Consider the following 72,089-nt stretch of genomic DNA (forward strand, 5'->3'; position numbering starts at 1 on the left):
GAAGCCAGCATCCCTCTCTTTCCCATCTTAGCAGTTTCAGCAACACTATCTTTGGCCAGAACTTTGGCATTCATACGGCAGGCATCATCTGCAGTGGATACTGCTCTCAGGCCCTAGACACAGGGAGCCAGAGCCTGAGAAAACATGGCGGACACTAGGTAAAGGACGAAACTGGATGCCTGGTCTATGGGCATGTGAGGCACCCCTTTGTGGACCTCTTAAAAAGTTGGGGACACTTTGGAGGAGGTAGGGTCAGGATTCTTCCTGAGGTGGTAGGTAAGGGAGGAGGCTATGGTGAGTCATAAGGTAGTAGAATGAGGATTAATCAAAACAGTGGACTTAAGGTTTTGCAGATAAAGGGAAGAGTCTATGCATACCCCAGAAAAAAGTGAGGGCACAGTGCCTACTAAGAGCTCTGGTGTGAGTAGCTCTAAAGGAGTATGAGGGGGATTGACATAGTTGACCACTGTGTAGTGGAGACTGACTTTACACAGAGACTAGTATATGTGCCAGCTGACCAACTTAATCGATTAGCCCTAAGTTCCATTAGCCCTAAGTTCCATTTTGATCCCTAAGTTCCATTTAGGGATCAGACTTCTGGGGAGGCTCTGAAAGGTTTTTTTTTTAAAAAAAACAAAAAGTAACTGTCTACAGTCAGTAGAGAATCTTCTCATTTAGATTTTAAAATATGAGGTGGGATTTTTTTTAATAGCAAAAAAAAAAAAAAATCTCCCTTTGGCACCATGGTGTTTTTATTCAGTATCAGTCCTTTTTCCATTCTTAGGCCAGCAGATTTCTTCCAATATACTAATAAAAGCAGTTTCAGTTAAGTACTTCTACCTCTGGCAGTTTCTTTTGATGTGACATTTCTGCAGGCACCACTATTTTAAAAGGCATAAGCCTGAAAGAATAGTTACAAAAAAAAGACAGTGCTTTTGTGTGTGTGTGGGTTGGCACATTTAAGGATTTTTTTTAAAAAAATGGGTCATAGGGCTTTTGAAGTGGGTGGAAAGAGCATATATTATAGGCTTATGTACCATTCTGGAGGATAACAGGCAGTTTAATTTTAATAAACTAGGTTGACCCTAGAGTGATGAAAGACATAGAGGCCCATTTTGATTTGTAACTCAAGCAGATAGGTCGTGAGGTAATCAAGAGAGTGTTTATAACATTGAAAAAGGCCTGGTTTTCATTTGTGCAACACCCCTTCTGCCTCAGCCCTCTTCTAGATATACTAAAACAACCTGGAATTTGCCAACTTTTACAAGCTCTCTGAAAATCCTGTTGCTTCCCAAGAATCTTTCCAGTTCCATGTTGGGGAGACTTGTACTTGATAACAAATGCTCGTACTAGGGACATAATAGAAATAGTAAATACCAGGTTTCAAATAATTTTCTTGTGGTTGTTGTTAAAGTGAAAATGGCATAGTAGAAGTAGAGAATGATCGACGAGTATACTCAAGTAAATCAGTGTTCTGTAGTCTCAGGATAATATAAGGAAAACAATTCCACTGTAGTCTATATCAGAGATCAGCAGTCATTTCTGTAAAGGGCCAGGCAGTCAATATTTTAGATTTTGTGGGTGTCAGTCCATTTGGGCTGCTATAACAAAATATGACAGATTGAGTAGCGTATAAACAACAGAAATTTCTCAGTTTGGGAGGCCAGAAGTCCAAGACCAAGGCATCAGAAGATTTGGTGTCTGGTGAGAACCTGCTCTCTGGTTCATAGACAGCCATCTTCTTGCTGTGTTCTCATATGGCAGAAGGGGTAAGGGAGCTCTATGGGGTCTCTTTTATAAGGGCACTGATCCCATTCATGAGGGCCCTACCCTCATGACTTGCATCTCCCAAAGGCCCCACCTTCTAATACCATCACTTTGGTGATTAGATCAACATGTGAATTTGTGTAGAGACTATTATAAGTGCCACCCAACCAATTTAGTGGATTAGCCCTCAACTAATCCACACTCAGTACATAGCAGCAGGCCATATGGTCTCTATTGCAGTGATTCAATTCTGCCTTTGTAGTGAGGAAGCAGCCATAGATGATAAATAAATAGATATGGCTATGTTCCAAAGTTCCAATAAACTTTATTCGTGAAAACTGCCAGTGGGTCAGATTTGGCCCATGGGCAATAGTTTGCAGACTCCTGGTCTATACTGTCTGAATTGAATTATATAGTGATGGAAAGTTTCTAACAGTGAAATTGTAAGCCAGTGGCTCTCAAAATGTGGTCTCAGGGCCAGCAGCATCAGCATCATTGGGGAACTTGTTAGAAATGCAAGTTATTGTGCCTCACCCTTGACCTAGTAAATCAGAAACTCTAGGGGGTGGGGCCCGGCAATTTGTTTTAAGCAGCTCTTCCGGTAATTCTGATGTACACTTGCTTGAGAACTGCTGTTGTGGGCAAAGATTTTTTTTTTTTTTTTTTGCAGTACGTGGGCCTCTCACTGTTGTGGCCTCTCCCGTTGTGGAGCACAGGCTCCGGACGCGCAGGCTCAGCAGCCATGGCTCACGGGCCCAGCCGCTCCACGGCATGTGGGATCCTCCCGGACTGGGGCACGAACCCGTGTCCCCTGCATCGGGAGGCAGACTCTCAACCACTGCACCACCAGGGAAGCCCTGTACTTTCTTTTTAAACCATCCCACAACATTATGTGCTAGGAATTGTTATTATTATTCTTAAGATGGAGAAACTGTGGCACAGAGGACATAAATGACTTGCTCAAGGTCAAAGCTAGTGGAATCGAGACCTGAGTGTCGACAGCCTGACTCTAGTGCTCCTGTTTTTCTCACCTAGCTTATTTGCCATTCCTGGGCTAGTTCAACCACTTTAACCACTCTTTGCTACCACTGCTTTAGCAGTCTGTTGCCCAAGCAGTAGACGGTTAGTATGTATGTGGGAGAAGATGGGACCCTTCATTCTCTTTCTGGTATTTCCAACCCACAGTATGTTGCCTGGCACATAATGGAAGCCCACTAAATTTTGATGATGAATGAACAAAGGAGAGTTGAACATCCCAGCATCCCAACTCAGATAAAAGAACATGGCACAAAGGAGAGTGAGTGTGGAGACAACATAATGACTGTATGTGGGGTCAGTGTGACAAGGCAAGAGAGTATCTATAGACTGTGAAAACTATGTGTGAGCTTTTATAATTTTGAGCTCACTCTAGTTTCAGCATAGCTGTCTCCCCCTTAGTCTAGCTGCTGGCTGGTGTGCTGATGTGGGAAAGGGTATAAAGCAACTCACTCTAATATGTTTGACCTTGTTGTGTGGATCTATACTCTCCCTTAACCAAAACAGAAGTGTCCTTTAAAGTTCAACTGGGATATTGAAAGTTAACAAGTATCTCCGAGAGGGGAGTTGATTTTTTGTTTTAAGCTATAGTTTAGAGTCATTCAGTTACCTTCTTTCTCATTCTTCTTCTCATCCTCATGCTGAAATCCATACTGGGTTGGGAACCGTGGAGGTACTGGTTAAGATTCAGAAACATCTGTGGAGATCAGCCCTGGGTGTTTGCTTAGGGATTGGATCGCTGGGGTCCTGCTAGTGAAATTAAACCTCGATGTGCTCATGGTTTGTATACTTGTAAACCTGTATGCTGTATTAAGTGCTTCTTTGAAAATGCAACCCTCTTTGAGACCTGTAATGAGAGAGCAGATCTGAATTAATAGCCCCACTTTTGCTTCCTTTTTTCACTTCTCTTACTGCTGTCTTAGCACATTTGTTTCTCTCTCTTCCAGGACTATAAATTCACAGTGGGTAGGAACAATGTCTCATCCACCACTGTTTCTCCAGCTGATTCCTAATAAACTTAAAATGATATACTTCCATAAACTTTTGTTGAATAAATAAATAAAAAAGAACAGTCTGAGCTAGCTGAGGGTCTTGGGCTCTGGGGCTTGAATCCACTTTTATATTTCACCAGCTATGTGACCACAGGCTACTCACTTCTTTAGGTCTCTGCACAATTTTAGGTTGATAAGGAATAATATTCTTTTGTTATAAGGTTGTGTAAAGAAAAATTGATAAGATATATGTGTATTTGCCTCATAATAGGGATTTAATATTCATCCCTTCAACCTCTGATAGAAACATTATCTTAAAACTTTACTTTAATTGTATCCATAATAGCCAAAGAAATGGTTTTCTCTTTTTAGCACACACAGGAAATCCACTCTATCTTTGACTGTCATGTTTTCCTTTTCACCAGTTTGTCATTTCCAACACTGATACTGAAGTTTTGTGCTAATGCTGTTCTCCTTAAAATGCAAGTAATGGGAAATACTGTAGCTGAATCCGATGGGAGTTAACCAAAAAGGAGACTTTCTAATTTGAGATTTTACACCCATTTCAGCTGAGAGTAAGGTTTGGTAAATATTTAACTGGATTAACACTTCTTAAAGGGACTTCCATTGAATTTCATAAAGAAAGATGAAAGCTTTGAGGTTTAAGTTCCGATTCTATGTATTTTCTACTTATAGTAAAAACCTCTGAATCTTTTTCTCCTACGGGAAAGTTTTAATAAATCCTTGGTGAACCATTTCCACTAGAGAATTTGTCTTTATTACAGTCAGGAGACTGGGTATTTTAATTCATGGTTGAATTCCAGTTCCAGGGCCTCTAAATGCTCTGTCTTCTACAACATGAATGATCAACTGGCTAACTATATTTCATGACCCTGGTTTGTATAAAATTCATAGAAGGAAGATGTTTAGTTTATTCTTACTATCCTTAGGACGTAGTTCTAAAAGTACAAATATATCCTCGAATTTAATAATGATGATAATAATAGCAGCAGCAACATTAATCATAGCATTTAGTGTTTACTGAGTGCTTAATATGTCCTAGGTACTTTGCTAAGGACTTTATGGGTATTATTTCATTGAAGCTTCATAATAATTCAGAAGGCAGGTACTATTATTATCCCCAAATTACAGATGAGAAAAATGAAATTCAGAAAAATTATATAACTTGACTAAAGCAATATTATAATTGGCCTAGCTGGAATATTATGATTCAGATTCACTTCAGATCACTGGCTCTTAACCATTAAGTACTACAGCTAATAAAAAATAAAGGTTGGTATATGAAGGACTATTGAAAGGAATATATTTATCTGTGGACTCATAGAATCTTAGAATTAGAAGAAACCTTAAAGGTCATTTAATCTAATCATGAATTATTTGTGTAATGAGGTGTATATAGTCTTTGGCAAGTACATGGAATTGAGGAAAAGAGACCTGTTTTTGTCATGGGTCTGATAACTTACTACATCTTCTTAATATCTTGTGTCCCTTTTTTTAGTGCATAAAATGGTGGTGATAACATTAGCCAAACTATCTCAAAGTGTTGTTACATGAGTTGATGGGTTTGGAAAGGTTTTGAATAGCATCATATATAAGGAATTACAGTAATTAATGCCTTAACATCCTTAATCCACAATAAAATTCCAATTTGACTTTAATGAAGGTCTTGAAGGAAGCAGTACCCTATCTTATCTGTACATATAATTACAATAAAACATCATAGGGCTTCCCTGGCGGCGCAGTGGTTGAGAGTCCACCTGCTGTTGCAGGGGACAGGGGTTCGTGCCCCGGTCTGGGAAGATCCCACATGCCGCGGAGCGGCTAGGCCCGTGAGCCATGGCCACTGAGCCTGCACGTCCGGAGCCTGTGCTCCGCAACGGGAGACGCCACAAGAGTGAGAGGCCCGCGTACTGCAAAAAAAAAAAAAAAAGAAAAAAAGAAATAATTATCATATATTAATGCATTTGGAAAATAGTTACAGTGTCAGAATAAAAAAAAATCACTCCCAAGTCTTCAAAAAAATCAGTGTGTACTGGCTCTAATCCTCTTGCTAAGTGATTAGATTGAATACAAATAGAGAGTGAGGATAGTTATGTTTCTACTGGCCCTGAAGTAAATATCAGAGGACAGAACAATATTAATTTTCAGACATAATAATCCAACTGTATGAAAATACCTGAAACATGGATAACTATTTCTCCTTGTAATAACTGACCACATTAAAGAGGATAACGGCACATCTGGCAGATGTGAAAGTCACTAAGTCTTCAAAGAAAACTCATCCCTTCCCCCAAACAGGTGTCGGTAGCATTGACCTTTTTTAATGTCAGCTGCTGGATTCTATTTAATTCTGTTTGATACAAAACAACATTAGTTCATTCATGCAAAAGGCCCTTTTTTGTGCACCTGCTGTATACAAGGCACCATGGCAGGCTTCAAGGGGTGCCAGCAATAAATAATAGAAAGGGTTTTCCCTGAAGAGTCCACAGCCCCAGTACAGCAGATAGACACATAGAAATCAAGTTCATATGGAGAAATTGCTAAGGGTGGTGTTGTCCTTGAAGGATGGTAGGATGAGGATGAGCAGAATAATGGAAAGGTCATTCCTGGGGGGGAGGTAACATGCACAAAGGGCCAGAGGCCACTGCACTTCGGGCAAGTATGTAGGGACAATTCTGTGTCACTAATGCTGAAGGATTTTGAAGGATGCTAAAGGGAGATAACATTTAAAAGGGGTTAGAATCATATTGTGGGGACCCTTGGATGATTATTTTATTGACAGTGGGAGCCATGGTGGTGACCTTGAGCCCATGGTAGAGGTGCAATCCGAGAGGGGCCCTAGGAGGATTGTTTGTAGGATACGGTTTCAGGACCTAGAGTTTGACACTAATGACCACTCTCCTTCTTGAAACTTACATGTCCTCAGTCTCTCCTAATTGTCCTCCTACTTCTTGGGTCAGGCCTTCCCTATCTCTTTCGTAGGCTCTTTTCCTTGGCATCCCTCTGTCATGGACTCTCCTGATGCTACAGGCTCTCCTAGGATGAGTGCATTTACACAGAAAAGACTCCCAAGTCTTTACCTCCAGGCCAGTGTACTCTGCTCAGCTGCAGAGCCATGTTTGTAACATCCTCTGAAAGTCTCCCCCTGGATGCACATTGTTCTGAGCTGAATTTGTCCCCTTCCCCCTACCCCCTAAATTCATATGTTGGAGTCCTAAACCCCAGTATCTCGACATGTGACTATATTTGAAGATAGGTTCTTTATAGAGGTAATTAAGTTAAAATGAGGTTGTTAGGGTGGGCCCTAGTCTAAAAGGTGTGTTATCCTTATAAGAAGAGGTGAAGGACACAGACACACACAGAGGGATCACCGTGTGAAGACACAAAGAGAAGATAATCATCTACAAGCCAAGGAGAGACCTCAGGAGGAACCAACCCTGACAACACCTTGATTTTAGACTTTTAGCCTCCAGAATTGTGAGAAAATTAATTTCTGTTGTTTAAGCCACTCAGTGTGTGGTCCTTCGTTATGGCTGTCCTAACTAATGTAAACATCTAACACTTGACATATTTAAAATGAAACCCCACCATCACCTCCCTCCCAGGCCCCCAAATCAGGCACTTACAGGGGATGATCCAAAGTTAGTCTGAGGGCCAGTAGAACTCTCTCTAAAACATTTATCAGGACAGCCAGATATGGGAAGGATGTTATGATTCACCAGAAAGAGTACTGGATAAGAAGTAAGGTTTAGTGTCTGGACAATGAAAGAAAAGGAAGAACATATAGATAGAAAATGTAATAAAGTCACTTGAAATCCCACCACATTTGAATAAATGTTTCTCAACTTCTGCCATGCAAACCATATGCATTTTGGGGACAAACGTGTGTTACTATCATAGTGTTCTTTAATATGTTTTTTCCACTTGTCAGTACACTGTAATATATTTCACGTTTTATATATATATATATATATATATATATATATATATATATATATATATACACACACACACCTTGTACCCTTCCTTAAACCCTCTCCCTCAACCCTCCATCCCTTGGCTACCCATTGCACTTCAGATAAAATCTACATTTCTTGGCATGACTACAAAGCCCTCTTGCCTACCTTTTTGACCACATCTGTCACCACATTGCTTGCTATGACTTAACAAGCCTGGGCCGCTCTTGGTTCTTAGAATGCTGTAAGCCTTCAGGGCCTTTGCATGCTCTGATTGCTCTTCATGAAGTACTCTTTTCCTTATTCTTTGAATGACTTGTTTTTATTATTCACGTGTTAGATCAAATGCCAGCTCCTGAGCCATGTTCCTCTTCCTGTTTACCTCATGAGAATTGACAATTTCTGGGACCCTATTTATCACATTCCTCTGTTTTGTTCCTGTAACACACTTAATACTCACTGCAATGGCCTTGTTTGATTCCTGTCTGCCTTGACAAGAATGTTGTCTCCACGGAGGCAGTGATTTCGTGGGTCTTGCTTGTAGCGTCTAGGAGCGTGACTAGCACACAGCCACCACTTAACTCGCATATAGTTAATGAATAATGAAGAAAACCCACTTGCACTGTGGAGTTAAAATTATCTTTTAATTTTAAAAATATATATATTTTAATTGGGAGACATTTCCTGGATTTAGAGAAAAAAATAAGATACTATAACAAATGCTTTTATACCCATCAGCTAGCTTTATACCTCTTAATATTGTGCCACTGTTTTTATTCAGATTTTTCATATTTCTAAGAGATTAAACATTATGGTTTTAGTTGAAAGTCCCTGTCTGCCTCTTTTGATCCCATTCCCTTTCTTTCCTTTTCATAGGTAACCACTATTACGAAATCACTCTTTGGTGCAGGCCAAGGGAATGATTTTTTTTTTTTTTTTAATAACTAAGACTATAAGCAGCCCTCAATTTCTGAGGAGTTTGAAGTTATGTGAAGCTTAATTTCTTGGGACAGAAGAAGAATCATATCCTGATTGAAGCATTCCAGAGGTGAGGAGGGAAAAAAACCCTGTGCCTCCTGTATGCTTCCCATCCTCATTCCTCAGAGCTGGTTGTGTTCAGTGGCCTCCTGGTAACAACAGTTTGGCTACTCCCATTCAGGTGCCCTTCTGGATAGATCTGTGAAGTTTCTAACTACCAGCATTTAATTAGCATCGATTGCTCCTCTTTACTCTTTCAACCAGGGAAAAGCAGAATGAGAATCTGACTTTTGCTCACTCGATGGGTTTGGGTACATCACTTAACCTCCTTAAGACTAAGAGAGAGTTTCCTTATCTCTTAAGTGGGAACGGTGACTTTTGCCTTCTATACCTATTGAAAGTATTAATTCTTATACATAGTTAGTGCACTTTAGCCTCCTCCGTTTGTATGTTGTGTTTCTCTGATTGGGGGCATCTGGTTATATAAGTGCCTTATTTGGATTTTTAGATTTTTTTAGAAATGAATAGTTGTCTCAACACCTGTGAATTTTAAGCTTCTCAGAGTCAGGCAGATGCTAGATTATATCTTTGCCAAAGGTTATTTACCTCCCTGTACCCATCTTCACTGCATCCTTACCAGTGGGTTTCAGGGCAGCAATATTCCCAGCTCCAAGCAATAAATCACGACTCGGCTGATCTAGTCCTGATAATGCTGTTACTCTTTGCCAGATGTTAGATTTCTCACCTTCCCTTGCAACTAGGTATTGCTGTATAACCCAGTTTGGACCAATAAGACGTGTAATAAAGTATTATTGGAGGAGTTGTATGGAGGTTTCTGATGAGAGGGAACCCGAGTCCTTCATGATCTCACTGAGCACCTGGACCACCCTACCATCACTAACTCCAGACTTCTTGTTATTGAGCAGAGATTCTTCCTCAGAGTGTCTATATTAGTTTTCTATTGTTACTATAACAAAAAACTATAAAATCAGAGGCTTAAACAACACACATTTACTTATTATCTTACTGTTCTGGAGGTCAGAATCTAAAATGGATCTCACTGGGCTAAAATCAAGGTGTTGGCAAGACTGTGTTCCTCTCTGGAGGCTCTAGGGAAGAATGTTCCCTTGCTTTCTCCTGCTTCCAGAAGCCACCCACGTTCTTTGACTAGTGGTCCCTTTCCTCCATCTTCAACTAGCCGATGACGTTCATCTCTCTGTGCTTTTCTTTCGTGGTCACATCTTACTCTGACACTCTTTGGCTTTCCTTTTCTACTTTTAAGGACCCTTGTGATTACATTCGACATTCTTGGCTAGTCTAGGATAATCTCCTCATCTCAAGGTCAACTGATTTGCAATCTTAATTTCAATTGCAACCTAATTCCCCTTTGACATGTAACATAATTTATTCATAGGCTCTACAGATTAAAATGTGCACATCTTTCTGATTATATTTTAATAAAACTTAAAGAAGAAAAGTAAACTACTTTTCCACATTGCTGCTCACCTATACCCATTTGGATATTCCACAGGTGTTTCAAACATCTCAAACTGAATCCATCAATTTCCCGACAGGCCTACTGGTTTACCCGCTGTTTTTCTATCTCATTCAGTGCCATAGTCAAACACCGAAGGCACAGTTGGAAATGTAGGATATTTTCATAACTCTTCCTACTTAGAAAATGTTACCAATTTTTTCCTTTAACACCTTGAAATACTTTTTCCCCTAAGTATTTCTGGAATTCCTTCCCTTCATCCTCACTCCCAGCTTTACCACTTATTTTTATTTATTTATTTATTTTTTTTGCAGTATGGGGACCTCTCACTGTTGTGGCCTCTCCCACTGCGGAGCACAGGTTCCGGACACGCAGGCTCAGCGGCCATGGCTCACGTGCTCAGCCACTCCGTGGCACGTGGGATCCTCCCAGACTGGGGCACGAACCCATGTCCCCTACATCAGCAGGCGGACTCCCAACCACTGCACCACCAGGGAAGCCCTACCACTTATTTCTTATTACTGTGTTGCTCTATTACTTTTAGGAGAGTTATTTAACTACCTTCTATCTCAGTTTCCTCATCTGTAAAATGGGGATAGTAATAGATCTTACCTTATGGGATTTTTGTGAGCATTAAATGAATTAATATTTATTAATTGCTTAAAAGAGTGCCTGGAACAGAGCAAGTACCACAACATGTTAATGCTATTATTAATTATTACTACCAACACAACTATGTTCAGGTTCTGATCAACTCCTATCTGGATTATTTAATCAGCCTCCTAACTTTCCTTCTGCCTCTCTTCTTGTCACATTGACTTCAACAGTGCCTTCAGGCTACTCTGTCTAAGTCATAAACTGGATCCTTTGGCCATGCTGCTTAAAATCCTCTGATATCTTACCCAAAGGATCAAGTCCATGTTTCTTATCCCAGCATATACAAGGCCTTTCCAGGAACTGTCCTGTTCTGCTCTACCTCAGACCTCACCATGCTGTGCGTTAACTGTATTTTTCCACTAATTCAGACCTGCTACAATACCCCTGCCCACACACACTGTCTGCCACAGTGCCTTTGCTTATGCTGCATGTGCTCATGGGACGCTCTCTGTCTCCTTGCTTTTTCTCACTTCCTTTGCCTAAATCAGCTATGAAGGTTGACGAGATGACTTAGTTCCTCCCACAGGCATTCCCATAATCCTCCCACACATGTTGGTCTAGGGCTACACCTCTGAGTTCCCCTGTCCTTGGACAGGGAACAACTCTTCTAAAAATCTTTGTTTCTCCCACAATAAATCAGATCATATCTCTCTCTTGCTTAAAACACTCCTATAGCTTCTCTTTGTGATTAGAATACAATCTAAATGCAATATCATGTTTCTTAAAGGTCCCCAGTCTTTGCCGCTGAATCTGTTGCCTAGGATTCTCTACCAAAGTCACCACGACCTACCCCTAGCTACTCTGATCATCCAGCCACACTTACCTTCTTTTGTCCCTTAAATATATAGAGCTTTTCTACCTCAGCATCTTTGCCATTGCTGTTCTCTCTGCTTGGATACTCATTCCTCAAATAGTCACATGGCTGCTTTCTTCTCATTCAGATCTCAGTTTAAATGTTACATCCCCTAAGTGACCTTCACTGACCCTGGCTACAGTGCTCTTCATGTCCTCTGGGTTTTTTTACATAGTTACACTGTGTCCCATCACTACTTTTTAAAACTTTGCACTATTTGAAACTCTTACATAATCATTTGATGACATGTTTACTGTCTGTCTTTCCCACTAGGATGTAGGCTCCATTGAGGGCAGGGATTTTATGAGTCTTGTTCACTTCTTTTTTTTTTTTTTTTTTGCGGTACGCGGGCCTCTCACTGTTGTGGCCTCTCCCATTGCAGAGCACAGGCTCCGGACGCACAGGCTCAGCGGCCATGGCTCACAGGCCCAGCCGCTCCGCGGCATGTGGGATCTTCCTGGACTGGGGCACGAACCTGTGTCCCCTGCATTGGCAGGCGGACTCTCAATTTGTTCACTTCTTAATCCATTGTTTCTAGAAGTAGTAGGTTCCTAATAAACAGCTGCTGAAAAGATTCAATGAATGTACAGATAAATAAAAGTGTCTCAAGATATCTGTGTAGCAGAGTTTAAATAAATGGGGTTTGAATTATGAATAAGTGAATGAAATTTCTTAAAATGTGGACATCTTTGGTGGAGGCATTATTCTGCCTACCACAGTGCCCAGCAGGGTGCTCTGCTATTAAACAACCACCACCACCACAGCGGGAGCAGCAGCAATGGTGCTCCTCCAAGCTGCTGCCTTGGGTGGTGTTGCTGTGTAGGGGAAGGAGAGGTGATCTGCACTGAGTCCTGTTCTTGGCCCTGCCACTGATTTGGGCCATCTACTTTCCATCTCTGGGTTTCATTGTCCTCATCTCTTACAGGAGAAGATGGGCCTAGACCAATTTTTTTTTTTTTTTAATTTTTGGAGCAAATCCCCTTTAAATAAAATAGAAAAATATAAAGACTTCATCGTTGCAGTAATGATGCAGTTTATGCAAAAAGGACCCAATTGCTCATTCTCCTCTCTACTCACATGCTGTCATTATACTGGGTTGAATAGTGTCTCCTCCAAATTCATGTCCACCCAAAAGTTCCGAATGTGACCTTGTTTGGAAATAGGGTCTTTGCAGATGCAGTTAGTTAAAATGAGGTCAAACTGGATTAGAGTGGACCCTAATCCAATGACTGGTGTTCTTCTAGTAAGAGGAAACAGAGACACAGACACATGGGGTGAACACACTAGAGATGTAGGCAGGGATTGGAGTGATGTGTCCACAAGGTGAGGAACATCAGGGCTTGCCAGAAACCATTGTGAGCTAGGAGAGAGGCATGGAACAGATTCTTCTTCAAAGTACCCAGAAGAAACCAGCCCTACTGACACCTTCATTTTAGACATCTAGCCTCCATGACTGTGAGATAATACATTTCTGTTGTTTTAAGCCACCAGTTTGTGGTACTTATTACAGCTCATAATTGCACATTTTTAAACTGCCAGTCCAGTTCTATTTAGACAAAGCCCAGGAGCTTTCTGCTGTATGGTTTTCCTCTTCTAGATTTTCAAATGAAAGATAATTTCAAGGTGCTAACCAGTGGATGTCTTTGAAATAAAGCTAAAGATATGATATTTTACTCTGTCTTCCTTGTTCTGGAGAATTTCATCTCTTTTTTTTTTTTTTTTTTTACATCTTTATTGGAGTATAATTCCTTTACAATGGTGTGTTAGTTTCTGCTTTATAACAAAGTGAATCAGTTATACATATACATATGTTCCCATATCTCTTCCCTCTTGCGTCTCCCTCCCTCCCACCCTCCCTATCCCACCCCTCCAGGTGGTCACAAAGCACCAAGCTGATCTCCCTGTGCTATGCAGCTCCTTCCCACTAGCTATCTACCTTACATTTGGTAGTGTATATATGTCCATGCATCTCTCTTGCTTTGTCACAGCTTACCCTTCCCCCTCCCCATATCCTCAAGACCATTCTCAAGTAGGTCTGTGTCTTTATTCCTGTCTTACCCCTAGGTTCATCATGACATTTTTTTTTCTTAAATTCCATATATATGTGTTAGCATACAGTATTTGTTTTTCTCTTTCTGACTTACTTTACTCTGTATGACAGACTCTAGGTCTAACCACCTCATTACAAATAGCTCAATTTCGTTTCTTTTTATGGCTGAGTAATATTCCATTGTATATATGTGCCACATCTTCTTTATCCATTCATCCGATGATGGACACTTAGGTTGTTTCCATCTCCAGGCTATTGTAAATAGAGCTGCAATGAACATTTTGGTACATGTCTCTTTTTGAATTAGGGTTTTCTCAGGGTATATGCCCAGTAGTGGGATTGCTGGGTCATATGGTAGTTCTATTTGTAGTTTTTTAAGGAACCTCCATACTGTTCTCCATAGTGGCTGTACCAATTCACATTCCCACCAGCAGTGCAAGAGTGTTCCCTTTAAGTCTGAGCAATCGGGACTGTTGAAAGTGGAGGAAGAAGAATGTGCTTTTGAAAGATGGCCACTAGGTGGCAGTGGCGCTCACCCACAGCCCAGGTAACCTGAGCTGGGGGCCAGACACTTGGCTCGAGGTGATGCATAACCTTGTGTACCATCCTGCCTCTCATCAGCATCAAATCACACTGAAAGAGCAAGGCTCTGGTGTTTTGATGCAGAACATAAGTGGATAGGCAACCTGAGAACTGAAAATGCCACCTAAGCCTCAAGGCCCAGGCATGAGACAGACTCACTGATTCCAAGGCTCCTATCACTGTATGAGCAACCAAGATTAACTGTTCTGGGCCACTGAGGATCACTTTCCCACTCTGGCTTGTGAATCCTTTTTGTTTTGAAATAAAAAGAAGCCATGCAGAAAAACAAGGGTTTTTACTGCTTGGAAATAGTCTCCCTTTGAGCGGCTGTCTCCCTGTTTTCCCATCCTTCCTTTCCTTGAATGCATTCAGACCTGTCATTCTTTGCCAGGGACACCTGTGTGCCTGTTAGTACAGCTGAAGCTGGGCCTGCACACTCTATGCAAACTATATACGCATGGGGTCTTATCAAATACCTCCCCCTTCCCCCTTTCATTACTTCATAGGGACTGATTTCCTGTAGGAACCTCTGAGGGGAGGCACTAAGGCTAGCTGAGCCTTCCAACCACAACCTGACTGTTTTGTGCTTCTCATTTAAGGCCGCCCCTCCTGAGTATAATGCTTTAGCAACAAAATAAGATTCTCTTCCAATTGGCCAGCATTTGGGATTGTTTCATTTGGTGAATTTAACCCAGTGTTTCAGACTATTCTACAAGCTGTAGTTTTTTGGGGGGGGCTGTTTTGTGTATGATGACAAAAGGAGTCCATTGTTAAATATATTTGGGGAATACCGTGTTGACAGTGGTAGGCGCCTTGGGTTGTTGCTTCTGGAGTTCTTTTTTTTTTTTTAAATTAATTGATGCAATCGTCATTTATTTCAGATACCTCTAAGTGACATTATGTACCCATAATTTGTTTATTTATTTGTTTAATGCTTATCACTCCTGATTAGAATCTAAACTCTATAAAGATAGCCTTTTACTATCATGGTCTCTTCTGTATCTCAAGACCTGATGTTCTGAAGTTCTTAAAACCATTAGTTTTATGCAATGGAAATTTTTAAAAAGGAGATACAGTATGAGTGACCACAGAACTACTACTCTCTCCCCCACCTTTATTTTTTATTTTTGACCAAGGCTTGCGGGATCTTAGTTCCCCAACCAGGGATTGAACCCACACTCTTGGCAGTGAAAGCACAGAGTCCTAACCACTGGACCGCCAGGGAATTCCCTCCTGCACCTTTATTTTTTCTCAGAAAACTTGGTGATACCTCCCAGGGCACCAGTGTTTCTCTTAGAGCAGTACAAGAAAGGTTGCCCTACCTTATTGTTTATTGTATCAGTTTTCTTACTGCATAATAAACCACGCCATATTTACTGGCATAAAAGAACACCCATTATATTATACTCAAGATTCTGTGGACCAGGAATTTGTAAAGGGCACAGTAGGGATGGGCTGTTTCTGTTCTATAAATGTCAGTGGGAAAGACTCCAAGGCTCAGGGTAACTTGAAGGCTGATATCACATGCAGCCTCTTTAACAAGTCTGGAGTGGCTGGAACCTCAACTGTAGCTGTTGGCAGGAACACTTACACGTGGTGGCTCCATGTCAATGTTGGGCTTCCTGAGAGCATGGTGGCTGCTTTCTATCAGTGAGCATCCCCAAAAGTCCCAGGCAGAGATTGTATCACCTGTTATGGTCTTACTTTGAAAGTCAGGTAGTAGCACTTCTTTCAAAGTCACAAGCCCACCCAGATTCAAGGGGAAGGAACATGTCTCACCTCTCAATGGGCAGAGAGTCACGTCCATTGCAAGAAGACCATGAGGGATGGGAGATATTGTTGTGGCAATTTTTAGAATATGCCATCTGGCACACATCAATACCTTATCTTCAGACAGCCATTGATGAATGACTGGAGGGATGACTGGGATTCATATCTGTATAATATCAAGCATGCCCTGTATATAGTTAGGTCTTGAAAGCTATTATGTTATAGAATGTTAGAACTAGAAGGGAGGTTATGTATTCCCACTCTCCGTGGAGTAAAACTTTTATTTCTGAAAGGAGGCTGTACAGTCAGGACCTGAAGATATCAAAATATGTAAAGTTTTAGACTTGTTTTTATGGAGCTCACTGTCTATTAGGGGACAGAAATTTGTAAAGAAAATAAATACAGATACAGAGCTAGGACTTTGGAGTTGGATAAAGAAGGCTTCAAAGACACAGTGAAGTATGAACTGGGATTTGAAGGAGTAAAGGAGTTCAAGAGCCAGCATGGAGCAGGGGAGGGCATGCCAGCCTACAGATGCTATGTGGAGGCAGGGGGCAGGGAGTGAACTGGTGTGCTGTGTTTCAGGACATCAAAGTGATTTATAAAGAAAGTGCAAGGTGGAGAGTAAGTGGAACAGCTGAAGAGTGCTTGTCTATCATCATACTAGGGAATTTTAATTTTATCCCGTAGTCCACAGAAAACCATGCAAGAATTTTGAACAGAGAAGTGACAAGATCAGGTTTCAGAATTAGAAAGGCTCTTTGTCCCAATATGGAGGAGAGACCAGAGGGCTGAGGTGGCCAGAGTGAGAGACATCAATTAGGAGGCAGTGTGGTCCAAAGGAGAAATGACAAGCCCTGAATTAGGAAGCTGGCTGTAGAAATGGAGTGGAAGGAAAGGATTTGAGTAATATTTAAGGCCATTCATGAATTAATATATGTAAAGCACTTGGGATGACGACCAGCACATAGAAACACTCAAAAAAGTGTAAGCTACTGTTACTATAGTTATTTTTTATTTATTTATTTTTTCTGTGGTATGCGGGCCTCTCACCGCTGTGGCCTCTCCCGCTGCGAAGCACAGGCTCCAGACGCGCAGGCTCAGCGGCCATGGCTCACGGGCCCAGCTGCTCTGCGGCATGTGGGGTCTTCCCAGACCGGGGCACGAACCCGTGTCCCCTGCATCGGCAGGCGGACTCCCAAGCACCGTGCCACCAGGGAAGCCCTATTTGTTGTTTTTGTAGGAACTGTATTTTATGAGTCGCCAGTTGTACGGATGAGGAGAAGAGAGTCTAAGATGACACCACATAGGTGATTTGGTGACTGGGAGCTGTTAGTGCCATTTCCTAGCATAGGTAACAAAGGAGAAGAAGCCAGTTTGAGGAGATATATAATGAGTACAGTTTTGGACTTATGAATTTTTAGGTGTTTTTTATAATCCTGAAGAGATAAGTTTTAGTAGTTTGTTGGAAATTTTGGTCTGGAGCACAGCAGCAAGGTCTTGGCTTGACATAAGAATTTGGTGATCATTACTGAACGCCAGTGGAAGTTGTAATGAAGCACATTTCAATATTCAAATGTTTTAGGACACTTGTCTTATCTCCCCTCATTCTTTCCACAATTCCTCATGTGCTACAGAGGCACTTTATTTTCCAAATAATCTTTTTAAAACACACTTTTAATATACCTCTTAAAATATGATAATATTATTTAGAAGGGGCTTTGGCAGCATTGTAACCTTAATAGACTTGAATATGAAGAAAAATAAACTCTGTTTTAATAGAATCCCACTGTCCTTTGCAAAAGGGAAATATAAAACACTTCCTGGATTTCCGGTTTTCATAATTTGTTTTGATGACCGGTTCTGATGACTTTGATTATACTGCTTTGATTTTAAAGCAATTTTATTAAACTGTTGCTTTTGCTTTGTTAATATAAATTGTGCTTTGCTAAAGAAATTCTGTCGTAGCTAATCAATGAAACTCTGTGCGGGGCTAGTGCTAGGGATGGAATACGTTAGGTGGCAGCAAGCCTAAGAGTTTCCAAAATTATCTTTGACCCCAGATGTATGCAAGGCCTGCCACTGGATCAGGCAGAAGGAAGAATATTAGTCTCGGCTTTAGGATAAGGCCAAATTTGCAAATATGTGACATATACTGCAACTGTTTCCTTCTGAATCTATGGTAAATACATGGGTCCCAGAGGTGGCCCAAACCTATCTTAAAGCTTGCCCCCTTCAGCCACCAATTGACTAACAGTTACTTGTAATAAAACCAGTTTTTCATTCCATCAAAGGTGATGTCTTCAGCCAGGCTCCTATCAAAATACTTGGAAGAATATTTTATTTTAATATTTGTTACAACCAACACATTAGTGAGAATTATTTTCAGGGTTGTTAGATATCACTGACCCAGACAATTTGAAAACAATCCCGAGCAGACTGGCACTATTCTTGAGCCTACTCTCCTTGATATTTTTGCCAAATGCCTGGAGGAAGACAAAATAAATCAAGCTGATAAATTTTCTGGGAGACAAGCCGGAATGCATACTTAATCATAAGATTCTCCCCAAATCTTCGTAAGCTAAAATAAAAGACAGAAGCTGACAAGATAAAATAGAACTGATTAAAAAGAATGTAAAGTTCTGCCAAAAGTTTAAATAAATCAATAGTACAAGCACAAGATGGGGGTGAGGGGAGGAAGCTTAACAGATGTCTCTGAGGGAAAGTACAGCTAATGGTTCCTTTCACAAACTGATGTCTTTAAAGAGACTGTGCTAATTGGGAGACTGGGATTGACATATATACATTAATATTTATAAAATAGATAACTAATGAGAACCTGCTGTATAGCACAGGGAACTCCACTTCACTGTACAGCAGAAACTAACACAATATTGTGAAACAACTATACTCCAATAAAAAATAAATAAATAAAGACACTGTGCTCATAGGAGGGCAGCATTGCCCAAAGCCTGTTCTCAAGGAGAGGCTATTCAATGAAAAATGTCTGCATCAAATAATTTTGGAAAATGGAGCTTCCCTGGCGCAGTGGTTGAGAGTCCGCCTGCCAATGCAGGGGACACAGGTTCGTGCCCTGGTCCGGGAAGATCCCACATGCCGCAGAGCGGCTGGGCCTGTGAACCATGGCCACTGAGCCTGCGCATCTGGAGCCTGTGCTCCGCAACGGGAGAGGCCACAGCAGTGAGAGGCCCGCGTACCGCAAAAAAATAATAATAATAATAATAATAATTTTGGAAAATGCATAGTTAAATTAAAGTCAACAGGTTTCTTTGTTGTAGGACTTCTCAGAACCCCGGATTTGCTAATGTGTATTCTAACTCTAGGAGAGGAGCAACACTTTTCAAACTGATTTAATCATAACCCATTCTCCCTACAGAGGAAATGTGCCACCCATGGGGCACACTCTGGGAGATGCTGATTTAGGTATTTTAGTTGACTCAGGTTCAATTTTAGCTAATGATTTGGTGGACTGAACTTGCTGCTCTCTCATCCCACCAGAAGCACGGTGTACGGGTAAAGGTAGATAAAGGTATCAGACACTTACATAATGCTTAATATGTGCCAGACATGTAAGAACATGCTATTAATTATCACATTTTATGGATGAGGTAACTGAAGCAAGAAAGACTTCTTAACATGACAAAGTCACACAGCTAACAAGTGGCAGAGCAAGGATCCAAAGCCGGGCAGTCTGTCTCTAGAGTCTTTCTTTCCACTCTCCTGCCACAGCTGGAAAAGTGCTTCCAGTGCCTTCCATGTTGGGAGATACCCTTAGCCACCCTAATGAAACCAAAGTGGTAACAGTATCACATATGATGTGGCAGGAGATGCCAAGCAGAGAATGAGGACATGCCAGTGGTAAAACACACCGTGGTTAGCCTTAGGTTAACTATCCAGTTCCCAGCAAGAAAGGTTCCAAGCATCTCTATGAGAACAACTTGATTCTCACTGTGTTTAAAGGAACACTAGAGATATTCCTGGGGTGTGAATAAAAAAGAGCAGCAGCTTGCAGGAGGCATGTTCGTGTGACTGCAATCAGCAAACTCCCAGGAATCCTTAACATATTAACTAACAGCTCACATTTTGGCCTTTTTGCTTTTCTAGCGGCTTTCTGTAAAGAAGTAAAGTCATTCTAAATTATTCTCCACTTCTCTCAGACAACAAGGAGGGCTGGATGTGTTCCAAGCCAGGGTCCTCTATCTATTGATAACTGATGGTAACTCTTAGCAATGTGAAAAGTGTGTGTGCCATTTCACTCTGTAAGTCATTGCAGGAACTTAAGGCAGTTTGAAGGTATTCAAAAATATTCAGTGCATTATTGGCTGTAATGAAAAAAGTTTGGAAGAGTCTGTATCCAACAGCTGGATAAAGAAATTATAGTAAAGAAATCAATACAGAAAAATACTTGGCAGAGCCACCAAAAATGATATTATGGAAGGGTGGAATATAAATATATATGTACATTTATATACATATAAATATATATATTTAATATAGAAGGCCATATTAAATCCCACATTTTTTCTAGAGCAGTCTATCCAATAGACTTTCCTATGATGATGGAAATGTTCTCTACCTTTGTTGCCTGATACAGTAGCCGCTAGTCACATGTAGCTATCAGACACTTGGAATGTGGCTAGTATGACTATGAAACTGGATTTTTAATATAAGTTAATTATAATTAATTTAAATAGCCATGTAGGGCAAGTGTCTACCTTATTGGAGTGCACAGTTCTAGAGGGTGGAAGAATAAGTAATGTTAATATTCTTCCTTTTTTGTGCATTTGTATTTAAAAAAATTGTAATAATACTTTAAAGATAAAAATTCTGGCTGTCTGTAAATATGAATTCTCAATCTGTTGGCCATAGGAAGAGAGAAACAAAACTTTACAAGGTCAGAGGGATAGAGTTAGGAAACCCAAAGGAATGACATTTGGGAAATATTTGGGGGTGTTCAAGCAAATAACAGCCTTCCACATCTGAGTTCTGAACCAAATGAGAAACCAGAGAACAGATTAAGCAAATAGAGCCAAAATATTACCTTTATTATGGATAAAGCTGATATTGCAGGATATGGCTTATATCTGTGGGCTAGTGGGCTTCCTAATAATAAACCTCTGGGTAGAGAGACTTACCATCCAGTCACAGGCAGTGCTGGCCCCCCGCTCCCTTCAACCCCATTCCCAGTGGTGGGACCTTTACACCAAGTTTACTGCATGGTTGAGGGCAAGTGGGAACACATTCTCTGCATACACACCATCTCCCAAGGAGGAAACAAGGGGCAGGGTTACAAATGTACAACTAGATACCTCTCTTTTCTTCCTGGGGATAAGTGATGGGGCAGAAGGAGTTCAAGATGTTAAGCTAGTGGATCTCCCACCACATGAAAGGAAATATTAGGAGTAAGAAGAACATTCCCTACCCCCTGCCCTCACTCCCAACATCAAGAAGATTTAGGGTGGAGGGTGTGAAGAAGTTTCAAGATGCATTTCATAGAGTAAATGAGTCCATGACTGGGAATACACAGTTTTGGCCAAGATATAATGATTGAAAAATAGATAGATCCCTCCTTTTCCAAAGATTACCTATTACTTCTTTGACTTTAAAATAAATTTTAACCTACTGAATTTGAACTCCTTAAAATAAGCAGAGATGACCCTCAAATGTGATCTGGCAGTACATAAAATTCTGCTGAAGAAATGGATAGTGGACCCAAATGTCATAGCTATAACGATAAAATTTCTAGAAGAAAATATAGAGGAAAATTTTCTTGATTTTATGTTAGGCAAAGATTTCTTACATAGGACACAAAAGCAAGCTATACAAAAAATTGGATTTCACCGAAGTTAGAAATGTTTTCTCTTCAAATGATTCCATAAGAAAATAAAAAAAAAGGCAAGCCACAGCTGGGAGAGAATATTTTCAAAGCATATATTTGACAAAGAGCATATATCCAGAATATATAAAGAGTTCTTATAACTTAATAATAAAAAAATAGGCAAAAGATTCAAGTAGCTATTTCTCCAAATAAACACATTAAAGCAAATAGGATCTACATCATTAGTTAATAGGAAAATGCAGTTTATAGCCACAATGAGATACCACAGTACACCTACTTGGAATGGCCAAAATGAAAAAGACAGCACTAAGTGTTGATGAGATGTGAAGAAACCGGAGCTGTTATTCACTGCTGCCAGGAATGTAAAATGGTACAGTCACTTTGGAAAACAGTTTGACAGTTTCTCAAAAAGTTAAACATACCCTTCCATAAGCATATACTTACCTAGATATTTACACAGGAGAAATGAAAACATGTGTCTACACAATGACTTATATGCAGATATTTGTAGTAGAATTATCCATATTAGCCCCAAATGGGAAATATACCAAATGCCCATCAGCTGGTGAATGGATAAGCAAAATGTGACATATGCATATACTGGAATCCATCTAGGCATAAGAGGAAGAAACTAGTGATACACACAGTAGTATGCATGAATCTCAAAAACATTATAAGTGAAGGAAGCCAGACTCACAAGACTATATTTTGTATGATTGCATTTATATAAAATTTCTAAGAAAGAAAAAGCCATAGTTATACACAGCAACCAGAATGATATTTTAAAAACGTAAATCAGTTTGTATCATTTTTTGCTTAAAAATCTCCAGTGGTTTTCCACTGGCTTAAAAGTAAATCTAAACTCATTACTATGGCTTACGAGTCCTTCCAGGATCTAGCCCCTCCCTCTCTCTCTGATTCAACTTTCTTCATTACACTGCAGTGATATCAGGCTTCTAATTTTTTCTCAAGCACACCAAGCTTATTCTTGCCCCAGGGCTTTGTACTTGCTATGTCTTCTGCCTGAAATGCTCTGCCACCAGAGAGTCTCACAGCTGGTTCCTTCTTTTCACTCAGCTCAAACAACAACTCCATCTCTGACCATCAGTCTAAATGCTCTTCCCCACAAAACCTGTCTCTGTTTGAGGATCTACTTCTATGTAACCAACCGCCCCAAAATATCGTGTCTTAAAACAACACTTTATTATTGTGGGTTTACTGGGCTCAGCTGGGTGATTCTACTAATTCTGATCATGTAAGCAGCTGCATTTGGTGGGCAGCTGCTAAGAGCAGGAATGTCCAAGATGGCCTCTTGTTTGGCAGGGCTTCCCTCCACATGGCCTCTCTCACTCTAGAGTTTGGCCTGAGCTTCTTCACAGCACGGCAGCTAGATTCCAAGAGGGAGACGGTTCTCTTAAGACCTGGTTGGAAAATCTCAGAATGCCACTTTTGCTGCATTCTATTGGTCAGAGTAAGTCACAAGCCCTGCCCAAATTCAAGGGGTAAGAGAATAGATCCACTTCTTCTTCTCAGGAGTAATATGTATGTACTTGGATGTGAGGAATTATTAGCCACCTTATTTTTAATCAACCCAGCAGAGTTTCTATCACAATGTTTTCCCCATAATATCTGATACTACATTGCATGTTTGTGTTTGTTTTATTATCATTTTCTCCCACTGCAGTTGGTGGTGATGTATAAATTACCTTATTGCTCACAAGTATTTAATGATCACCAGGGTGAGTGTTGTGTAGTTTGGAGATCCACACAATCTGTTGGAAAAGGAGAGAACGAACTCAATACATTTTCTTTCTTTCTGTTCCTTGGGTTAACTCCTATAATACTGCATAAAAACCAAAAGTTAAAAGATTAACCAATGCACTATTCTCCTGTGTGTTCAGAACTTGAGCAACTTGGCTCATTAGCACTGGTTACCTTAATATTGTCCTCTAAGTCTCACCAAGATTACTAAGTCTTCTTTACATAACTCATAAGGCTTTAGTATTGTAATTATGAAAATCAGTCACTTTTATTTATGAGTGGATATGCTGAAAACTGTTTCTCTCATCAATTTCATTAACCAATCCTTGTTTAGTATTTCTCCCCATAAAGAAAAAAAAAAAAGTAATGACTCTCTGGCTGATTGGATCCTCAGCGAATAGGAGTTTACAGTAGGTTTTAATTTGATTATTACCATTTTATGTTGTACTTTTTTTTTTTACTCTTCAATGAATAAATTACCTCAGGCACACATAGTTAAAGTCCTTAATTCATATTACAGATACTTCTTTTCTAAATGCCAATCCATGAACGTGCAAATAAGGAGTACACACTTGCCTGCTTTACCTTAGAATGTTAATGATGGTAAGGTGTACCTTACGTGGTCACCAAAGCTCAAAGGTGGCAATTTTCTTCTACGGAGAAAAAAAGGTAGAATAACATCAGTCTATTTGGAGCTGCTTTGAACTTCTTTGATTTGGTTTAGGAGTGGGATTGGCCAGACTTTTTCTATAAAGGGACCGATGGTAAATATTTTAGTCTTTGTGGGCAACCTGGTCTCTGTTGTGACTACTCAACTCAGTCTTGTTTCAGGAAAGCATGTGCAGACAATACATAAACAAATGAGCCTGACTGTGTTCCAGTAAAACTTCATTTCCAAAAACAGGCAGCAGGGCAAATTTGATCTTTGGGCTGTAGTTTTCTCACCCCTGGTTTAGAATTTAGGGGTGAGAGGGAAGATGCTGTCTAGTGTAATGGACAGCACACCAGCAAACAGAATCAGGTGACTTGGTGTTCAGTCCTGGGTCTGCCCATTTGGTTTAACTCAATGAACATTTATAGAGCATTTACTGTAGGGATGGAAATACTGAGCACTGAGCTGCCACTGTCCTCTCCCTTACATGTCAGCAGGCGGCACTGTTCAGTCACAGCACTTGTTCAGAGTCCAGATGCACTCCCAGAATCCTTCTCAACACAGTGTTGCAGGTAGCCAGTATCAGTGGATTGGAGTGGCTGTGTAAGATGAAATGACTTGTCACTCCTGAAACACTATGTGTCATTTACTGTGCAGGGTGATTAGCATATTAGGATGAGTTAGACTTAATACTTACCCTAAGTAAGTATTAAGGGCCTCAGAATCCAGTGCCATTTCACTAGGTCATATCATTCACCGCTGCTGAAATCTCTAAAATGGGAATACAGGATCCTTCTCACTGGACTGTTGTGAGGGTCAAATGAGGTACTGTGAGTGAAAATATTCTATAAAGGGCAAAACATACTTATTTAATAAGTGAAAGCACTAAACAGGTATTTATCAAACCTCATTTCATTCCTTAAAATTTGGACAGCGCCTGGGATGAGGATCAAATTCCTGTAAACTTTCAAAGTTTACATGAAACCGTTTAGCAACTGGGACATGAGAAATTTCACCACCCAAAAAATGACTTTATTTTGAGAAATCAGGCCACTTCTGCAGAAGTGATGTGTGAGTTGTGTTGCCTAAGGTGTCCTCTGTTCTCAAATCTTATAGATGCCAGGTACCAAATTCTTCTGAAGTAGTTCCTGAAGGACAAGGATCCAAATGCAATAATAGTGGGAAACATTTTCAGCGGAGATGGCAGTGAGTGGGAGCCTTCAGGGAAAGTTCTTTGAGAGCTCGCAGGGGACTGTAATGCTTTTTTAGTTTCAAATGACAGAAGTCAACTTGGTCTCACCTAAGGAAAGACAGAAAATTTATTTAAAGAAACAGAGTTGTCTTTTGGAGCTCAAGGCAATATTGCAACCACATCAAAGAAATGACTGGAAGCAAAACGTAAAAGCTGTGAGGCTTCTCTGGATATCACTTTAGTTTCTCTGTGTGTGATTGTTTCTTGCCTTGCTTGCTCTCTCTTTGTGTGGAGTGGTTCTCTCTACTCCAGTCTGTGATGGAGAAAAATTATAATTCTTCATCTTCCAGATTTCTATGTTAGAGGCCTCAACCAACTCAACTCTTGGTTTTAATTCCAAATGTCTAGGGATGGAAGTGTATGCAGAAAGTGCCTACTGGCTCAATCAACTGGAGTCAGTGATTGCAAAGATATGCCAAGAAGGTGTTTTAATGAGTTACAGGGAGATGTATTTCCCAGAGAAAGGATGTAGGAATATGGGGCAGATACTCCAAAAGATGTCCACTTTAGAGTTCCAGTGAAAAGATGCCCTTCTGGCTTAATAGTTTATGGCTGTAGTGTTGGTCATAAATTTTGGTTTAGGGGAATAAGGTGGTTCTGGCCATGTCCCCTCCAAGAGTTTAATCTCAGAGATATTGACCTTTCTCAGGCCCTTCATCCTGGGCCTGTGTTTTCACAGCCTGTGTCCTCTCTAGTACAGATTATTAAGTTCATATGTAGACATGGTGACTAATAGGTGTTCTGTCAAGTGTCAGTAAACTGATGATAATAATACATAGTTTTGTAAAATTCTTCTGCAAAAAATGTGTGTATCTCCAATGTTTTCCCCTACATCTAATGAAAATCTTTCTAATAAAGTGAGTTTTCAGAATATTGCACCTTCTGTAAATTCTTGTGCTTTCCCAAGTATATCAGAAATCTTTGAAATAAAGAATATTTGTCCTTGTGTATTTACTTCTTCGCTTTGTCCCTGGCACACTGCTGGGCTTATGACAGCTGTCCCCCAAATATTTGCTAAAGTGGCTTCTCTGATCGGAGGCCAAAAAAATGGAATCATAAGAAAGAAGATGGCATCCTAAGAAAGTGATCTGAGAGAGAATCCTTAAATACAAAAGCTGGAAAGGAACTAAGCCTCTAAATTAATGTGGTAACTGGATATTTACCCCCCGCATATGTCCATGTCTTAATTTTTTGGAAGCCATGAATGTTACCTTATATGGAAAAGGGAATTTTCAGATGTGCTTAAATTAAGGATCTTGAGGTGGGGAGATTACCCTGGATTATGTGTGTGGGCCTGAAGTAATCATAACACTTCTTATAAGAGGGATGCAGGAACTGTCAGAGTCAGCAGAGAAGGCCATGTGATGACAGAGGCAGAATTGGAGTCATGTGCTTTGGAGATGGAGCAATACTCCACAAGTCGAGGAAAACAGGTCATCACTGGAAGCTGAAAGAGGAAAGGAAATAGACCTTCTTCTCAGAGCCTCCAGAAGGAACCAGTCCTGCTAACACTTGACTTTGGCCAAGTGAAACTAATATAACTAGAGATCCAAAACTGAAAGTCATAGGCCAAATCCAGTTAGTATATCTGTTTTATTTGGCCAGCGTAGTATTTTTTTTTTTTTTTTTTTTTTGCGGTTCGAGGGTCTCTCACTGTTGTGGCCTCTCCCATTGCGGAGCACAGGCTCTGGACGCGCAGGCTCAGTAGTTGTGGCTCACGGGCCCAGCCGCTCCGCGGCATGTTGGATCCTCCCGGACCGGGGCACGAACCCATGTCCCCTGCATCGGCAGGCAGACTCTCAACCACTGCACCACCAGGGAAGCCCAAGCGTAGTATTTTGAGAAAGGAAAAGAAATAAGCCAACCTTTAAAATTTTAAAAATTGATGTGTTTGACATAAAAATCTAGATTTTTGTTTTGTTTGTAAAACAAAAAACAAAGATAAAACCCAGAGATCTAGAAATACAGGATCTGCATTTCTGTGTGGCATTCATCCCCTGAATCTGGGCTGCAGCTCCTCCCATTCCTGGGACTTGTGCCTGTTACCTATCATTTCCTCTACTCCCTACCATACCTCTCATTTAAGCTGAATTATCAACACAAAATTGTCTTTGTTCTTCCTAAGTAGAGATATATTTCTCTGTATTCATATTTGTAGATAGGCTGAGAAAAAACAGTCGTGATAAATGTATGATGCTCATGTAAGATGTTAACAAAAGGGGAAACTGGGTGTGAGGTATATTGGAGCTCTACTATATTTGCAACTTCTCTGTAAATCTTAAACTATTCTAAAATTAAAAGTTTACTAAATGAAATTGGCATATTTCTTTATGAAAATGGAGAATCTTATTATGTATTTAACATGCAAGCAAAGTGTTTCTCTGTTGAATGATTCTTAGTCTATTTCACTCATTCCAGTTCTCTCTAGGCCTCCCTGAGCATGCATTTGTGAGCTGCAGACATCTGCATTTTACAGATGAGGATTCTGAGGCTGGGAGAGAGAAAATGACTTGCCCATGGTCACAGAGATAGCCTGGGAGTTGCTGGGTGTGCTCCAGGCCTCCTGACTGACTTCCAGCCCAGTGCTCTCTTCTTTCCTGCTATTGTGGGGAGTAATGGCTATAGGGAGGGCATAATAAGGTCAACATTCTAGAATACAGTGGGAATCTCACTTATCCTTCTAGAATCCTCTACTGGAGGAGAAGAAGCAGCACCAGAATCAGAGCAGCCTGCTTGCTTGCCATTTGCTTTTTTTTAAACTTCCCCCATTTATATTTTAAATCTGATGCATAGGGAAAACATTTGACATTTGTCCAAATACCAAATGTACTTTGGATTTTCTCTCTTACATATTAGCAAACTTCAGCTATGCGCTAGAACATTTCCTCTAAAAGCGGGAACCTCAAGGTTTGAGAAGGTTGGAGCGGAGTAGCTGGGACTGGGCTCAGGTCTTTGTGGAAGCTGTTGGGTAAAGGCTGAGAGGCAGGTGTTCAGTGTGAGCTCCTGCCATGCTGGGAGGTGAGGATTAAGGGATTAAGTGGATTTGGGAGGTTATGACTGCTTGGAGAACACTGTGCATTCACAGCCTTGGGTCTGAAGAGCTGTTGGTGTGGCAGGCTCAGAGCCGGCCAGAAAGTCAAGGTCAGAAGACTGTTAGAAGACTAAACAGGCTCAGAAATGGGCTGGTTCCTGGCCTTCCTCTGGCCTTAGCTCTGCAAGGCTATTTCCATGCTAATAACTTTCTCTGGGATCTGAAATGGTGAGCGTAATTGAGAGATGTAGCTTTTCTAACTTTTCCTAAGGTTGAACACTCGAGGTATGCGGGCAGAAAGGGAAAGGGAAAAGTAAATAATAATGATAGATGCAATTGTATTGAGTGCTTCTTATGTCCTCACGTAATTTATGTATTACATATGCAAGCAAAGTATTTCTCTGTGGAAAGAATACACTTTAGTCTGTCTCATTCATTCTTTGGACATCTCTAAGCATGAATTCATGACCCCTGAACATTTTCATTTTACACATGAGGATTCTCAGGCCCACACAGAGAAAGTAACTTGCTCAGAGTCACAGAGGGTAGTCAGGGAGGAGCTGTGAGTGGAATCCAGGCCTCCTGACTTAGTTCTAGCCCAGTTCTCTCTTTTCTTTCCTGCTGCTGAGGGGAGTGATGGTAATAGGAGAGAATATTTTGGAATTCATGCTTATGAGAGTATAGGCAGTATGGTGTAATGGCTGGAAACAGAAACTCTGGAGCTGATTGCCTGGGTTTAAATCCCAGCTTCACCACATATTGGCTGTGTGACTTGTGCAAATTATTTAATCTTTCTAAGCTTATTTCTTCTTCTGTGAAATAAAGATAGTAATAAACCTACTTCAGAGGACTATACAAGGATTAAATGAGTTAGTTATAAAATAGTACCTGGCTCACAGTAGCTTCCATATAAATGTTAGCTATAAATATTATTGCTATTTTGAAAATGAGGACCCAAGCTCGGAGAGGTTGCATAGTTTGACCAACAGCACAGAGAAGGGAGCCAAGCTGGGGTTTGAGCTCACACCTCTGCTATCAATCATCTATTTTATTACCTACCTATTAGCAACTCAGGTTTGCTCAGACCAGTATTCCTTGGCTACCTATCTGGGCAGCCCATGGTATGTAAACAAAGTTTCTGTGTTTCTATTGGTAAAATATTGATAATCTCGATTGGTCTTAGATCTCTCACCTCCTCCTTTTAAGTTCTTGCCTTGAGTATTTTTTCCTGTTCTTCTATGTGAAGGGAAATAGAAGAAGTAATGATATAAATTTCAAACTCAGTAGGCTAACTGAAGTACATTGGTAGGGAGTAACACTGAGTGCAAAAAAGAATGCTTACCATTGAAATGGGCAAAAGGCTTTGTCTTAATGGTTTCAGATGGAGAGCAGCAAGACAGTGCTCCGATCAGGTCATTTAGACATAGTCGCTGGAGCCTAGTATGAGCCAGGTGCTCAGGACATAATTATAATACATTTGTTGTCTTCAGAGACCTTCCATTTGAATCTGTTGTCTGCAGTTATTTAATGCCTTCAGTCTGGGTCCATTCTACCCTTTATGAATCCCCATACTTTATATAGGCCCTTAGCACACAAAAGAATATTGATCAGGATTGTGGAAGGGTCCGTCTGAACCCTGGATTATTCAAAGAACAGTTGAATGAACTGCTAATCTTCAGGCTGGAAACAAGAACATAGCTGCTCTCCTTACTTGAATGGTGTTCAAACAGAAAAGAGATTACTTTTGTTTTGGATGGTTCCAAAAGAGAAACTGGATGGAAATTGCAGGCAAACAGATTCTCGGTTCAGTTTGAATCAATCCATTTATATCACTAATGGTACCTACTAAGTGCCAAGGGTTTACCCAAAGGCAGACAGAGGCAGACAGAATCCCTACATCCACAGAGTTACTTTTTTTTTTTTTGATCACCAGAACTGCAATCTAGTCTTGACATAAAAATGTTATAGAGAATATAGATGTATGTAATAGTGTACACTTTGCAGATAGCCTCGTTTGAATGATATAGTTTGGTTGGCAAAGTGTTTTGATAGCATAATGGGAGATATTCTGAAGAGAGACTAAAAATAAGGGGTACAGGGTTCTAATTCTGATCCTATGTGATCTCAGGCCTCAGTGTTAGCACACAGTGAATGGCAACACAGAACTAGATGGCCTTCAGTCCTCTCTCCATTATGGGATTCTATTCAGCTTTCATTTTGTTTGTTCTTAGATCTTTGTACAGTCAAAAAATATAATCACATCTGTTCGTGAAGAGCTGAGCAGATGATTATTATGAGAGGCCCACTGTTTTAACATGTACTCATTCTCAATTCAAGAATTTCAAATTGAATGGAAAAAAAAGTCATTTGGGAAGAATAATTATTTTTCTTTAGAATTTTAATTTTTTTCCAGCCTTATCAAGATATAATTGATATACACCATTAAGTTTAAGGTGTGAAATATGATGATTTGATATAGGTATACATTTTGAAATGATTACCACAGTAAAGTTAGTCAACACATCTGTCACCTCATGTAGTTACCTTTTTATTTATTTCTATATTTATTTTTTTGTTTACTTTTTGTGGTGAGAACTTTTAAGATCTCTTTTAGCAACTTTCAAGTATATAATACAGTATTGTTAATAATAGTCACCATGATGTACATTAGATCCCCAGAACTTATCATCTTATAACTGGAACTTTGTATCCTTTGGCCACCTTTACCCATTCCTCCCTCCTTGACCACCTGCCCCTGGCAACCACCAGTCTGTTCTCTGTGGTTTATTTTAGATTCCACATGTAAGTGAGATCATACAGTATTTGCCTTCCTCTGACTTATTTCAGTTAGCATAATGCCCTCAAGTTTCATCCATGTTGTTACAAATGGAGGGATTTCTTTCTTTCTTTATGGCTGAATAATATTCAATTGTGTGTACATACCACATCATCTTTATCTGTTTATCCACTGACAGACACTTAAGTTGTTTCAGGGTCCTGGCTATTTTAAATAATGTTACAGTGAACATGGGGGTGCAGGTATCTCTTTGAGATAGTGACTTTATTTCCTTCTCATATATACCCAGAATTGGAATTGCTGGGTCATATGGTAGTTCAGTTTTAATTTTTTTGAGGAACCTCTCTAGTGTTTTTCATAGTGGCTGCACCAATTTACATTTCCACCAACAGTGCGTGGGTTCCCTTTCTCCACATACTGGCCAACACTTGTTATCTCTTATCTTTTTGATAATAGCCCTTCTAACAGGTGTGAAAGGATATCTCATCATGGTTTTGATTTGCATTTCTCTGGTGATCAGTGCTGTTTTACCTTTTCATGTACCTGTTGGCCATTTATGTGTCTTGCTTGGAAAAATGTCTGTTTAGGTCATTTGCCCATTTTTAAAATAAGATTTTTTTTTGCTATTGAGTTATATTTTGGATATTAACCCCTTATCAGATATGTGGTTTGCAAATATTTTTTCCCATTCCCTAGGTTGCCTCTTCAACTGGTGATCAATTCTTTTGCTGTGCAGAAGATTTTTAGTTAAATGTAGTCCCATTCATTTTTGCTTTTGTTGCTTATGCTATAGGTATCATATCCAAAAAATCACTGCCAAGACCAATGTCAAGCAACTTACCCCTATATTTTCTTCTAGGAGTTTTATGGTTCCAGGTTTTACATTCAAGTTTTTAATACACTTTGTGTTAGTTTGTGAGTGGTGTAAAGTAGTGATCCAGTTTCATTATTTTGCATGTGGATATCCAGTTTTCCCAATATCGTTTAATAAAGAGACTATCTTTACCCCACTGTGTATTCTTGGCTGCCTTGTCAAATACTAGTTGACCATATATGCATAGGTTTATTTCTGGGCTCTTGATTCTGTTCCATTGGTCAGTGTGTCTTTTTAACAGTATCATACTGTTGTAATTACTGTAGCTTTGTAGTATAGTTTGAAACCAGGAACTGTGATGCCTCTAGCTTTGTTCTTCTTCCTCAAGTTGGCTATTCAGGGTCTTTTGTGGTTCCATACAAATTTTAGGATTGTTTTTCCTATTTCTATAAAAGATGAATTTTGACACTGAATCTATAGATGGCTTTGAGTAGTATGGATATTTTAACAATATTAATTCTTCTGACCCATGAACATGAGATATTATTCCATTTATTTGTGTCTTCTTCAGTTTCTTTCATCATGGTCTTATATTTTTAATTGTACAGATTTTTCATTTCCTTGGTTAACTTTATTCATAGCTATTATATTGTTTTTGATGCTATTGTGAATGAGATTATTTTCTTTAATTCTTTTTCAGATAGTTGTGTTGTTAGTATATGGAAATGCAACTGATTTTTATACGTTGATTTGGTATCCTGAAACTTTGCTGAATTCATTTATTAATTCTAACAGTTTTTGAGTGGAGTCTCTAGTGCTTTCTACATATGAGATTATGTCATCTGCAATCACAGACAGTTTTACTTCTTCCTTTCTGATTTGGAAGACTTTTATTTCTTTTTCTTGCCTGATTGCTATGTCTAGGACTTCTGGTAATGTTGGAATATTCTCTGGTGAGAGTAGACATCCTTCTCTTATTCCTGATCTTAGAGGAAAAGCTTTCAATCTTTCACCACTGAATATGAAGTTAGCTGTGGGCTTGTCATATATGGCCTTTATTATGTTGAGGTACATTCCTTCTATATCCAGTTTGTTGAGAGTTTTTATCATGAAGGATGTTGAATTTTGTCAAATGATTTTTCTGCATCTCCTGAGAATAATAATCCTTGATATCCATGTGCTGGAAAGTATATCAGCTCTAGTACTTAACTAGATTCCAAAGGTTATGAGGAAAACTTCCCATTGAGTCTGAGTTACAGGTAAGACATGCTAAGAGCTTTCTGGGAATAAATCAATTTTAGTGTAGACTGGGGGTTAAGGGTAGGAATAAATTAAGAAAGTGATGATACAAGAAATGACAGAAGGTCTATTTTAGGGAAAAAAGAACACTAAAATCCAGCAAAGTTCTTATTGATATTCCCAAGTGAACAGTAAGCACAGGTGACACTTACAGAAGCATTTAAAAATAGATTTCTAGTAACGTTACTACTTATATTATGAAAATACACATGTATGTGTCATGAGCAAGTAGTTCAAGAGCATGGAAAAATCCAAAGTTGTGCCTTTGTTAGACAACATTTTTGATTTTTAAGTATGTTTCAACATTCAGGTAAAAAAAAAGAGTTATTATCTTTAAAAGTAATTTAAGTCATGAAGCATTTTCAGAGTGCACCCTCTTGAAAGAAATCATAGATTTGGGAGAACATGTAGTCAAGTGATAAAGCAAATGTAGAGAGAGCCCAGAAAATACAGCTATTCTCTCTAGACTGCCAACTATTTTTAAGAGAACTATTTCTCTGAAAAGTTAGTTGACAAGTAAGTTAAATGTAGCCTGTTAAGTTGCCTAAAGTGCTGTCACGTGGACTTCAAGGTTCCCATCCCAGCAGTGGAGGAGATTTCTGGTACAGGTGGCACAGCAATGAGTGACAGATGATATGCCTTATTGCCTGAGGGGGAGCTTTGAGAAGGCTGGAAGTCCTTGATCAAATTTATTTAAGTGGCAAAGTACATAGGGGCTAGCAAGTTAGGAAAGGATATTTGTTGATCTTGCAATTGAATTTCCACAGACTCAAATTCATAGTTCTCGTCTTGGCTCTTAATTCAAATTTGAAATAAAAATTAAGATATGGTTTTTAAGGCTGCAAATTGTGAATGGTTGCTCTGTTTCCCAGCTTACCACCCTCCCACACCTGCTCCCTCCTTCTCAAGTCAACAACTTCTCTTCCAGAAAACACAGGCGAGGTGGAACTGTTGTAGCACCTGCATAGGCTGGCAATAAAGTGGATAGTCTTGATTTAGTATCCCTACCTTCCTGACTCTCCTCTTAATAATTAAACAATTAGACATAGAGTTAGGTACCTGCTCCATGACACTAAAGTGATACTGGCTCTGCTCTTGCCATATATCTTACAGGAGATTGTGTTCCATTTAGTTCTCCTACTCCATCATCTTGAGACTTCCTTCTCCTAAGTCTAGGTTTTCTCATCTGTAAAATGCCAGGGTTGCTCTAGAGGACCTCTAAGTCTATTAAAAATGAGAAACAGCTTACAGCCCCTGCATTCAAGTTGAATGAAACCGACAGAGCCCAGAACTAGGAATACAGGGTTGGGTGGTGACAGACCCCAGGCCCCAGCAATCTCCATTCCTGGAGCTCCCTTCTGCAGGAGAGCAGGGATCAGTGGGGTCTCCCACAGTGGTTTGCAGCCTGGACACATGTACACACAGACGTCTTGGATGTCTTAGTCTTTCTGGACGAGGGTGGGCAGCTCAAAGTGTCCACTGCTCTTTATTCTTTGACTTCACTGAAGGAGCAGTAGCTGGGCCCCAGGCCTCGCACGGTGCAGTCAGTGCTGTCGCTGTCACACTTGCCACAGTGACATTCACAGGCTACTGGGTACGTATACAGGGAGTCTGCATGGTGAGCACAGCCAGGCACTTTGACCGTCTTGTACATCAGCTCCTTGAAGGTACATGTTTTCTGGATGTTGGGCCTGGCTGGATCCTTGTACACTAGATCCTGAGTGGTTTAAGAGAGAGAGAGTTAGGTTACAATATTCTGCAACTTTCTGTTTGGCTAAGTCAATATGAGACAGGGATTTAATACTGCTTGCTCTAATATTTGCTCTCAGAAGATCAGCTTCTAGGATACTTAAGCACGGGAAACTTGACCTCATAAAGAAACATTTATACCACTTTTCTGAACTGTCCTGGAAGTGTTATAGAAAATATAACTGTCTCTTTTCTCTCTACCATGAAAGTACCCACATATTTAATATTTCTAAAACTCTATAAAACCTTTGAATTTGTATGGCATAAAAACATGTAAAGATAAAGTGTATCTTTAGAAGATATGACCTTAGCAATTTAAGGATAGGTGTTTTTTTTTAATACCTCGTAATCTTAAGCTATATTAATGACTGGTAAAAACATAACACTTGGAAAGAAAAATATTTCCAAGTACTCTTTTCTGTGTATATTTAAGAGAGGAATAAGAGCTGTAAGCTAAATTATTGATATTTTGCCTAAAGTGTTTGGGAAATCTCATATTGGATTCTGGATATTCTATTGCCTTTTAGGTTCTTCCTTGCCACTGCCTTAAATTCTGTACCTTTGTGGGGTTCTTAATCCGAAAGTATATGATACAGTTTCACTATCAGAACATCTAAATCAGGCCAAATATATTTCACTCTTCTACTTGCCCAATGAGAAAATACTTGGCTTTGAGGGAGAAAGGGGACTGGGACTAATTCATTTCCCTAGCTGGCCACTGGGTCTATATCTCACCCAAAATGCAGTAAGTTGAGTTTTATTGATCAATTCATTTAATGTCAAACAAAGTATTTTCATTAAAAAGCAGCCAATTTCAATTTCAGTTTATCAAACTTCTGCACAGCCAGGTACAACAGAAAAATGGCAAAGAAACACTTTCCCCTTTAACTGGTTTATTTTGAAGAAACTGTGAAACTATAGACAAATGTTTTAATACCTCTATTCCTTAATTTTCTTAACAGCATAAAGAAGGGTGTGGGTTTGATGATTCATTTTAGTTCTAATCTACAGGGATTGAATGCTCTCAGGCTGCTCGTTGGTATTGTTTTAAAGATGGGCCAATAAAATGAATTTTATAATTGGCTGCTTGCATTTTTTATTTGGCTTTAAAATGAATGTTATTACTATCCCTGTTGCAGAGGTATGCCTTTTATTATTGCAATTGGCTTTTTAAGACTATTGGCAATATTCCATGATTAAATATAGATGTGTACTCATGCCCATGTTTATCCCTCAATAGGTAAAGCTAGCAGAAAAAATGCTCTTTTAAAATGCAGAGTTGGCACATTACTGAAGCACTCATTTACATCAATCTGAGCTGTCCCAAATTTGTTTTACCCAAATTAAATCCAAACCCAAACATCTAAATGGTATCATGGTAATTTACCTCAATCACAACACAGACAGTGTTGACTAAAGGACTCGTGGCTGTTATTCAGAAGAGGCAAAATATTGACAAAGTGGGAACAAATGAAGCCTGCCTCATCCAGACCCTCAGCACTCTCACTTCCTTCAAAGCAAAGTACCTACCTGGGTGTAGCAGTAGCCCGCACACCACATGGTGTTGATGCTTTTGCAGAAGCCACATTCCTCTTTCTCCACTATGATGATGATGTTGTTAGCTCACAGCTACTGCAGCAGATTGCTCTCCAACAACAGAAAAGGAAGCAAAAACTACTGACTTCATCCTAGGCTGGGAAGCAAACAATTAGACACCCAAAGTATTTTAACTGTCATGGACTTTGACCCAGTCAAACTGAACTGATGTAAACCTGCTCCCCAAACTCCACCATCACATTCAGCTTCAGCAAGCACTCTTTGACAAAAGAGAAACACAGTACAGGTCAGAAATCCTCATATTGTTTTTTAAGGATTAAAATGTCACAGGGTATATATCTGAAAAAGATGAAAACACTAATTCAAAAGATACATGCACCCCTATGTTGGCAATTTACAATTGCCAAGATATGGAAGCAACCTAAGTGTCCATCAACAGACGAATGGATAAAGATGTGGCATACACACACACACACTCACACACACACACAATGGAATACTACTGAGCCACAAAAAGAATGAAATTTTGCCATTTGTAGAAACATGGATGAACTTGGAGGGCATTATACTAAGTGAAATAAATCAGACAGAGAAAGACAAATACTATATGACATCACTTATTTGTGGGATCTAAAAAATACAACAAACTAGTGAATATAATAAAAAAAAGAAGCAGACTCACAGATAAAGAGAACAAATTAGTGATTACCAGTGGGGAGAGGGAAGAGGGGAGGGGAAATATAGGGGTAGGGGAATAAGAAGTACAAACTATTAGGTATAAAATAACCTACAATGACATATTGTACAACACAGGGAATATAGCCAATATTTTATAAGTGGAGTATAACCTTTAAAACTTGTGAATCACTATATTGTACACCTGAAACTTATATAATATCATACAGCAACTATACTTCAATTAAAAAAATGTCACAGAGGATTACCTTAATATAAGCATTTAAGGGACTTCCCTGGTGGTCCAGTCGTTAAGACTCCGTGCTCCCAATGCAGGGGGTACATGTTTGATCTCTGGTTGTCGAACTAAGATCCCTCATGCTGCATGGCACAGCAAAACAAACAAACAAAAACATTTAAAGCTACAAATTTTCCTGTAAGTGTTGCTTTAGATTCATCCCCAAATCTTAATTCATGTTGAGTTGTCATTATTCAGTTAAATATATTTTCTAATTTCTCTCTTGCTTTCTTCTGTGACCGATGGGTCATTTGGAAGCATGTTGTTTAATTTCCATATTTGGAGGAATTTTCATGACTTTTTGGTTATTGATTATTTAATTCCATTGTGCTTAGAAAACACACTTTATGTAATTTCTATCATTTTAAACCTTTTGAGATATATGTTATATCCCAGCCTATGGATTGTTTTGTTGAACATTTGTGTGCATTTGTAAAGAATGAGCATTCTGCTGTTTTGGGGTGAAATGTTCTAAGGGTATTGATGAATTTAACCTGATAGTGTTGTTTGACTCTTCTGTATACTTTCTCATTTTCTGTCTGCTTGTTCTATTGATTACTGAGAGAAGAATGTTGAAATTTCCAACCATAATTTTATCCATTTCTTCCTTAAGGCTTATAAGGCTATAAGTTTTTGCTTTGTGCACTTCGAAGCTCTGTTATTAGGTGCATATACATTTTGGATTTTTTCATATTCTTGCTGAATTGACCATTTTATTTTGTGAAATGTTCCTCTTTAGGCATGGTAACATTCCTTCGCCTGAGCTCTATTTCACCTGGTATTAATATAGTCACTCTAACTGTATGATTAGTGTTTTCAAATATATCTTTTTCCTTCCTGTGTCTTTGTATTTAAAGTTCATTTCATACGGGCAGCATATAGTTGAGTCTTGCCTTTAAAAAAATCTGGTCTGATAATCTTTGCCTTTTAATTGGAGTGCTCAAAATCTTTATGTTTAATATACTTTTGATAATCATGGGTTTATGGTCATCATATTGTTATTTGTCTCATTTATTCTTTGTTTTTCCATTTTTCCTGTCTTCTTTTGAATTAGTTATTTTCTAGTATTTGTTCTATTTCCACAGTTGGCTTGTCAGCTTGCTTTATTTATTTGTTTGTTTGTTCTCAAATTTAAAATACATACTTTATCTCAATAATATTCCACTTCACACATAATTAAAGTATATATCTTGTAACATTTCATTTTCCTCCACCTTCATCCTTTGTTCAATTGTTATTTATTTTACTTCAACATTATTCTACCCTCAATACATTGTTGTTATCTTTGTTCTAAATAGTCAATTATATTTTTTAAACACTTAAAAAATTAGAAAAGTCTTTTATATTTACTCATGTATTACCTTTTTCAACACATATTATTTTTCTTCTGCTTAATGAGCATTCTTTAAAATTCTTTGTCATGCACATTATCTGGCAATACATTCTGTCAATCTTAAATTTACTAAAAATGTCCTAATTCAACTTAATTTTTGAAGGAATTTTTTCTAGTTATAGAATTCTAGGTTAGGAAGTTTGTTGGTAGTTTTGTTTCAGCACTTCATATTCTTTATTTGCATTGTTTCTGATGAGGATTCTGCAGTCTTATATATTTATCCTCTCTATGTAACATGTCTTGTTTCCCTTTGACTGCTTTAAAGACTTTTATCATAAATTTTCAGCCTGCCTTGCTGAATTTATGCTTATTTATGATGTGCCTTGGTGTGATTTTCTTTGGGTTTTTCCTACTTGGGTTTCAGCGAGTTTCTTGGATATACAGGTTTATAGTTTTTATTAAATTTGAGAAAATTTGCAGATAATTGCCAAATATTGCTTATCATTGCCTTGAATACAGAATAAATAAAACGATTAAGTTTTCTTTGGCCTCTGTTTCTTGGTGTTCTGACATATCTATCTTATTTTTAAAAAGAATCAAAGTAAAGCTTGGAACAGAGATCAGTCTCAATTTTGGTAGGGGTCTCTAAGACAAGCATTCTTTGTATAGCTGTCATAATTTATAGTGTGATAATTTTCTTGACATCATGCTCCTCTGCTAGACTGTGAACTCCATGAGAGACTAGTGGGAACAAAGAAGGAGCTCAGTATTTTTTTAGTGAATGAGTGAATAACACATGGTCTGCTAACTCAGAGAGTGAGGCAATATTGATTTCTCAGAAACACTAAGACAGGTGGAGACATAGTCAAGCCAGGGGAAGGTGAGAAAGAAGCCACACTAGACATGTTGTCAGAGATTACCTCTACAATCTCAGTCCAAACTGCAGTAAAGCTTGGTCCAGGGTGTCTAACCAGATGGGTTGGTTCAAGAACAGCAAGAAACTCTGCCCACCTAGACCTCTAGCATGACCCAGCAGAAAGGCACAGATTTTGGGGACCCAACTATATTAGTTTGCTAGAGCTGCCATAACAAAGTACCACAAACCAGGCAACTTAACAGAAATTTATAATTTATAATTTATAATCTGTTATAATTAAATTCTAGCCTTCTGGAGGCTAGAAGTCCAAAATCAGCAGATTTGATTCTTTCCAAGGGCTGTGAGCAAGATACTGTTCCATATTTCTCCCCTAGCTTCTGGTGCTTTGCTGGCAATCTTTGGAGTTCCTTGGTTTGTAGAGTATCACCCTGATCGCTGCTTTCATCTTCACATATCATTCTTTCTGTGTGCATCTGTGTCCAAATCTCCCCTTTTTATGAGGACACCAGACATATGGGATTAGGGACCCGCCCTACTCCAGTATGGCCTCATCTTAACTTCACTAGTTATATCTCCAATGACCCTGTTACCAAATAAGGTCACATTCTGAGGTACGGGGGTTAGAACTTCAATATGTGAGTTTTGGTGGGGGACACAATTCAACCCATAACACCAACAGATCTGAATTTGAACCCTGTCTCTTTCTCTTACTGACTTGACATGTTTTCACATCTGAAAATGGGCATAATACTGCTTATCTTTCAGGGAAATTATAAAGATTAAATAAGATAGTGTTGGCAAAGCACTTAGCTCAAACCTAACACATGGTAAGCACTCAATACATTGTGGCTTTTACTGTCCTAAGCTAAATGCACATTGATTTATTGAATAATTGTGCTCCTCCTGGATATAATTGAGAAAAAGCCCATTTTTCATTTGATTCATTTGCCCATTAGAAATAGACCTGGTTTCTTTGAAATGTTTGCCAGTTTCCCTCTCAGATTGTTTCTGGGGCAGCAGGAAGACAGCCACTGAATCTTAAGTACTTAAATAATTAAGCCAAAACAAGAGAAAGCTGATAATAAACACTTTTCTGTGCATTATAATTGTGGAGCAATATCTTCTAGATAGTTAACTCTAAAGGCTTTATCGATTTAACTGAAACCTAATCAACTAACAACTCAGAAATACTGTTGGAAGCACTTCTCCAGAGAGACACATTGTAATGAGCAGCTGGCCCCCTTCTGGGCAGTGGGGCTGCCACCCTGCTTGTGTTGGTCAAGTAATTTTTCAGCCGAGTGATCATCCCAGAGGACATCGTTTCCCTTAATACAACTCCCTCCATTTTGCTGGCCACAGCAAATTAACCCCAGCCTTGCTCCTCAAAATGGTCAGGACCTGAGCCTCCCTCCTCTTTGGAAGTGAAGGGCACCCATTTAGAAATTTTGAGATTTTGAAATGGATATCTGATCATCTTGACTGCTTCTGTGTGGTCAGGTTAGGGCTTCAGTTGCCTGGATCTGCTTCTACTCTTTCTCCCTAGTGTAACTGAGACTCATTTTTAGTTTGTTCCTTCATTTATTTCTCCCATGATGTTCTGGATGGACAGTCTTTCATGGATGAGAATGCCTTTTTCCCATTCCCAGTTTTCATATGGAGGGATTTTCCTTAAGAGCTGTCCTAGCCTCTCTGGAAATCTTTACTGCTCCACCCTTGGGATGATGGAGGGTTTTACCTGATTGTAAACTTGGAAGGAAATGCTGGGTCTGCTTGACCTGGCTCTGCTCTTCCTTCCTTAGACATGGACTTGCCCACAGAGAACATTCCTCCACTGCTCTTCCTCCTTTCTAGGGGGAGCCCAACCTCTGCCTCAGTGGGTGTCCACCTAACTTTGGACAGGAGTTAGTAGGCCAGTGTTGTTTTTCACACCATGTTGTGTTTCAATTTAGCCTCTTTCAGTAATAAGGGGGACATGTGGGATTCCTTCTGATATACTCCTTGTTCTATTTCTCAAAATTCTGGGGACTCAGGAATGGATAATAGAGTGCTATTTATTTGAGTCTTATAGGAGACAATGTTGGCAAGCCTCTGAGAGTCAGCAACACAGTTGGTCTCTTTAGCGGAGTGGAGATGTCTGACGAGGAACAGTTTCCATGTATCAACCAGGGATTAGAAAATCTCTACTTAGGGACTTGCCTGGTGGTACAGTGGTTGAGACTCCAGGCTCCCAATGCAGGGGACCCGGGTTCGATCCCTGGTCAGGGAACTAGATCCCGCATGCTGCAACTAAGAGCCCGCATGCCACAACTAAAGATCCCGTGTGCCACAACTAAGACCTGGCACAGCCAAATAAAAACAAACAAAATAATAAAAACAAAAAAAACTTTATCACATTAAAAAAAAAAAAAGAAAATCTCTACTTAGAAAACACAAATCCAGCAAGGCAATTGAATATTAGACACCCAAAACCTTTAGGGAAAGCAGAAGTAGTAATATCTATAAGGAGCCATTTAATAAGTGCCATATCTTGTGGTGAGCATGTTAGTCACATAATTTCATTTAATATTGAAAAAGATGTGAAACCAGGTCAAAAATCAGAGAAGATGTCATTTTGCCTTGGTAAGTCTTGCGAGGAAAAACGTGGAAAGCTAATCCTTTGTCATTAAACATAGTCTTCCAAAGAGTACGATACCTCTGAGTGGACCATCTTTAGGCACAGAACCAAAGGTTTTCTAGTTTCTTTCTTAGGTGAATGGCTCTTCTAATACTAACCCTGAATTTGGCCTGGTGAGTTACTCATGGTTTAGAGATGGAAAGGGTGTCCGAAGATGAATTCCTGGTACTGAATTCTTTTTTATAGAGGTGGAACAGATCCAGAGAGGTTAGGGAACTTGACCAAGATCGCACTGCGATGCAGTAGGAGAGCTGGGATGAGAAGTGCAGTCGTGGAGACCTAGGCTGGTGCTCATTCTGCTCTGTCCTGCCATCCCCGTACCTGGGAGTTATTGACAGCAACCAACCCCTTTTACCACTTACTCTATTTTTAAGGCTATCCACTGCTGGTGAATGGGAAAACAGTCTGAACCCAAAAGCAGCACTTTAAGGTGAGCCCTTCATTCACTATTTATTTCTCAGGGCCTTATGCCATTCTTACCGTTCCTAGGAATTAGCATCCACTCCTTTTCCTTTAGGATTGGGGCAGTACACAGCCATCAGATGGCAGCTACAACTTCTCTTATTGACAAGACAGATAGTATTTCAGTGAAATTATATTCTGTAGCATCGATCACCATGACAGGATGTATGATAATACATAATTGGGATGTTTACCAGGCACCCCATTACACTTTTGAGTTGTTCACCGAGATTTATGTTTTTCCTGTTACCCTGTCTTGTTGGCAATTTGTTGAAATTCTCCAATGGTGTAATCATTTCTTAAATGCTTTGGCTCTGGTATATTTAAGGAAATTAGTCAGTGTATATAGTTGCTGACTTAGTTATTTTGGAATCATTTGAGAATCATTTGGGATTAAGGTCCAGCTCAAATGCCACCTTTGGGATGTGTTGAGGAGCTGTTCTTAAGATCCCCAGTCTGGACCAGGGGCTCAACTTTTTGTTCCTATGTACCTTGTGTTTTCCTCTATCAGAGCTCTTATCTCCTGCACTGTTACTGTTTGTTTATGAGTTTTTCTCCTTTCCTAGAAGGTGTTTTGTTTTTTTCTTTTTTCTTTAAGGTGAGGTTTTCTAGAGTCATATGGACCTGGGTTCAAGTCCTGATTCTGCCACTTAACAGCAGTCTTAACTATCTAAATCTCAGCCAGCTCATCTGTAAAGTGGGTCTAATAATATCCTTCACAGAGAGTTTTTGAATATTAAATGAAGACATGTATTTCAAGTGCAGAGCATAGACGTGTACAATGCAAGCATTCAATAAATGCAAGTTAGCATCTGCTTTTGTTGTTGTTGTCCTAGCATAATTATTAATAACTCCCCTTTCACTCTACAGATTACCCTCATTTGAATAAGTTATGTGGTTTCCCTTTACTATATAATCTGTTAAAGAAATAGACATTATTACTGTCCAAGAAAAGCATATATCTAAATGTATAGACCATGAATAAAAATCTTAATACCTACTCAGCAAATAATTTCTTTCAAGTTAATTTATTTGGCTGTCAAAATTTTTGCCCATACATGTTTTATCTCTAATTTGAGGTAAAGACATATGTCGTGGCTTGTGTTGGTAGTCAAACTCCCAGGGAACACCCCCATGCCCAGAAAATTGTACATATTTACAAATCTAGAGCATGGTGAACAAAGTAGAAAAAAACACATAGCAAGCCTTCATGTATTTAAATTCTGTGCCATGGAGTTCTCATTCTTATCACAGAGAGTAAGTCAGAGTAAACATTGCAATAATCACAGGACCAAAAAGGAATTAATTTTGTCTGTTTTCCTGTCTGTAGGAAAGATGATACTTGTTATAACTTCAGATTGATGGTTATACTGCCTCCTCTTTTTGTTGCCAAGCAAGGCAATACAAAGTGCTTCCCAAGGAAGATGAGCATGGCTCCCTTTGGAATCTTGTAAAATAAAGTTTGTTCGTTTTTTTAACAGAGTTTATTTTTTAGCATATATATATATATATGTATGGGTATATATATATATATATATATATATATATATATATATATATACATATATAGTCAATATTTTGAGTGGGATTCAAAAATCAGTATGTCTGTTTTATATCAACTGCATTTTTAAAAAATAAAATACTTTTTTTGTATTTTAGTATATTAGTATTTTAATATTTAAATAAAATACTTTAAAAATACTTTTAATTATTATTATCCTAGGGTAAAGCACAGTGTGTGTCACATGGTAGGTGCTAAAAATGAATGCATGATGAGTAAACAAATGACCTTCAAATTGCTTAAACTCTGCCACACTGATGTTATTACCCCAATTTACCTGATATTATCATAGTGTTTACTTATCTTAGTCTCTTTCCTCCTGGAGCTTCTAGTCCAGGAGACGTTGCGTTCATCCTCACCAAATGGATAGATCGATGTGAGATAGGTGATACAGGTATAATGTGTGCTTGGTCTGGTCTCTATCCCACCCTCTGCCCTAGCTCCAAAAAATACCAGATGCCTGTCACAAAGTCAGCTCAACCATCCTCTACAGATGTTTAATAGTCAGAAGGACCAGGCTACAACCATCAGGGCTCAGAATAAGTGCCAGAGCCTATTCCTTAGCCTCGTGGGTATGTTGCCCCTTCTGAGAACTGATTGGGGCAGGGCTGCCATTCTGTGGGACACAGTGAAACAGCTATGCTAGCTGTTAAAATACTGAAATACTTTTTTTCCCCAGGAGTAAATAGTTCTGCTCTTAGCCCCCTGAATAGCCACGCCCCTCCCACTGGCACCCTGGCCATCTTAGACCCTCTCCAGGACCTCCTGGACCTCCTTATGGTCCAACAACTGAAGAGTTAATGCCTGGCATGGCAGAGGGAGTCCAGGATGCACCCTTTCTGATTGCTCTGGTGCCTGCTTCCCAGCTGCTAAATACTTTGAGTACCACCCTTTTTCAGTGGGTAACTGAGCTGTTCCCTGAGCTCCTTCTTGGTCCTGCAGGTTTCTCCTTCTTTCCCATCCTGCTGATGTTCTGTTTTGGCCCTGCCAGCTCAAAGTCTGGGACCTAGTACCACCCTTCCTCACTGTGCTCGAGCCCCTTCAGTCCTCCACGTGATCTGTCCCTAGTCCCTCTGCATGCAGCACGTCTGCCAGTTACTGAAGGCTCCTCCCTTCATCCAAGCTCCTCTCAAATGTCATGTTAATGGGTAGACCTTGGCCTTTAATTATGGGCCCTTCCCCTTGGGGCAAGTTTTCCAGGCATCCTGTATTGACAAGACATGTCTATTTTTTGACTTGCATCATATATTGACTTTGTGAGGACATCCTGAGCATCCTGATTTGAGCTTTTTTTTCAAAAAATTGCAAGAATATGACAGGGCTATTTTTCAAAATTTAACCGGGTATCCTGATTTTTTCCCCCTTAAAACCTGGCAACTCTACCTTCCTAGCTTGAGGACCACAATTTTACCCTCATTTCCTTGTATTGCTATTAGTTTCTGCTGTTCGTTTTCTCTCTCTGAGCTAAGGTTTTGCCGTCTATCTACAATGCTGTATGGCCCAGAGGCCAGGTGGTTTGCACCAATTCCATGCTAACTAGGACACAACCAATTTTTACTGAATGAATGAATGAAGAGATGAATGAATAAAAGAGTTTGCTCTGTAGAATTGTCTTTCTCTTTAGGACCCCATTCGGAATATAATAGGGCCTTTAAGTCTGAAAAATAAATAACTATGATGGAAACTAAACCCTGTTCTGGGGAAGCCAGGCTGCTTTATATTGCCACTGCTCTGTATTTAATTACCTTTTGTTTTTCCCTTAGCAATTAGTAAAGTGCCAGTCTGTCTCAGATGTGCTAAGGAGAACCAAGAGAAGATGTTTTTGTCCACACTTGAGCCAAAGAGTTAAAGGAACTGTAGCACACTTGGGGTGGGGGCTGGGGGAGAGCGGAGATAGAAAATATTTAATATTTATTGAGCAACCATCATGTACTTTTTTAGACATGATCTCATTTTGTCCTCACAGTAACCCTGCAAAGAATATTCTAGACAAAGAATCATGTTTAGCCAGGCTAGGTAACTTGCTTAAATCCTAGAGTTAGTAAATAGCAGAACTTGAATTTAAACCTAGGTCTTTCCACACAATACCATCCTGCCTTCTATTGCTAGAAGCATCATGGTGGTGGCAGTGGCAGTGGCAGTGATAAAAGACAGAGAACTCAAGGGGAAGGTAACACTCTAAGACAGAGCCAGGCCCACTCATTCCCTACCTCTTTCTCTCCTTTCTGCCTTCCATTCATTCTAGAACATTCCTGGAATAGTTCCGTATTCTCAGGATACTGATGAGCTGATGAATAAGATAAACACAGTCCCTGACCTCATGCAGTTATATTCTAGGGCAGGTTATAGAGACTGAAAAAGTCACTTCAAGCATGAAGTAATTACTAAAGTTATTTTGGAAGCATATAAGGAGATAATGGGAGAACGGCAGTTGTTGGAAGGGTGGGGATCAGCAAAGGCCTCATGAAGATAGTAACATGTGGGTTGAAATGTAGGGATAAGAGTAATTTAGCTTTGCCAAGAGTTGGAGGAACAGTTGTTTCAGGCAGAAGAAACTGCTATAGGACAAAGAAAGTGTAATAAGTTTGGCTTATCCTGCTAAAGAGAAAGCTGTAGGATCCCAGTTTTATTTCATTTAGAGAAGCAGCCTGTTACCATAGGGAGAGGTCATGACTCCTGAATTCTCAGGAAAGGATCTTACGTGGAGAAATATTTGGATAGAGAATGAAGCAGTCATGCAGGCTGGTTTGATTACAGCAGTTGAAGGAGACAGAGGCAGAAAGTAGAGATAATGACACGAGCAAATGAAGCACCAGGAAGGGACATTTAAGTTTGTATCATTTGATGAAGAATATCTCCAGCTGCAGCGGCAGCTCTGCCTTTGCTGGTTTTGAAATTGCATTTGGAATGAGGAGACAGTAAAGTTGTAAAAAGTCACTCTGCACTGGCAAAGAATACCTTGAGTGGCAGTTGGTATTGTGATCAAATCCAGTCTCCCCACTTCTCCAATTCTAAAGTGTTTTCCAAAAGTGTAGGTAGATAGGCTGATTAAAGTACATGCTCTAAAATAGCCAAATGCTTCCTCCAAATGTTTAAAATCCAAGCAGGTCCTTTATCACAGAACACGTTCTGTATTAGATATTAATCAAAATAATTTCATTTTTCAGATTCAATACTTAAAACATCAATTTAGATGATGGATCATGAACTTTAAAGCTGGAAGAAATGTTAAACCCATCTCTCCCTCCAGCCCCTGCATTTAACAGATGAGCGAGCTGGAATCCAGAGAGGATAAAGGAGTGCTCAGCATCCTAAAGCTAGGTTACGGGAGTTAAACCAGAATATTGCATTTTCCTGATAAAAGAAAGAAAATCAGGTTGACACCAAGCTTCACCTTTAACTGAGCTGTCCACTGATGGTATGTAGAACTTTGCCTGATATTTTGCCCCTTGACATATATTATTTTTTCTTGCTTTTCCCTCTGATGAGATCTCTATACTAAAGTGATTGTTGCTATTAGAAATCTGGATGGAATTCCATTCAAAGTGGGGAGAGGGGTGTTGTAAACATGGCAAATGAAATTGATTGTGGATACAGAATACCCCAGAATCATTGTGCTTTCCTTTGTGTCATGACAAAATGCCCCTTAAGCTTCAAAATCATAAGGTAGTTGCCTGCTTGCCCTCTTTTTCATTCAAGCCATACTAAGCACCTGCTTTGACCTTAGTTCTGTCCTGGGCACAGTGTGTTGTGGTGGGGGCCATGTTGAGAGACACACTCCAGTCTTAAGAAATGTACCATTTAGATGATTTTGGTAATGAGTAGACAAAAATGTGTTAGGGATAAAAGGGGCAAATAAACTTGCCCAGAGAGCTGGAATCAGTATTTCTGCAATGCAGCCCTGAGGGTAAAGAAAAGTGAGACACCCAAAACCTGCTACCTACAGCTATTTCTCCCTTTGTTCGGGAGGAGAGAGCTGAAAAGTGGATGGATGAAGCCAGGTCAGAGGGTTCTGCTGGGCTCTGACTTGAAGTTAGTAGGAGACTGGAGGAGCTAATCAAAACTTTTCCTACCTTCAGGATTCAAGTTACTCCATGTTTCTTTACTAAGGAAAGACTGGGTCATAGGAATATTGGGCTATATTAGCTACACGCAGAGATTATATGGAACCGATGCCCAGGAACCCATTAGTAAATGCTAAGTAGGTCCTTCTCCCTCTGCCAGGGCCCACTGGCTGATACGGCTAATCAATCATGGCATTCCTTTCCCTTTTAAGAGTCAGCATCTTTCTCAACACCATGTTTCAGACAAACACTAACAAATGGTTGGATTTAGTGCTTGAGATGAAACTGACTTCCAATTCTTGTGCCAAGTTGTATGGCATAGAGTAAAGGGACAGGAATGCTTGGAGTATCCTGTGTGGCCCAGTAGAAGAGATGACATTAGTTGGGCTTTGAAGGTTGGGTGGATTTTGGGCAAGTGATAAGAAATCTTGGGAAAGAGTACTGTGGGAACTAGAGTGTAGAGATGGTGAAGAACATCGCTGTTTCAGAGAGACTGAAGATGCTGACCCGAATAGTGGAAAGCATATGTGTAAGGAATAGGAAGAAATGTATAGTTGGACAAGAAGAGTGAGTCAGATCATGCCAAATATTCAAAATTTGTTGTGATAGGAAATAGGGAGCTATTACAGGCTGGTACGGAATTGCAAATCTCTTTAATACCTGGCTTAATAAAAGACAGCTGGATTCTTGTATCTTGCATTCAATTGGTACATTCATGAGAAAACAAGTGTAAAAAAGTCAAATAATGGCTTAGTGTTATTATCAAAATATTTTTGAACTCATGAACCCCCTGAATTGGTCTCAGGGATGCCCAGAGAACTGCTGTTCTAGACCCTGCTAAGGATTTGGAAAGGGGAACTACCGAGATAGAGGACAGTTAGAACAAGAGTAGTGATGTAATCTGATATATGCTTTAAGAATTATTTTGGCTGGCGTGCTGTGGAAGAATTGTGAGCAGGCAGTCACAGGAGTAGAAGGAAGAGACTTCCTAGGTGGTTTTATCAGAGTCCAGGGGGTGGAGGGTCCTGACTGGATGGGAGTGGCAGAATGGAATGGAGGCAATGTGCACCTGGTGGAATGTGAGATCCATTTCAAGGGAGAAATCAGTGGTTCCTGCTTCTTCTCCTTTGTGTCCTATCCCTCACTTCCCTTTGCTGTTTCTTTATTCTCATTCTGTGGATTGAGATGGCCAGGAGATAGTGAGGAAAGGAGATTTTTTTAAAAAGAGGAAAAGGTAGGAAACTGGCTTACTGAATCCAAGTAGGAAGTCTTTTCCTGAGTCAAATACTTCCTCTTTCTGTTGTTATTGAAAAGAATAAAACAAGAATTAACAATTTTTTAAAAATCCAGTAACTCATTAGTCTACTGTCTTAACACCGTGAATAATTTTTTTTCATATTGGCTGTCCTATGTATAAATATTTTTACAGTATTGCAATCAGTATACATATTCCTCTGTAGGTATGCCATTTTAACCTATCATATTTATAATTGTCCATGTTTCTATGTAATTTTAGTTTTGAAGGCCTGCTTTCTTGCATCTTGTTACTATGCCATAATTTATAAAAGTCTGTCTCTAAGGGTTAACTTTTCCATTACTTACATTTTCTTGTCTTCTAGATAATACTGTTAGGATTCCTACAAACATATGCTTTTACTTGTATTACACCATTCTACATTGAGAGTAGATTCTTAGGTGTGGAACAAGGGAGTCAAAAAGCATTGCTAGCTTTTTGTGAGATTTCAAACTTGGCAAAACTTTCCCCTAGGTCTTAAGGACTGTCTACTTCTGCAAGAGAAATAGGTAAGTAACATCCAAGTACTCAGTCCCCAAACCTTGGAATCATTCTTGGGGGAAAAGGGTGAAGGGTTTATAGATGTTCTTTGTTTCTGACCTTGCAATTTTTTCTACAAATTTGAAAATACTTAACAACAAAAAAATCAAACAACAATTATCTTTTTCCTTAGGCAAAAAGGCCAGACATAAGGACCAAGAACACATAGAGACACGCAGAGCATAGCTGAGCTTCTCTCATTCTTTCACACCCTACTTCCAATCCCTCAGCAAATCCTAACAGTTCACCCTTCAAAATATAACCAGAATCTGCTACTCCTTGCTGTCTTTACCACTATGCCCTGGTTCACACCATCTCTTCTCTCTCTTTTTTTTTTTTATGCGGTACGCGGGCCTCTCACTGCTGTGGCCTCTCCCGTTGCAGAGCACAGGCTCCAGACGCGCAGGGCCCAGCTGCTCCGCGGCATGTGGGATCTTCCCGGATGGGGCACGAACCTGTGTCCCCTGCATCGGCAGGCAGACTCTCAACGACTGCGCCACCAGGGAAGCCCACCATCTCTTCTCTTGACTGGTTGATTTCAATAGCCTCCCCACAGGGTCTCTTTGCTTTAACCCTTGCATCTCATCCCTGAAGCTGGAGTGATTCTTTTGAAGTGTAAGTTCGATCATGGCATCCCTCTGCTTAAAATCCTCTAAGGGCTTCCCATCTTATTCAGAGTCAGAGCCAGCACTCTTAAAATCACCTGTGAGCAGGGTGACCATATAATTTATTATCCCAAGTGGGACTATTTTGGGAAAGAAAGAATATGCTATTAATAATTATGTCCAGACAACAGCCATATATAAATGACCCGGTTTACAGTCACCCTTCCTCTGAGGACCTACTTGCTGCTATCCTGTTACCTTTTTTTTTTTTTTTTTTTTTTGCATTATGCGGGCCTCTCACTGCTGTGGCCTCTCCCATTGCGGAGCACAGGCTCCGGACGCGCAGGCTCAGCGGCCATGGCTCGCGGGCCCAGCCGCTCCGCGGCACGTGGGATCTTCGCGGACCGGGGCACGAAGCCGTGTCCCCTGAATCGGCAGGCGGATTCTCAACCACTGCGCCACCAGGGAAGCCCTATCCTGTTACCTTTGATTGCATGTTTATCCTTCTCTCTCCGTCTGTCTCGCTCTCTTCACCAATCCTCTTGGGCTACACAGCCGTCCTAACTGATTCCCTACCACGCCAAACATGATGCTCTTCCTCCAGAGAGCTTCACAGCTCATTCCTTTACTTCCTTCAGGTCTCAGTTCAAACACCACCTGTTAGGCCTTTTCTGACGATTCTACGTAAATAGTATTCCTCTTCCACTCACTCCCATACTTCCTGGACTCCTTAACCTGTTTTATTTTTCTTCATAGCATTTATCATCCTCTGATATACTTGTTTCTCTGTGTATTGTTTTGTCTCTTTCAACTAGAATGAATATTCCATGAAGCCTGGAAATTGCTCTGTTCATTTTTTTTTATTACCAGCATTTAAACAGGGCCTTGCACGTGGTAGGAACTCAACAAGTGTTTGTTGAATTAATGAAAGAATGTGAGATGGATGGTGTTCAGCTGCTTGGTTGGACCTGTAGCCAGAAATTACAAACTCGAGGCTCAGTTCCTTTTCCTAACCCCGTAGAGTCAAGTTTGTATCCCAGGGTGTTGGCATCTACAGCTTTTCCAGCTCTTCACGCTCTCTGGCCTGAATACGCACATGTTCCTGTGCTCTAAGAATGGCTGAGACCTGCCTTTCTCCTAAGCATGTCTAATTGAACAATCTGTGTTTCTATCAGCCTTTTCAATATATGGCCTCTCTGGAAAGTATACTATAGTAACAAGCAAACCTCTTTTTAGCTCTTTAATGAGTTTTTTCTAGTCAGATTAAGAAGTGTTTCCTAGGAGCCTTATGGAAGCCAGCATAGCCCTGCCTACCTCTTTTCCTCATTCCTCACCATTCTTTCTCATGCCTCTTATATTGTAGAGGAAAGGAATGCTCTGATTTTTCATGCCATGGCATGTTTCCAATATTATTCCTCTGTCTTGAATACTCTTGGCAACTTCTGGTGGTCCTTTGATTCTTTAAAGCCCAACTCAAGCAACTCAGCAAAAGCTTTCTTTGATTCATTTAAGCAGAGTTGATTACTCCTTCCTTTATGTCATCAGTGTTCTTTATTATATGTCTGATATACTCACCATACTCTATTGCAAATGTTCCCTAAAATATCCCTCCCATTAGACAGTGTACTCAGGAATACACAGCATCACCTTTGCGTAACAGTACCTGGCAAAGAGTAGACAGTAAGAGGTCAGGGAAACTAGAAATGAAATGTCAGGATGGCTTCAAGTTCTAGGAGTAGTAGAGATGTTTCAGCAAGCCCCGGTTTTTATTGTTACCACTAAGGCTGACGTGCCTGGAATATGCTACGTCTCTTTGATACTCTTCAATACTGAGGAGGTATCATAGAACAAAGGAAGACTTATTTTTTATATAGCCCTTGGTTTCATTAGCATATAGAACCCTTGCCACTATTGATCAGACATTCTTGTTAGATGGCTTTATTTTTTGAAGAGTTTTTATTTGCTGCAATTTGTCCTTCATGGTTCAACAGGTGATATTTTACTTTCTTGGTTGACAAAGTATTTTTACCCTCTAACCTTTGGAGAAATGGAATAGTATATCTAAGCCTAAGATACACAAAGCCTTAGCACATATAGTTTGTAACGTCCAATGTGAAAGTCAGTGGGGCAATTGGACGAAGCAAGGTCTTTACGACAGAGTTAGCATCAAGTCCTGACTTGATAATTTTTGTGCTGCATGACTTTGGGAACCTCTGAGCTTTAGTTTCCTCATCTGTAAAAGAGAGAGACTAATTTCAATCACATAGGGAAGTTCTTAGAACTTAGTACAGTGCTTAGCACATAAGCCTTTCAGTTACATAGCTGTCCCATTATTTGGATTGGATCATTGGATCCAATTACTTGGATTTTAATGACAAGGCAGAGGTCCTATCTGAAATATTCAGAAAACAATCACAGCAGTGTGTAACTGGGAAAATTTGTTTGTGGGCTGCAACAGTCAGAATGACCTCCCAAAAGAAAAATACTAATTTGAGGAGGACCTCAAAAGGGTGAGTAGGAATGGACTAGACAGGAGGAGATGGAACATCCCAAGGAGCCCATGAATAGTTTACGGGGGTTACGTGAATAGTAATACACTCAGATGTAATAGCAAGACACTTAAGCTTTGTGTGGTATATGGAAAACATAGTCTGTTGCCACTGTCATTACTGTTTCCCTTGGTGAGGACATCTAAGGCCAGCAATGAGTCAGGTTCAAAGACAGAACAAGTTCAGAGAGTAATGGATTCACGCCTTCCCTGCATCCCTCAAGGCTGCCCTTGGAGCTTCCTGGTTCCAGCACATCAGAGCTGTACATGCTTCCAGCTGTCAGGCCGGATAGAGAATACCTGCAGCTAGGGAGTTATGGGACTTCCCTTCATCCTGGCCTGGTTAACATACAGAGCTGGGCTGTTTGTGGTCAGCCATTGGAAGCCTGTATGTCTTAGGGAGAAGCTGAGGCATTTTGAGAGCATCCTTTAGTTCCTGCTCAGACGTAGCAGAGGCAAACTCATTTATGCCTGTGGAAAAATACAGCATTTCTGCTCTCTTCAAGGATGAAAAGAAGGACGGTATGAAAGCACTTTTTTTTTTTTAACACATTGCAGTGTTGTAGCTAATGAGGTTTATCCAAAGCTCTGCGATTTCTGACAATAAATTCTAAACTTAGGTTAGACTGGAGGTGCGTGTTCTCAGGTGTAAACACTTATGAATTAACCCTTTGTGATCTACTTCCACAGCAATCTGTTCTCTCTAAGGACACTGGTCAGACATCTTCAGGTTTGAAATTTAGTGGCTTTTTCTCAGTTCTCAGCTTCCTTGCTTGGGCTGCCTCATTTTTTTCTCTCCTTTGAATTTCTCCTTTGGGAGATGATCATGCACCTTGTCTTAAAGCTGTTGGTTGCTTTTCTTAACCAGTTGTTTGAAGGGGGGGAATATGTCTTACTCATCGTCCTAACCTGTCTGTTACAGTAACTTCCATGTACAAATGTTTGAACTGATGGATAGCTTTGCTCTTTACACATGAGTGAAGGAGTTCTGCAATGACTTATGTTGCTTTGCCTTTCTAATTTACACTCATCACAAATTTCTGATGGGCCTGCCTCTTTTCTAAGCATGAGCCAACGCCTTTAATTACTGTCATTATCAACATAGAAAATGCTTATGACCACAAGCCCCAAAGTTTGGAAGAGCAGTTGAAACTCTGAGCCATCAGGAATTACAGAGTTGAATGAGAGTTTTGCAGCAGCTATGTACCAGGAGCCAATAGAATTGCAGTCTCACATCAGCTTATGACTTTAGGCAGGTCATTTGTTTTCCCTATTTTGAGATGAACAAACAAAGCGCAGGAGATATTTGCCTGAGAGGTTTGTCCCAAAGGTTTAATGAAGAACTATTTGTGAAAATGCTATGTAATGTGTACATTGCTATATCAATTGCTTTGATGATGACATTGCTGGGGTCCCACACTAGACTATGTCTTAAACTGGATCAATTCAGTAAAGAAAATGCAGGAACATAAACCCATTCAAAAAGCATTTTGACATAAATGAAGATGTATATTATTTTTTGTTAAATATGACTTCACCTTTGTGGGAAATCATATTGTTAGTTCCAATTAACAATGTCTAAAGTGTGTTCTGATGATATGTGAATGGGTATTACACAAGAAAGCCTTCCTTGTTGTATCAATTTGAAAAACACTGAGTTAGGGCCTCCCTGGTGGCGCAGTGGTTAAGAGTCCTCCTGCCGATGCAGGGGATACCGGTTCGTGCCCCGGTCTGGGAGGATCCCATATGCCGCGGAGCGGCTGGGCCCGTGAGCCATGGCCGCTGGGCCTGCACGTCCGGAGCCTGTGCTCCGCAACGGGAGAGGCCACAACAGTGAGAGGCCCGCATACAGCAAAAAGAAAAAAAAAAAAAAAAAAAAAAAAAAGAAAAACACTGAGTTAAAGTTCAAAAGTTCATCAAGATTTTATATTTATAACTTCTTAGACCTTTTGATGTGCCAATTTTTTTGAGGAGTTTCCAAAAAAATTGCATATATATGTTTGTGTGTATATATTTATAGTGTACTGTGTGTATAGTATATCTTACTGTATTTCCTAAATATATATGAATATGGAGTTCCCTCCCCCTCTTTTTTTCTATAGAGTATCTTGGGTCTAGAATTCCATAGAACACATTTTAGAAAATGCTGCTCCAGAGGGTAGCCAGAACTTTTTTGTGACCCGCATATTTAGCTGGAAGACAGACCTAGAAGAACAGTTTGATAATCACAGGTATAACCTGTCAAAGATACTGTATATATATTCTTGTGATGTGACCAAGAAGCTTGGTCACAAGCCTCCATTTGGTTTGGCAGAGGAAGTCATCATCTCGGTATTCGTTACCCTCAAACGAATATGCAAGCTGAAAGGGAGGGCCAGATGGTCAAGCTAGGATGTGCATTAGACTGGCTAGAAAGAATTTCTAGACTTTTCAGTAACTCCAATGCAAACATAGAAATCAACTCTGCTAACTACCCAGGGCCTTACTTCTCAATACTTGTCCTTCTCTACTAGATCTAAAGATGACTTAAAAGAAGAACATAATTTTATAGAATTCTATTTGGGCAATATTTCCTTGTCATTCATTTTTACTATAAGAATCTACAAGATATATGGACTAATGGAAGTCACAAGTGTTGGGTTCTAAAAGGCCAAGACTGAAACTTGTGTTGGGCTGGCTTTTGCCATACATCTGATAGGATGGCTTCCCTATTAAGACAAGCTGAGGGTAATGAATAATTAGAAGAGGGGTCCATAAGCTGTTAATTCCCTGGTTGCATCTTGCTTTCAGATATTTCCTGCTTGGGTGACATGGTGTTTTAAAAATGAGATAATTATGCTACAATGGATATTTGTACTTTCTCTTGAAAAAGTCAGAGATGTAGCAGTACATCAGTGAGAGGTGAGTAGCACTTGCCCGATTCAGATGGGCCATGTGCTTCCAGTTTGCCACAGACCCTACATCTTTCTGTTTTTGGACATGAGCTGCTTCACTCAATTATTTTTTCCAAACCTGCTTGGCCCTATAGGACTTTATAGTTAGTGGCCCCTGCACTGGAAGTAGTCTTCTTTAGAGCTGTTTAGCGCTGATGATTTTCCTAATCATTCTATGTAGGAATACAAAGAGCCATAAGGTGAAGGATATGTTTATTTACTTTATCAGCATGCAGTGAGCCCCACTTACTAGATTGTAAACTTGAAAAGGCAAGGGCCCTTTCTCTCTTATTTTCTCTTATAGCTAGTGTTAAGCATAGTGCCTGTTACACAGTAGGCACTCAAATGTTTGTTGAATGACAAAAGAAGGAGGGAAAGTAAGATAAATAGAAAGAATGAAGGAAAGACACAAAGAAGGGAAGAACAAAAAAAGAAGATAGACAAAGGAAAGGAAAAAAAAGAAAAAGAACTGAAGGAAGGGAAGGAGGAAGGGAGAGAGGAAAGGGAACGTCAGTGAGGGAGGGAGGAAGAGAGGGAGGAAGAAAAAAAGAAACTGTGTGTTAGGGTCTAATCTTGGTGTTACAGATTGAAAGATTTACATATATTTTTATTCCCTACTCTTGAGTTCATGTGATTTTCTTCTCTCTCACATGGCTACTGAGATGGAGATTTCCTGATGATTTATTCACCTGCTAAGATAAGATGGAGATAGTCTGACAAAAGAATTCTTTTTGCTGTTAAGAAAATATTGTTAACTGATATGGGAATAGAGTCAGGGTAGGTAGAAAGGAGGAGGGGTACTCTGAGAGTCAGGTACAGTTTTGGTTCATTTTTGGGGTCTTTGTGTTCTTTTGCATTCTTGATAGCGTTTGTGGCTCTTTCTGAACTTCTGTATTTGCATGAGGCTTAGTGCTCTTTAATAATAACAAATAAAATGTGAAAATAATTAAAGATATTGTTGAAGACTCTTTATGGTCCCCTATCGAACCTCTATCCATATAATTGCCACTTCTGGGCAATTATCATAAATCATCATACAAAAATGTTTAAACTCAAACTTACTGGAATGTGTATCCAGGGACCTAGATAGGCCCCTGGGCTATACCTGCTCATACCATTTCTCTAGGGCAGGGGGAGAAAATAAATTCCCAGCGCCCAGGGGCCTGGCTGTGGGTAAAGAATATAATCATGGGCAGCCACTCTGTAAACCAACTTGAACTTTATGGAGCCCATAAAATTAAAGAAGCATCAACATAAAATACTTTAAGGGTGTTCCATGCATGTTGCTTGACTAAGAAAAAACACCCTGATGGGCAAGCCAACAAGGCCAGCAGGATTGTCTCCCATTATTGCAGACTTTGATTATCCTTCAGGCAACCTGCTTAGCTAACTGTCTTCTAGCCCCTTGCTTCACATTCTGGAGTATGTGTTTCCTGACACTTGATGCCAAAGGTGTTGGTATTGGACCTTTTGGAAAGGAATATTGTAGATTCCAGGAAGTTTTCCCTGTATATTTTGATTTCCAGTCAATCATAACATTCTGAGGCTCTCCACCTGTTGATCAGTAATAAGCCTTGCTTCCAGATTAGGGCAGAGAGGCCCTAAACCGTAAGAACAACTGAGCTACAAATTAGGCTTTTGTTTAGTCCATAGCAAGTCAATAATCTCGAAAGACTGGTGTTACTAAGAGAATAAAGAATTTATAAGGTTCCAAAAACTTCCCTTTACGTATCAAGAATTAAGCTGGAGATCTGAGCAGAGTTTTTCAAAAAGCCATAATGTAGAGAGAGGTGGTATATGATGGCAAAAGCTTTCCCAAACTGTGAAAGGAAATAAAGTAAAAGAAGTAGACGAGGGCTTCCCTGGTGGCGCAGTGGTTGAGAGTCTGCCTGGTGATGCAGGGGACACGGGTTCGTGCCCCGGTCCGGGAAGATCCCACATGCCGCAGAGCGGCTGGGCCCGTGAACCATGGCCGCTGAGCCTGCACGTCCGGAGACTGTGCTCCGCAACGGGAGGGGCCACAACAGTGAGAGGCCCACGTATCGCAAAAAAAAAAAAAAAAAAAAAAAAAAAAAGAAGTAGACGAAAATAGAGAAAATCAGAAGGGGATTAGATTAGGTTCTGATACAACCTGGGACCCTGAGCATGGCAATAGAATTCCTATGGCCACTTACTTGCCCCAAAGAACCAAAGATACTAGGTGGAGGGAAGGCCCAAGTTTATGCAGGTTGGGGCTTTACCTCCTGCCACGTGCAGCGTAGCCCAGGAGCTGTAGAGCAGCCTTGGGGGAGGTTGGTGTTGATGTGCATGAGCCTGAGATGGTGCTCTCAGCTGTCCCCAGCCTGGACATAGCACGTAGGAAATTCAGTAAGTACTTTGTGCCTTAATCAAGAAGCATGGAATTGCTTTAGAGGACAAGTGGACTGAAGAAGTCTGGGGTTAGTACAGGAAGACTGTAAAGTATAGGGAATTCATGACCAGAGGCAATGGTAAAGTCCGTGGTGGTTGTCAGCAGTGGATCTGCAAACGCTCAAAACCTTGTACAGGTCAACCAACCTCATCAGGTATCAGGGAAGAAAGTCCAGAGACAAAACCAGACCAGCCACACCTCAGTGGCATCAGGGAGGCTCAGGACGTCGAAACTTGGATTAGAGGCCTCTCCCATCATTATGATATTATCCAAGCTATTCCCCTCTACTTCAATAGGGAGAAGGTAAGAAGAGGGGAAATAGGGAAAAGCTAAAATGAACAAACTAACTAACAAAAAACCCGAAGAAATGGTAGAGAATTTAAAGTGGCAAGATTCATGTGATTATAATCTACCTTGTACTGATTTTTAGTTCCATCAGTCTCCCAGAAAGATTGGGGCAGATATACTAAGGACTCAGCATCTGCTTGTCAGCTGGACTTGTAAACATGTCAACTGGAAAGCTTTGCATCCTCTCTCTTGCCCCTCTTAGCATTTTGGCCCAACAATTCCACTGCTCATCTATATCATGCAGTTTTACCCATTCAAAAATATAAAGATAGATTTTAAAGGATGTTCTATGAAGCATAGTTTGTAATTGTTATTTGCTAAAATTTCTGAAAAAAATCAGTTAGGGACTGGGTAAATAAATTATGATAGATGCAGAAATATTTGTGATGTGTGGCCACTTAAACACAAAGTAGATTTATAAGTGTTGGTATAAAAAGAACTCCAAAATGTATTATATGGAAGAAGCTGGGTAATAGGATTTTATTTATGTATATACCTATATACTTACACACATAAAACTCTATATACAGATTATATCTGGGGATTTAAAGGTAGGGGAAGACTTACTTTTTATCTTAAATTCTTCTAGACATTTTTATGTTGTTTCTTTATTAACCAGTATATGCATTGATTTTATAATGAAAAAGTGCAAGCCTCTTTTTCAACGTTCCAAAGGGAAGAAAAAGAAATGTGGAAAAACTGTCTTCAATATAGTTATTTTATAGTAACTCTCACTTTTACTAAATTTTATCTATAAAATCATTTTTGGAGAGCTATTGGAGAAAACCAATCTAGAGTGTTAAAATAATAAAGCATTTAACTCCTTCCTGTTACATGGATGCCATTGTGTTATTCCGTATCTAGTTTTCTGTTTCAAAGGCCTTGGAGTTATATATACTACCAAATGTAAAATAGATAGCTAGTGGGAAGCAGCCGCATAGCACAGGGAGATCAGCTCGGTGCTTTGTGACCACCTAGAGGGGTGGGATAGGGAGGGTGGGAGGGAGACGCAAGAGGGAGGAGATATGGGGATATATGTATACATATAGCTGATTCACTTTGTTATAAAGCAGAAACTAACACAACATTGTGAAACAATTATACTCCAATAAAGATGTTAAAAAAAATAAAGTATGAAGGCCTACAATCTTCTCTGTTACAGAAACCGACAGCAAAGAGGTGACAAAATGATTTAGTGAAGGTGATCATCCTGAGAAGATAAATAGACTCTAAAATTGTTTTGGCTTGAAAAATCAATTCAGTTGTCCACAGGCTTCACAGGAGGAAAATCACCTTTTCTGAGGAAAATATTATTTTTGTGTCCAAGAGGAACAAACCAACATCAGGAAGGAAGGGAGCCTTTTTGAAGTGATGGCACGTCCCTCCGACTAAGAATGAACATTTACATAGAAATAGGGGACATATACTTATTTTTCTCAGCATTGAATTAAAAACCTTGTCATCCTTTATTACTCTCCCAGCTCCAGGGCATTACTCACTTAGGCATACAGGATAGAGAGTCAAAAAGCTGTCTCATACTGTGAGGGCAACAGACTGATGTTCCGATGAATTAAAAACAAAAAACTTTGAAGGTGAGAGAAGAATGGGGGGAAATGGGCAGAAAAATGTATCAGCTGAGCAAATTATCTTCTGGGTCAAGAGTCAGCAGGCTGCTGCAGCTTTCTTCTCTGTGTTGGGTGACTCATGGGAAGAACAGTTACTATAGATCTTCTGTGAGGAGTGGGCAGAAGTATGAATAGCCTTCTAGCAACTTCTGGGAAAAGACTAGTTAGAAATGTCTGACTTGTGATGGACAGCCTGATTGGAACCAGTTGCTTCCTTGGGGTGAAGAGTGTCAGAATAGGAAGTTGGTGGGAAGGGATTAAGAGGATTTGGAAGAGCCAAAACCCTAACTTCAAGTGATCTAATAGAAAAGAATGAATTATTTGAGCCCTAAAACCAGCTGAGTGTTTGATGCAGAAAGTGGGAAGGGAATTGACATCCATAAGCATCTTCTATTTGGAAGTGTTTTCTCTTAATCTTAGGAATATCAATGTGAGGTAGGTATAGCTACCAATTTTTATAGATGAAGGAACTGATTCAGAAGGGTAGCCTCTTCCCTGTTGTCGCACCACTATTAAGTTATGGAATCAGCTTTTGATCCACCTTTATCTATTCTTCAGTCTGTGTTCTCTCTTCTACACCGGCCATCTCTTGGTTACATTGGGACACCCATAGGAAGCTCCTGGCCAGCTCATCTTTACCATTTACCATCTTTACTCTTGACTATTTCTAGAATTTCTCTCCTCCTTTCCGGGCTTTATTCTCCATTAACCAGGTACTACAACTCCAGGCTTTGAAAATAACTTTATCGACATAACAACTCTGAGAGGTTGCTGTTGTTTCCCTCCATATTATAGATAAAGGAGACTTACAGGTTATTGTAATGGCAAAAATGATGTTTGGTGTTACTCACTGAACAAAAGTGTTCAGGGACTGGTATCAGCTTTTTGGCTTGAGCTAAGTGTCAGAGCAAGGAGTAGAACATCGGTGTTTGGACTCTTGTGCAATGGTTTTAATGTCCACTAGATGGCATTGTAAAAAATACTTTAAAAGTGCTGTGGCTTCCTCTGGGAGAGCTGCATTTCCTACTCAGCAAATGTGTCACCCTCCAGGGAGGCCTGGGGCACAGTTCTCCTGAGTGGCTGGCATCCCAGCTTTTACCCAGAGCTCTCTGTTCTGATGCATCCCTTTACCCATTGTTGTTGGGAAACGGATTGCGAATGATTTAGCACTAATGACTCGTCATTAATGAAAATTACCAATGATTAATTTTTAAAACCTCTCCTTGGGGAGTTTGCTTCTCCTATGGAGCCTGTTCCCCATGAAAAGTACCCATCTGTCCTGCATAAACCTTCTCAGCCCGTGGGGCATGCCCCTGACCTGGATTCATTTTGGAAATTTGGGAAATTGTCCCAAAGTCAATAATTGGATATCTAACCTGCTTTAAGTAAGGAAGATTTACTTCCATGAGCTTTAGTCTCCAGACATATGCCCTCTGTCAAGAAGTCAGGTTAACTCTAGAACCAAATTGCCAAGTGTGACAGACCCAGGGCTCAGTTAAAACTGTTGCCACAACTGCATGTAGTAATGATGACTATTTTGTTAGTTCCCAATCATGAGTAAAGAGAGCTCGTGATATTTTCTGTGATTTCATCTTACCAATAAAGTCAGCCTTCTCACCTTGGAGAATGCCTGGGATGCTCTTGCTTTACCCTTTTGCCTACATCAGGGAACAGAATATGCAAATTTCTAAGTCCAGTTCAGATCTTAGCTTAATTATCACTTCTTTCTACACCCTTGTGTTAGGTCAGAACTCACTATTATATTCTCCCATAACAATCTGTATTCTACCTTCCAAGCATTTTGCACATGAATTAATTATCTATAAAGTTTAAAAATGTCTGTTTTCCCCAGTAGATCTGAAGAACCATTAGAGCATTAACCCCTCTTGTCCTGTTCATTGCTGATCCCTTAGAGCCTGGCATATACCTTACTTACAATTAGTGGTTAATAAATGTTTATTGAAACTGAAATGAGCCTTTTCTAGTCAGCTGTCTGGGGAATAAGTATCACTTGAGGAGGTCTATGATATATATATTTACAAGGTACATTTAGTTTTGAAAGATAGGAGAACCTCAAGGGTCTAGAGAGATATACATTCTCTTGGTAAAGAGATAAGGAAATTGCCTTCTAGACTGTATAGATAAGATCCAAAAGAAAATGCTTATCTTTGTGTTATTTGAACAAAGCACCCAATAAGTGATTATTCGTTAGCACTATTTTATTACATTTTTATTTCTTGTGTTCTTGATTACAGTGATGATTAGGCAAATGCCTTCCAAATTCTATTAGAATTACAGTTTTGGAATGATAAACTTATAAGTTCTTATTCCATCAGAACATTTTTTTCTTGTTCTTTTTTTTTTTTTTTTTTTTTGCGTTACACGAGCCTCTCACTGTTGTGGCCTCTTCTGTTGCGGAGCACAGGCTCCAGACGCGCCGGCTCAGCGGCCATGGCTTACGGGCCCAGCCACTCCACGGCATGTGGGAACTTCCCAGACCGGGGCATGAACCCGTGTCCCCTGCATCGGCAGGCAAACTCTCAACCACTGCGCCACCAGGGAAGCCCTGTTCTTTTGTTTTTAATCGACGTATTGTTTGTGATGTCTGCAATAGAGATGAAATGGAGAGAATTTTGTACTGATGTATAACAGAACAAGCGCTAGGGTTCTAGTCAGGGATGTAGACTGGCTATGTGATCTTATTGAAGCCATTTGCTGTTTCTGAGCCTCAATTTCCTCTTCTGTAAAATGAAGAGTTTTGTTTATATGAGTGGTGTGGCAGGTAGCTTTGGATATGGCGCACAGTCATCTCCACTGCTAGTATTTACACCTTTGTGTCATCCTCTTGCCTTGAAAGTGGGCTAAATCTAGTGTGTTGCTTATAACCAATGGACTGTGGCAAAGGTGATGGGATGTCACCTTTATGATCAGGTATCAAAAGACTGTGACTTTCATCTTGCCAGCACACTCTCTCTACCTCTGTCTCCCTGGCTTTGATGAAGCAAGCTAATATACGGGAGAGGCCCACAGGGCAAGGAAAATGAGAGAGGTTTCTGGCCAGTATAATTAGTGAGGACCTGAGGGGTTCAGTCCAAGTCCTACCAAAAACCATGTAAGTAAACTTGGAAGCAGATCCTTGTCCAGTCAAGTCTGCAAATGAGACCTCAGCCCTGTTGAACATCTTGATTGCAGAATTGTGAGAGACTTTGAAGCAGAACATCCAATTAAATCATGCCTGAATTCCTGATGCTCAGAAACTGAGTTAAATATTCATTGTTGGACTTCTATGTTTAAGACTTCTACATTCCACGGCCCAGGGCCTTCCCTTTTTGGGGGAGTACGACTTAAAAAAAAATTGGGGAGGGAATGTTTTACCCTACAATAGGTAACGAATACTAGTGGTTTTCAAGCTGATTGATGAGTTATACGGGTTGTACGGGTGACCACCTGTATAGCCTCCCTGTCCAGAGATCTCTCCCCTCCTCTCACCTATCCATGCACAAATGTGTATAAACATAGTATTTATAAAACTGCTTTCTTTAAGGTTAATAAAATAAAAATTTCTGATATGATATGCAGTTATCAGAGAGAGGCATCAGAGTAGTAATGATAGGTGGGGGTTAGAAGAGCTGGTTAGAGATGAGTCTTTGGGCAAATCAATTCAAATCCCTTGATACTTGGTTACTCATTTGTAAAATGAGGAGGCTGGAATAGACCTGGGTTCTCAAAGTGTGACGACCACATAAGCAGTGTCAACATCATCTAGGAACTTGTTAGAAATGCGAATTCTCAAGCCCCACCATAGACCTATGGAATCAGAAACTCTGGAGGGTGAGGCCCAGCATTTGGGGTTTTAACAAGTCCTCCAGGTGATTCTGATGCATGTGAAAGTTTGAGAACCACTGGGATGTAATCTTTTACAGTTCTACCAACGACTGATGTTAGTAATAAGAAGAAATGGTTATTGATCATGTGCCAGGAATTGTAAAGGGAGTTTGTATTCATTAACCCATTTAATCCTCACAATGCCCTGTGAAGCAAATACTTATTCTCATTTCCAGTGAGATATCCAAATATCTTTGCTTCTTAAGGACAGGGCAATTTTTTTTTATCTCTAAACTCGTATAAACCTTGCATAGGATGCATCATTTCTATCTGTGTGTGTGTGTGTGTGTGTGTGTGTGTGTGTATGTATTTGGTACTCGGTTAGTGTTTAAACAATGAATAAATGAATGAATTTTTTCCAAAAAAAAATGGAAGTGGCTTTGGAATTGGGAAGCAGGCAGAGCCTGGAAAAATTTTGAGCAGAATAATAGAAAACATATATATTGCCTTGAACAGACTGTTAGTAGAAATATGGATGTTAATGACTACTAGTGAGAATTCAGAAGGAAGTGAGGATTCATAGAGAAAACTTATATCATCTTAGAGAGTACCTAAGTCTTCATAAAACCTGTTGGTAGAAATACGGGCATTAAAAGCACTCACAGGGAGGGCTCAAGAGTTAATGAGGGACATGTAAGAACTGTGAAAAGGTACCCTTGTTATATAATTACTGAAAACTTATTCAATTTGTTTCCTATAATCATGTGGGAAGTAGAACTTATAAGTGAATTTGGATATTTTGCTGAGGGGATTTCCAAGCAAACTGTTGAAGGTTCAGAGTGGTTTCTTCTTGATGCTTATAATAAAATGTGAGAAGAAAGAGATAGGTTGACAGAAGAATTGTTAAACAAAACGGAACTGGGAATTTGGGAAGTTCTGTCTATCCAGATTGCGAGAGATGCTAAAATGAGGAGATTCACTGTGAGGAAAGTTTTCCCTGGAGAAAAAGCCAATGATGTGATTGGACAACATTTTGCTAGTGCTTCAGAAGAATCAGTCAGAATATCCTGTCACACAGAGGTATCTTGGAAGAGATCAGGCATATGACTCATGGATCTCCTTAGCTATCTGAGCGGAAGCCAGGAATAGAGATGGGATTATCCAGGAAAGATCTGTGAAGGAGCCTTTTATCTAATGGAGTGAATCCACAGGACACACAGGAGATCCACAAAGATCTAGAGAATTTTGTACCAACAGGAACACTTCCAGCTTAGACTGAAAGGGACAGAGAATGCAATGAAAGAAAGCTGTTGGACTGCCAAAATTCTATAGGCAAGAAACAGGCTGATAAAACCACTCAGCTGCAAACATATGCTATCCTTCATGAAAATGGAAGGATGATTCAGAGAGGGGAGTCCTGGGCCCAGAAAATAAAGCCTCAAGTCACAGAAGATCATTCCCAGGCCTTGAAACCTACTAGAGTGTGCCCTGCTGGTTTTCTAGTTTGCTTGGGACCAGTGACTCCTTTTCCCTTCCATTTGATCCCTTTTTGAATGTGATTATGATGGATAGCCTATTCCTGTACTACCATTACATATGCGGAGAAAATATCTTGTTTTCTAGTTTCACAGGTCCACAGATGATGAGAAATATTGCCCCAGAATAGATTACATGAATCTTATCCATACCTGATTCAGATAATTTTGCTGCTGAAATTTGGGACTTTGGAACTGATAAAGTTAGGATGAGATTTTTTTTTTTTTTTTACTTTGAGTTGATGTAATGGGTGAGACTTTGGGGGATGTTGGGCTACGGTGAATGTATTTTGTATGTGGGATGGATATGAATCTTTGGGGACCAGAGGGAAAATTGTACTAGAAAGAATTAGTCCATGCCCTAATCTCCCAAGCCTGTGAATGTGTTATCTTATATGGTGAAAGAGACTATACAAATGTGATTCATTTAAGGATCTTGAGATGGAGAAATTATCCTGTATCATCTGGGTAGATCCAGTGTAATCACAAATGTTCTTATAAGAGTAAGGCAGGAAAGTCAGAGACAGAGGAAGGAGATGTGATTATAGATGCAAGGGGTCAGAATCAGAGATTTAAAGATAGTACACGGCTGGCTTTGAAGATGGAGGAAGGGGCCGTGAGCCAAAAGAATGCAGGTGGCCAGTAGCAGCTGGTAAAGACAAGAAAACAGTGCCTTTTGAGTGAATACTGCCCTGCTGACATTTTGATTTCATCCCAGTGAAACTTACTTTATACTTCTAACCTGCACAACTGTAAGATAATAAATTTGTACTGTTTTAAGCTACCGAGTTTGTTGTAACTAGTTATAGCAGCATAGGAAACAAATGCATGTCTTATTTATAGCAGGGTGTGGTTCCTAATCCCAAATGTAAACCTATCTGGTAATCTGGGTCTTGGCTTGAAACTTGGGCCTAAGAGGAAGCCTCTTCTCAAGGCAAATTTCCTATTAGCTGCCCAAGACTGGGTCAATGAGAGTTCCATGTGTATATGATATAAGAGAGAGGAGAGAGAGAGAGACAGAGAGGCAGAGAGAGAAAGAGAAGCATTCTGCCATATAGGCTTATCTTTAACTTCTGCTACATGGAAGCAAAGAGAATGAGGGAGTCACACTTGCAAATTCATGAATTTCTAACCTATACTGAGACAATGACTGCAATAATAGAGCCCAATCAGAGTTCTAAATTCTGATCTAGTCAGATTAGTACTTAAAATAATAGTTAAACGCCTTGGATTTGGAGTCAGGCTACCTAGGTTTGGACCCCAACTCACCACTGTGACCTAGAGCAAGATGCTTTTAACCTCATTGTGCCACATTTTCCTCTTTTTTTTTTTTTTTTTTTTTTTTTTTTTGCGATATGTGGGCCTCTCACTGTTGTGGCCTCTCCCGTTGCAGAGCACAGGCTCCGGATGCGCAGGCCCAGCAGCCATGGCTCATGGGCCCAGCCGCTCTGTGGCATGTGGGATCTTCGCGGACCGGGGCACGAACCCGCGTCCCCTGCATCGGCAGGCGGACTCTCAACCACTGCACCACCAGGGAAGTCCCATTTCCCTCATTTGCAAAATCACAATAGTAACTGTACCCTCCTCATAAGATACTTGTGAGAAAAGATGTACAATGAGATTGGAACAGTATCTAGCACTGTTATGGAGGAGAGGAGAGAATAGAAAGGAGTGTACACACACATACACACATATACACACACACACCTTACAATAGTTCTGATAACGTGAAACATGTTGCTGGGCTCAGAGTAAGTTCTAACTGTGTACTTGTTTACTGAGACGTTTGAGAGCACCAAGTATCCTGTGTTTCCCTTTAGTTGACAAAGAGACCAGACCTGGAAAGCATGTGGAGACAAACCCAAATAACCCTGCTAACTCAATGAAAAGATCCAAGGAATGAGGAACAGTGCCTATTAACTGTTTTGGGAACACCTCTCTTGTTTCTGGGAGGCACAGGACTTACTCTGATTAATATGTCTGAAATACCCTTTCAAATCTTTGCTTATACCCTTGAGATAGAATTTATTTCTGTAAAATAATTTATCTCCCAGGGTCACTCTCCAGAGAAAATGAATAAATGTCATATTAGATTCTTCCATAGTTGAAGTCTGCAAATTGAAGTCAATAGGAATCAAGAAACTGAGATCAAGGCCAGCCTCATAGGTAAGCAAATTTGGTGCTACTGTCCTAATATTAATTTAAGAGGCAATGAGACTATTTTATGCTAGTATAATCAGAGGAGTCCACAAATTCTGCCTTAGTGCATCCAAGCCTCCTGCTTCTGAGGCCACTAGATACTTGAAAAAAATGCAAGAGGAAGCAGAGTAATACTACTATTAGCAGAGACTTCTGCTTGAAATTCCAGTGCAAAATAGCAGTACACTGGGGTGAATCACATGGAAAACTTTGTAAGACACCAGAAGCAGCCTATATATATATATATATCAGTAGCTTAGATCCAAAGTAGGCCAAACAGCTTTATATGTTTATTAAGGTCAGCCTGGATAGGAGATCTTCCCCTGATGGTGTGGAAAGACCAATTCAGATTTTACCCAGTGCCAGGGAGAAAGTGCTGGTGGGTCCAGGCATGAATGAGGAGAGAATATTCACAAAGGAGAGAAAGAAGGTTGCACAGAGCAGCCCTGAGCCTTTACCCTTCTGGCCTGGTTAAACAAAGGGGGAAAAATCGCAGTCACAAAAGCAGTAAACAATATTCCATTTGATACTCTACTCCTAGAAAATGTGACTAACTCATTTTCCTTGAAATTAACCACCTCTTGAACTGCCCCTACTCTTTGGTGAATGGGATTTCTTGCCTTTCTTCCTGGCTCATCCTTAGGGAAGAGTAAGGCCTAAGGGTGGCATGAGAACCTTCTTTTCTACTAGAGGATCATCATTTTAAGGCTGGTTAATTGGTACGATACTGGCACTGTTGATTGATAAAGGGAACAGGGAAGGAATTCTATTTGGAGTGAGGGGTTGGCATATTAGACAGTGTCTATACACAAGATGACATTGCACACTCAAATTGAATGAGTTTTTCAAGTGAGTGGACAGGTTTTAAAAGAACGAGCCATTACCACTTCTTGTCCTGAAGAGTCAACAGGAGAAAATAGTTAATGGAACCCAAAGAGGGTGGTTGTCTCTATGGAGAAAGCAGCCTGAAGAAAGCTATGGCTTTAGGCCACAGTCAACCCTGGTAACTCAGCAGGTAGGGCACTGGGGGAATACATACTGCAACTTCACTCTTCTCCCACCCTTGAATCTTTTGTTGATGTTTCTATTGGCCAACCACAAAAAACCCTGTTCATGAAGTTCACATAAGTAAGCCTTCCTGGGCACAAACTGAACTGGAGAAAGGTAGAGGGAGGTTCTGGAGGGACAATCAGAAGTTTCCAACACAGGATAGATTTTGAACTCAATGGTGAGTGAGCTGATAGTTGAACTTGAGGGAGGAGATGGTTCTTAGCTTATAAGAAGAGTGGGCCTTGTGGTAGAGATTTGGGATACAAGTTATGGAATGTTTAATCTGGAAGAAAAGACAGAATTTTTACTTAATATTTATTATGTACCAGGCACAGTGCTAGGCATTTTTGTATGTTACCGTGTTTATTCTTTACAAGTAACTCTGTAAAATAAGTATAAGCATTCTGAGAGGTTTGCTAGTTCATGGGTCTCGAACTGGCAGCTCAAGGGCTGAGCATCTGTATTTTCTTTGGCCTGCATAATGCTGTAGAAGTCAGAAGATTTCACATAAAAATTCAGGTTTCTGTTTTCTCTGGAAAAATGAGAAGCTCTGGCAGCAGCAAGCTTACATTCCTACAAGCTAGAATTGAGTGGTAACTTTCATCTTTAGACTGGACATGAATTTTGACACACTCCCCACCACTCTCTATTGTGTTGTAACTTCCAGATTAATTGATGGAAATTATCTGCCAAGTTATTTTAATTTGCAACCCTTATCTGCTCCCTCCTACTTTGCAGATGAATAAATTAAGTCATGGAGAAATTGGATGACTGGTTCAAAATTTCACAGCTAGTTAATGCCAAAGTCAGTCCTAGAACTTAGGTCTTAGGCCTCTGCATCAGGCTATCTGTGAAATGTAAAAGTGGATTACTATACATTTTACAGTAATCAAGGCAGTATGGTGCTGACTTAAAATTAGACAAATACATCATCAGAACAAAGTACAATCCAGAAATAAACCCACACACATATAAGGTCAACTGATTTTCAAGAAAGGTGCCAAGGCAATTCAATGGGGAGAGGAAAATCTTTTCAACAAATGGTACTTGAACAACTGGGCTAAACACATGGAAAAAAGTAACGTCTACCACCTCCTCTCGTTATACATACAAATTAATTCAAGATGGATCATGTGTTATAAAAGCTAAAATTATGAAGCTTCTAGAAGAAAACATTGGAGCATGTCTTTGTGACTTGAAAAAAGCAAATATTTCTTGGAGAGGACACAAAATGCACTAGCCTTAAAATAAAACAAGTATTTAAAGGAATGGATGCACATTTTATATGAGATAATGTGGAGAGGGTCAGGAGTGCTTAGTGTGGGAGAATAAAAGTAGAGACCTTGAAGAAGCAGCTGCAAGAGATAAATAAGAGGTGTTGGCAGAAATAGAGTAAGAGGGTGGAATATTATGAATCTTTCTCAAGGTTCTAACAGCCTATTTAATTTGGGTCTATAGAGTTTATTTGGGAACTTACTACATGCCTCTTCTCTTAGTAGGCACCAATAAACTAATAATTCAAATTGCTGAAGCTCTTTCTTTTTGAAATTTTGAGCAGTCTCCAAAGCTTCGTTTAGTCCTCTGTTGATGACATGCTCTGAAATTTAATATTTTTCTCCCTAGTCGGAGTCATACCAGGGTTTCTAGCGTTGGCCATCAGACTCTGTTAAGGCAATAGCTCCACACAGCGTTGGTTTGAAACAACCCTATGTTTATGATGCAGTGAGACCTGAACTCAAAAATAAGTGTAGTCCTTTCTCCTGATTGAGTCAATTTGTAGGGTGCAGAAAAGGTGAATATGACATTGAATAAGGTTGTTTTTCATTTCCCCTCACCTGTTGGACACCAGGTCTCTTCATCTGGGTTAAGCAGACATTTGGTTTCCTTATGGTGAAAGTTCCCTCTCTTGCCTCCTAAAATATTGTATTCTTGATTCCTTTGGGGCAGGTATTCATTTTTCTGTGTCATATATGAAGCTAAGAGTATAGCTCTTCTTTTTGGAGTATGGTGCTCAGCTTCTGAAAAAGTGTATTAATGAAAACTTCTTTTATTTTTTGTTCTCCTGTTGCTTCTAGAATATACTGGTATTTTTCAATGGAACAAGTCTATCATTTCTACTTATCAGTTATCTTCTTTTTTCTTAGTATAGTCTCTTGTTCTGATCCTAAATTTGCTCTCGCTCTCCCCTACTCTTTATATGTTATCATTTCTGTGTTTATAATGCCCTGAAGAGCTTTTTCTTGCCTTTTATGCCCTGAAGATTAATGGATGTTTGAATTTGGACAGCAAGATGACGACCACCATC

At 39.9% G+C, this 72,089-nt stretch overlaps 1 pseudogene; it reads right to left on the reverse strand.

Moving 5' to 3' along the window:
- Nucleotides 1–35,108: 35,108 nt before the first annotated feature.
- On the reverse strand, nucleotides 35,109–59,142 carry LOC132494144 (follitropin subunit beta-like; annotated as a pseudogene).
- Nucleotides 59,143–72,089: the final 12,947 nt, after the last annotated feature.

Source organism: Mesoplodon densirostris, chromosome 7 (assembly GCF_025265405.1).
Source record: "Mesoplodon densirostris isolate mMesDen1 chromosome 7, mMesDen1 primary haplotype, whole genome shotgun sequence".
Lineage (NCBI taxonomy): Eukaryota > Metazoa > Chordata > Mammalia > Artiodactyla > Ziphiidae > Mesoplodon > Mesoplodon densirostris.